This window comes from Schistocerca piceifrons, chromosome 1 (genome assembly GCF_021461385.2).
Source record: "Schistocerca piceifrons isolate TAMUIC-IGC-003096 chromosome 1, iqSchPice1.1, whole genome shotgun sequence".
In the NCBI taxonomy this organism is placed as follows: Eukaryota; Metazoa; Arthropoda; class Insecta; order Orthoptera; family Acrididae; genus Schistocerca; species Schistocerca piceifrons.
This window is the reverse complement of record NC_060138.1, coordinates 1,235,829,412-1,235,901,500: the sequence shown is the minus strand read 5'-3', so window position 1 is coordinate 1,235,901,500 and position 72,089 is coordinate 1,235,829,412.

Sequence of the window (72,089 nt, the reverse complement as noted above, 5' to 3'; positions counted from 1 at the left end):
ATCTGCTGTACTTATAGATGTTATTTGAAGTATTATTAACTAAATTTTTAATAATGCTTGCTTTTTTTTTTTTTTTTGGAGCATGCACCAACTGAAATATATTTTGTATGTGTTAGTAGTTCTTGAATTCATACTGTGCTTTACTGAAAATATTTTGAGACATGCTGTCAAACGTCAAGTGAAAATTTCTCGAATTTCAAGTATTAAATATTTATTAAAAATTTACTACATGCATTTCACATTGTTAAAGTAAACAACTTCTTAAATAATTTTTTCCTTTCTAGGTGAAGTGCTATGTTTTTGCTGGCCTCGTATGTTTCACATCTGACTCTTCGGTTGCTAAAGTGGTCCAGAATCCTTCGATGAATACTAGGGAAATGTAATTCATTCTCGAAAGAAGTGACTACAAAACTTTCGTTCGCCCAATTCAAGATTACCGCTCGGTAGTTGATTGGTTGGTTTGTGGGGTTGAAGGTACCAGACTGCAAAGGTCATCAGTACCTTTTTCCGCGACCATCAGACACCCACAGGGAATAAAAACAAACAGCAGAGATGACAAGGCGCGACACAAAACAAGAAAGACACAGACAAAGACTAGAAAAAAGGAATTGAAAGCACACAGAGTGTTACAGTGGTTGACCGACCATGGAAACAAAAAAAAGGGGGGAAAGCCAACCACCAAGAGACACTAAAAACCCCAACCGAAAATCGTTTGCCAAAGGCCACATTCAACACACAAAAGAGACAAATCCCCTGCTCGAATAAAACTCAAAACTGATCCTGCCACTGCAGCGTCATCCATTAAAAGTGCAGGGGCTGTATCAGGCAGCGTAAACGTCTGCCTCAGCACAGCTAAAGGCGAACAGGCCAACAAGTTGTGGACCACTGTCAATGCTGATCCACAGCGACATAGAGGTAGGTTCTTGCGGCGCAATAAACAACCATGCGTCAACCAGGTGTGGCCAATGCATAGCCGGCAGAGTACAATGGAGTCCTTACGAGAGGCCTACAAGGAGGAGCGCCACACACCTTGATAACCTGAAGATTGTTGGGTGAAAGGCAGGGTGCGCCATTCATCACCTCATGTATCAAGGACTTTCTGCAGCAAACTGACTGGAGATCACATTCTGAAAGGCTAATCTCGAGTGCCTGTTCATTGATAGCCTGTTTAGCCAGCCTGTCAACACGTTCATTACCCGGGATGCCGACACGACCTGGGGTACACACAGAAACCATGGAGCGGCCGCAATGGGCAAGAGTATGGATGCCCTCCTGGATAGCCATCACAAGACGAGAGCGAGGAAAACACTGGTCGACAGCTCGTAAACGGCTCAAGGAGTCACTACAGATGACGAAGGATTCACTTGAGCAGTAGTGGATATACTCTAGGGTGCGAGAGATGGCTACCAGCTCTGAAGCAAAAACACTGCAGCCATCCAGAAATGAGCGTTATTCAGATTGATCCCCAAGAGTAAAACATAACCAACTCGACCACCAATCATCGTACCATCGGTATAGACTACGTCATAGCCGAGAAACGCGACAAGGATGGAAAGAATGCGCCGGTGGAGGACTCAGGAGGGACAGAATTTTTCGGGTCTTGCACCACATCCACCTGAAGGCATGGGCGAGGCACACACAAAGGGGGTATACGTAGATGGGCCCGGAGGGAGAAAAGGTGGGAGAGGGAAAAACTCAAGCCCAGAGAGAGAAGAGACCAAACGCGAACCGCAATCGTACACTGAGCGAGGTGGCGCAGTGGGTAGCACACTGCACTCACATTTGGGAGAATGAAGTTTCAATCCCAGTCCGACCATGCTGATTTAGGTTCTCCGTGATTTCCCTAAAATCGCTCCAGGGAAATTCCAGGATGGTTTCTTAGAATGGGCATGGCCGACTTCCTTCCCCGCCTTTCCCTAATCCGATGAGACCAATGACCTTGCAGTCTGGTCTCCTTCCCCAAACAACCGTGAACCGCAATCGTACACCCTGACTGAGGACGCCGTTCTCAAAGATGGACGACCGAGTTGGGGGAACAGGAGATGGTAATTTGGATGCCCGGGCAAGCTACAAACATGTGCAGCATAAGCGGTCAGCAGTTGTTGGCGCCGGATCCGCAGTGGAGGGACACCAGCCTCCACAAGTAGGCTGGTTACAGGGCTCGTGCAGAAAGGTCCAGTTGCGAGGCAGATCCCACAGTGAAGAATGGGGTCAGGCAGCTGCAAGGCGGAAGGCGATGCCAAACCATAAGCCAGGCTCCCACAATCGAGATGGGACTGAATCAAGGCCAAAACCGGTCGTAGAAGCATAGACCTATCGGCACCCCAGCTGGTGTGATTCATGCAATGAAGAGCGTTAAGATTCCGCCTGCACGTTTGTTTAATCAGCTGAATGTGAGGGAGCCAAGTCAACTAGGTGTCAAAAAGCAATCCAAAAAACCGATGCAACTCAGCCATCGACCTTTCGGTCTGAAGCCCTAGCCTTCTCCCATCAATCCACTGGAATGTGCATTATGACTAGTAAGCTAGTGATCAGTTTCCGATCTTTCTGCCACTGCCACTGCATCACTCTTCTGGGCGCCTCCCCAGATGGTCTTTGAATAAGGCTGACTCGGATTTTTCGCCTCTAACTGCTCTTTCAGGGAGCGGAAGGACAGTGGTTAATTCATAGAAGTGGAACTCTGAGCATAATTCTCTTCTAAGAATTCTGCAATCGTGTCTTATCCAGTACAGACTGCTCCATTCAGGGAAAGCCCAGGGACGCTGACGGGGGTCCGATATCCATAGAGTCGCCTAACCTTGGTCCAAGCCTGCGAAGGAGAGGTACGGACGCCAGTGGTGGAGACATACCTTTCCCTGCACTTCTGCTTACTCCAGTGAATAAGGCGTTGGGCTCGGGCATGGACCCACTTAAAGGCAATGAGGTGTTCCATTGATGGGTGGTGCTTATGATGCTGAAGGTCCCACCTGCGATCTGTAATCGCCTCATCGATTTCTGGTGACCACCAAGGCACAGTCTTCTGCCGAGGGGACCTGGAAGAACAGTGAATGGCAGATTCCGCGGCACAAATGATGCCAGTGGTTATCGTGTGAATCACCACATTAATGGTGGCTTGAAAAAGAGGCTCAATAGTGGCAATAGAGGCAACCCTGTTCTCTTTGGGTCCACTATGCATGCACAGACAAAGTGGACACCCCTGGGCTCTAAGTTGGTGCATAGCTCCTCATCCGACTGCAAAAGGAGGTCGCGACGGAAAATGAAACCCTGGACCAGGTTAAGGCTTTTATGGGGTGTAATCGAGACAGTGAGGTCACCCAGCTTGTTACAGGCGAGCAACGTCCGCGACTGGGCTGGGGAGTCCGTTTGGGTCAATATCGACACATTGCACATTTTGGACAACGCTGCCACTTCCCCAAACCTATCATAAAGATGGTCGACAAAAAACTGGGGTTTCGTTGCCTGAAAGGTCTCTTCATCAGTCCTGCTGCAAACTAGGTACTGAGGCGAATATGGCTCTTGAGACCTGGTCTCACGACGGTCCTCCCAAGGTGTAGCCAGGGAGGAGAGCGATCATGAATCACAGGTCGCAGTATCAAAATCGTTCCTTACTCGCCTTGAGACTGCTGGGGCCGAGCGACCACCAGCTTGATACAGTTTAACCCGTTTCATTGCGGGTCACCCGCCCTGATGCCACCGACTCCGACCACGAGCTCTCCCCACAGGCGCCACCCAGCCTCAAGAAGGTCCAACTGGGAGTCCCCGTGCCCCAGAAGGATGAGCACCTACACCTTGGCATACGTGAGGAGGTCTCAGCTGTGGAATAAGCAGTGTGATCCCTGTGTTATCAGGGGGCTACCACCAAGAGGGTACATGACAACCCCACCATGACGGACTGGCTACCGCGCTGGATTTTGGGTGCCGAAATGGTCCAGAATTGTCGCGGGCGTGAAGGATGGTACGGCGCAGGAGACGAGAAGTAGGCAACCCATAAAATTGGGTGCAAAGCCCACTACACGACGATAAGTAGCATGCAATATCTTGGTGCACGAAAGGGCAAACAAACGACACCCTGTAAAGCGTCCTTCCCCAAACGGTAAGCGCTATCAACAGAAATTTGGTAAAGGTGGAGGTCAAACCCGACAGGGAACCATCACATAAAAGCCGAAGCGTTGGATACTCCTTTTAGTTGCCTCTTACGACAGTGAGGAATACCTAGGGCCTATTCTAACCCCCGGACCCGCAGGGGGGCCGCTCCTCAGTCTAGAGCACATAAGAAGTAGGATTAGTAGACGGAACATCGAAAGAAGAGCAGAATTTGTCATCCGGTAAGCGCCAGAGTGTGAAGTAGAAGCACGTAAAACCCCAGTGACAGGCATTACAAGAGAGGAGGTGTTAATCGCGGATGAGATTATTGTTAAAATGTTGAGACCGAATGTTCATTTAATATGCAAAATTTTGGTACTCCTACATACAGATTTCGAAATGAAAATGAGAAAATCAGAGAAATTAGGGCTCAAGCGGAGGCTCGCCAAGGATCTTCGTTAATGGAGGAGGAGGAGGAGGCAATTAGGGTGTAACGCTCCGTCTCCAACGACGTCATTAGAGACTGTCGTTAATGGACCGCGGTAGTAAGCAAGTAATACTGACACTAGAATAACGCTCGCCACGAAACGGTAAGGTGGCCTACGAAGTATATGTGTGCCTGTAGAATTTCCGAATACCCAAGGCTGTGTTGCAGGCTCGTAACTTTTCGCGATTTATGTAAATGATTTATTAAGTAATGTCGGAAGCTAGTTGAGATTATGGGAGAATGATGACACTGTGTACAGCGAGGTCTTTGTACGGAATGGCAATTGATACTGAACATAATAAAATGTGAAGTGTTAACAATATGTGGATACAAAGATCTGATTTAATTCGTTTATATTATATAAGACTAATCATTGAAAATGGAAACAATCGCAAAACATATGGTAGTAAACTAAATTAAAAGAACATGTAAGGTGTGCGTACACTGCTGTTATTGTGTTTCTGATCAACGCGAATGTAGAGCTTGGAAACAAACATACCTGAAGTGGACAGTTCCTGATACAGAACCTAACTACGCTTGTGTACCGTCAAAACGCGTTAGTACGCAGATAATGTCGTAACATATATCAAAAAAGCATAGTTCCCTTGTGGAGAAGTGTATAATGTCGGTTCAAAATGGGTCAAATGGCTCTGAGCACTATGGGACTATGGGACTTAACATCTATGGTCATCAGTCCCCTAGAACTTACAACTACTTAAATCTAACTAACCTAAGGACATCACACAACACCCAGTCATCACGAGGCAGAAAAAATCCCTGACCCCGTATAATGTCGGATTTGGAGATACAGTTGTATGTATCCTTGCGTCGTCAGTTGTGAGCTGTCGTAAAGAGAGAATAATTCGTGGAAGTAAATCTAAGCCGTACTTGTTACTGTTACAATCGAGTTTGTTTGAAAGAGCAGTGTGACGCGAAAGTCAGTTGGTTTATGGAATCGAAGTTCGCTGCACTTGATAGTTCTGGGTATGGTAAAATCAATAGAACGTATAATATCACTGCAGCGTAAAGGATATCTCAAACTGTGATAAATGCGGACCAATTTTTTTATGGTATGAAAATATAGGCAGTCTTCACGAAAGTTGCGATAAAATATTTACGGATGAACTTTTCCCTCCATACTTTTTGCTTGAGGACAAAATACAGTGTAGATATGTGGTAGGTGGGGGGGGGGGGGAGGGGTGTAAGAAGAAACAGCCACCGGTTCTTCTTCCCCAGTAACCTGCCTCCAGTGTGTGGGAACCCAAATACTGGTTGGGTGATAGTACGTACATCAAACCGTACGTATTCCTCTTGCCTACCCTCCAAAATATGTAAATTCAGTTATTGGAAAAACAGCTGCATAGATTGATATTTATATCATAAGAAAAGATTTAGTCAAGCGAGTGTTTTATAAGATACCTCTTTCGAAGTTAGAGAAGAGATATACTCGTTTAACTGCATTTTGAATATTGCTCAAAAATGTGGGGGCTAATACCCAGCGGGTTTAATAGAGAAGACAGGGAAGATTCAAAGAAGAGAGGCAGTTTTTGTCACGTATTCGTTTGCAAATCAAGAGAACGTGATAGAGAAGCTCATGAAACTGAAAGGACAGACGCTACTTAATGGTCTTTGTGCATCACGAAGAGATTGAGATTAAAAAAAAAAAAGAATAAAAATTAAAATTCCGAAAACTCATGGTCCAAGTGAAATGGAGCAAAGTGCTATTCCTCTTGCACGTATCACACGAAATGACCATGGCGGAGCATCTTTAATTCCTCTCCATCGTTCCAGATTAATTTTATCTTTAAACCTTTGAGTCTATGCGCCTATACTTCGATCAGAATAACAACGCCATGTGCGTCTAGCTTTTTACAGGGCTACTATCATGGTAACAACGAATCAGAGAATGTATTGAGTCACGCCTTCTGTTCTGTTTGGCATTGTCAAACCACTGTGCTACGACAGGCAGCGGTTACTAGGCAGTCCCAGGCGACGCTTGTGGCGGCGGCAACGTAACTGGTGTGATTCGTTTTTGTTGTGTTTCTTTGTTTCCCTGCGCGGCGTGATTATTTTGCGCAACGAAAAGTCTGAAGCTAGCAGCAGAAATGTGTGTTTTCTATACGGAAAGTTTAGCGGTCTGTTCGTGTGTTCGGAGCGGGAATATTCCGAGAAGGAGAGAGAAAATGGTGTGACTTTATTGCAGCTAACCGTGGTATTCAGAACAACTGCGAACGCTTTGAATATTCACCAAACACTGCTGTGAAAATTTGCATGGAAAAATACTGCGTGGAACATGAAGAGGTTAGTTTGTCGAAGATACGGGCAGCCGGTGGAAAGATGAAGACAAAGGAACGAATACCGAAGCTGTACACATTTCAAAAGCACGCTACTCGTCGTGGTATATATGGATAGTACGAACGAAAAGAACATCCCACAATGAAAAATACAGTACGTTGCTTTGGCGAAGCATAATTATTATCTGGCAACTGTACTTTTTTGTGAACAGTTGTCAGAGGCGTGGGTTTAAGTACAAAAAAATTGTAATGGAAAGAAGTGATAGCGTTAAGTGACGCTTTCGAATTTTAAGTTTGAATACACTGTGTGGCTGGATGAAACTTGGATGAATTCCGTCATTCCATCAGAAAATACTTGGCAGATGACGCCAAAAAAATGGGAGTGCTGCTGTTCGCGTGGGAAAGGGCTCTGGAGTTGTCATCTAGCACGCTGGAACTTCCTCTGGTTCCGTACCGTAGTGTCTCCTGGCTAACATATAGAGGAAAACAATCGACTACCGCTAAGAGATGAAACACAAGAGGGTTTTAAGTGGTCCAAGCAGCAGCTACTAGTATATTTAATTTCATTCACTTGTCAATGATAAGCTTCTAACGATGGCAATGAAATGAACCGACACCTGTCGACGGTGTCAGTGTAGAGACAGGGATTAGTGATCATGATGTTGTCATTACGACTATGGTTACGAAAGTTAAAAAGTCGGTCAAGAAGGCTAGGAGAGTATTCTTACTAGAAAGAGCAGATAAGCAGTTGTTAGCATCCCACTTAGTAAATGAATAGACTTCATTTACTTCCGGTACGATGGACGTGGAAGAATTATGGGCAAATTTTAAACACATTGTAAATCACGCACTGGAGAAGTATGTGCCGAAAATGTGGGCTACGGTCGGAAAAGACCCACCGTGGTTTAACAGCGCAATTCGGAGAATGCTCAGGAAGCAAAGACAGTGGATCGGGAGAATGAGGACAGGCAAAAGTTAGTAGAGATTCGTGCTACTGTAAAAAGAGCGATGCGCGAAGCATACAACCACTACCATCGTCATAACCTTAGCAACAGATCTTGCTGAAAACCCAAGGAAATTCTGGTCTTACGTAAAATCGGTAAGAAAGTCGAAGGCTTCCATCCAGTCACTCACTGATCAGTCTGGCCTGGCAATGGAAGACAGCAAAACGAAAGCTGAAATTTTAAATTTAGCAGATCAGAAATCTTTCATGCAGGAGGATCGTATAAATATACCGCCGTTTGAGTCTCGTACAGATTCCCTTATGGAGGACATAGTGATAGACATCCCTGGGGTTGTGAAGCAGCTGAATGGGTTGAAAATAAATTAATCGCCGGGTCCTGTTGGGATTCCAATTCGGTTTTACAGAGAGTACTCTACTGCACTGGCTACTTACTTAGCTTGCATTTATCGCGAATCTCTTGCCCAACGTAAAGTCCCGGCGACTGGAAAGAAAGCGGAGGTGACGCCTGTATATAACAAGGGTAGAAGGACGCATCCTCAAAATTACAGACCAATTTCTTTAACATCGGTTTGTTGCAGCATTCTCGAACATATGCTCAGTTCGAATATGATGAATTTCCTTGAGACAGAGAAGTTGCTGTCCATGCATCAGCACGGCTTTAGAAAGCATCGCTCCTGCGAAACGCAACTCGCTCTTTTCTCGCATGATATCTTGCGAACCATGGATGAAGGGTATCAGACAGATGCCATATTCCTTGACTTCCGGGAAGCGTTTGACTCGGTGCCCCACTGCAGACTCCTAACTAAGGTAAGAGCATATGGGATTGGTTCCCAAATATGTGAGTGGCTCGAAGACTTCTTAAGTAATAGAACCTAGTACGTTGTTCTCGATCGTGAGTGTTCATCGGAGGTGAGGGTATCACCTGGAGTGCCCCAGGGAAGTGTGGTAGGTCCGCTGTTGTTTTCTATCTACATAAATGATCTTTTGGATAGGGTGGATAGCAATGTGCGGCTGTTCGCTGATGATGCTGTGGTGTATGGGAAGGTGTCGTCGTTGAGTGACTGTAGGAGGATACAAGATGACTTGGAGAGGATTTGTGATCGGTGTAAAGAATGGCAGCTTACTCTAAATATAGATAAATCCAAATCAATGCAGACGAATAGGAAAAAGAATACCGTAATGTTTGAATTAGTAGTGTAGCGCTTGACACAGTTACGTCGATTAAATATTTCGGCGTAACACTGCAGAGCGATATGGGGTGGGACAAGCATGTAATGGCAGTTGTGGGGAAGGCGGATAGTCGTCTTCGGTTCATTGGTAGAATTTTGGGAAGATGTGGTTCATCTGTAAATGAGACCCCTTATAAAACACTAATACGACCTATTCTTGAGTACTGTTCGAGCGTTTGGGATCCCTATCAGGTCGGATTGAGGGAGGATATAGAAGCAATTCAGAGACGGGCTGCTAGATTTGTTACTGGTAGGTTTGATCATCAAGCGAGTATTACGGAAATGCTTCAGGAACTCGGGTGGGAGTCTCTGGAGGAAAGGAGGCGTTCTTTTCGTGAATCGCTATTGAGGAAATTTAGAGAACCAGCATTTGAGGTGGACTGCAGTACAATTTTACTGCCGCAACTTATTTTTCGCGGAAAGACCACAAAGATAAGATAAGAGAGACGATGCCAGTTGTGGTACGAGTTACCCTTCGCATGCACCGTATGGTGGATTGCGGAGTATGTATGTAGATGTAGAATGATTAAAACATAACAGTATACAAATCCGGACGATTTACGTGTTGTGGAATTAACGGATCTTATAAAACAAAATAATCCACTAGTTCAAGACTAGGACTACGTCACTGAATGGATGCCATATGAACACGATCACATGTTTGGTATTCTTACACTGTAATACTGTCACTTTGACTCCATTGAATGGATTTTGCTACATACGACTAATTAAGTGCCAAAAGATATGAAAAGCTTCACTGTGGCTGAGATTAAAAAGTTATTATTGAAAGCAGTCACACAAATACCTCCAGAGAAGTGGATTAATGTTGTGTGTCACAAGGCAAAGCTGCTAAAGCAGCCTGTAAAAGTGAAGTGACAAAATAACATCGAAGATATATAGTTATATCCGTAGGAAAATCCACAGGCTCTTCCACGGACCATATCACTTATAACGGCAGCGTAGAGGAAGGAAGTGACTGAACTAAGTGGCATATGGCATATTTCCTTTGCAGTAATCCGTGTTTCATGAGTGTTGCAGAAATTTTTTTGTGTGAGAGACGTTCATTGCACTTCCGTAACACTTATCTCATTATTAAGGAATACTCCTCTGCATAAGCATGACGTCCTACGTGCACACAACACTGATTGGTGAGTACTTAGGTTATATTATTTTAATGTTGGTAAGTGTTCTATTTGTCCTCCTCCGTAACAGAATATTCGGCGTGTCTTACTGCCATACGAGGATCCTGTATCAGTTCCCGGTGCTGCCAGGTATGTTTACTTGGTGGGCGAGATGGGGTCCACGCAGCCTCAAGATGGCCGCTGAAGATCTGCTTGAAGGCGAAGTAGCGGTGCGGCGGCGCGGTGCTTTCCGTCTCTTTACGACGGACCTGCACCTACCTGTGAACATTGTCTCAACAGATCATCAGTAGGAAAGCCGAGTGAAACCTACTGTACTTCGACGTGAACCAGGATGCAATTAAAGTCACTAATCTACGTTTCGGGAGAAAATTTTCACACGAAATGTAAGGTTGGAAATTTCGTCCTTAATATATTCTGAAACTTAGGCGAACAAGTATCACTGCCAAGCCCGTGCTAGTCTTAACACAGTCACTCACAATCCCTTTCACTCACATTAGCAAGTTTATGGTGTTGCATTTCCCCGAAAACGTAATTGCTACAAAAATGCGGATTGTTTTTGATTGAGAATGCTCGCCAAATATTAAGTCTGTCGGTACCTAACGCAGTCACAGTTTTTAGCCACCGACCTGCTCAATACGCCACGCGGAATTTATGTCTTTTCTCGTCACAAAATTCACTTAAAAACTCCAAAATTTCTACACACCCATCGGAATAATTATGTCCTCACTTTACAACACTTTTGATGTATGAAACACTGCTAGATCCGGCAACTTATCATTTCTATCTGAACTACTGCTACACACGTCCGAACGGTTTCATGGCTAGGCTCCGACTCCTCTCTAGAATACTCTGAGTCTTCTCTACCAGCAGAGAAAGGCGCGCGAAGAATATTGCTTTACCATTGGTCAGTTTACTCAGCAGCCAACAGCAAAACAACACTCTCCCGCGTCATTCCGCGCTTTTCATCAATAACTAATCGCAAAATAGTAAACCTAACGACTGCACTTTTTACCGACGTAATTATCTAATATGCTGAAGTTTTGTTTATGCATAAAGTTATTTACTATTGTTATTTATACCTGAATTAACTTTCTCTTTACCATAAACTTACTTTACAAATCTATTCTACAAAAATCCTCTCTGTCCACATTCATACTTCTCCGAAATGTTCCCACACTAAATCCCAATACTTAACTTGTTAAACAATTACCTTCATATTAACCTTAAACCACACTCACGCATCATTCATACTGCTAAATCACATTTATAACATTTTATACGCACAAAAAGACATAATAACACTTTATGAAAATACTAGAACAGTTTATGAAAAACATTCTATTACTACAGTGCACTCTAGTGGGCACAATCGAAACTAAATCACAGTCCCCTATCCAATACTGTCCTCTATCGGCTGATACATAAACTACGTGCGTGTCCAGTCTAGCGTCACCACCTGTCACCCTCCAACTCTGAGACGCATATGCCACTTAACCGCCTCCAAGGCAGGATAGTTATACGGCGCTACGCCTCAGCGGCTCCATCGAGTGAAAAGCCAACCACGGACGCAAGAGCGGTGTTCTGAACACCTACTGGCCCCCGAATGACACCGTATGATAGAATGAGATACACGTGTACAAATAATGGGAAATCGGTATCATGTTATCCACGGGAATGCGATCCTTGAGTAACAAGTTCATGATTTCGGAAGATAAACGGAAAACTACTTGTTATCGGGGAGGGTGAGAAGACGTTCAGTACGGAGCTGCACAGCTGTTGCTACCACAGCCGAATTGTGCACGCTCGTAGTGGGGACCGCTAACGTCGTCTTTCCCACACTCGTGCTTCGACTGTGCTTCGGTGACAATTATTTTCTCATGTATGTGCACGTTTTCGTGGGGCGTCAGTGAAATGAAATCTACACGGGTTTCTTGTTGCCGAAGGCCGCAGTGTCAACATGACGTGTAGGGAAGGAAGGCTACGAAACGTAGCGATCGCACTGCGATCTTTTGTGACAAAATCCCCATGACGATTTTAATGAAGCACTCTGCTATTCTGATTCTGCTATACACTTTTAAATGGAGCTGAGTGTTGTCGCCGCATTATTAGCTTTGTCGCCGACTACGCCCCAGTTTGGGGCAGAGTGATTAGACGTATATGCCTTGCCGATGGACGGTCATAGTACGAGCGAAATGAAAACCTTAAATTTGTAATAACAAATCGAAATTTCGCGCCATTATCCTGTAAGTTGGTAAGTGTGCTGCAAACAGCATGCAGAATGGCCTGTAGGTGGAACTACAGTGCAGATGCACACATACCGTCGCAGTATCAGTATAAACATCGCCGCCCCACTTGGGACTTGCACCAGGGAAGAACAGCGTTCCGTTATTCGGAAGGAGTGAAACCTATTGAAATTCACCGAGAATGAAGGGTCAGTACGGTGATGCATGTTTGTCACAGCAGCAAGTTTATGAATGGAGTGGGAAGTTCGCAAATGGTGTGACTTCAGTGGAAGATGCTTCTCGTCCAGGTCAGGCACAACGAGTTGTGACTCCACAGAACATTGCAGCAGTTGAAGCCATAGTGAAGGAAAACCGCCGAGTAACACTGATTGACATTGCAGTGTGTTCACAGCACACCACATTGTGCATGATATGATCCAGTTTCAGAAAGTGTTTACAAGATGGTGCCACAGTAGCTGACTCCTGAAATGAGAGAACGACGTGTTGATGCTTGTGAAGAACTTCTTCGGCGCTTTGAACGAGAAGGTGATGGCTTCCTTGCAAGAATCGTTATTGGGGACGAAACCTGAGTTCACTTTCACCAACCGGAAACGAAGAGAGCGAGCAAGGAATGGCGCCATTCCTCATCACCGAAATCAAAGAAATTTCGAACAGAACCATCACCATGGAAGGTTATGCTGACTCTGTTTTGGGACGAAAAAGGCGTCATTTTGGAGCATTACATGCCTAGAAGGACCACTGTCACCAGTGAATCATACACAGATCTCCAGATGTGCGGACTGCAATAAAATCAAAGCGACTTGGATTGCTGTCAGCAGGTGTCCTTTTGCAACATGACAATGCAAGTCCCCACATTGCCCGTACAACAGTTGCAACAATCGCAGACCTGCATTTTGAGTGTCTTCCTCATCCACCATACTCACCAGACCTGGCCCCAAGTGATTTCCATATGTTTGGACCACTCAAAGACGCAATGGGAGCAAATAAGTTCCGTTATGATGAAGAGGTACGCCACGCGGTGCATGAGTGGTTGCACGGACTACCAAAAGAATTTTTTATAAAGGAATTTATGCACTTTGTAAGCGCTGGAGGACTTGCGTTGAGCGTGGGGGAGAGTATGTTGAAACGTGATACAGCTTTGTACCACTTCTGCACAATAAATAACATTTAAAAAAATATTTAAAGTTTTCATTTGATTCACCCTCGTATACAACCATTACTACTGGTGCCATGTACGATTTTAAAGTGTTGATAGTGCACAAGCGGGTGTACTCTAATAAGGTCCGCGGAATACAAAGTGCCTCATTAGAGGAGATACGCTGACTGACAAAAAAGAAAGCCCACAGAAGGATAGGAGTAAACGATATAAATCTACACAGATTGAGTGGGTATGTGATGTTATTTCAGTGACTAACAAATCGAGTCTGATTTAGAAATGAGTTGACAATATTTCTCCACCTTTCAGCACCTCATCCTAGCCTGAATACGTGCACTGACTCGATTGGGAAATTTGTTATAAAGCTGTTCTATCCTTTCCCGAGGCAAGCTGGCCCACCGCTGTAATCTTTGATAGCCTGGATACTGACATTGGCACGACGTTGAAGTCCGAGATGGTCTCACGCATGTCTTATTTCTGACTGTAGAGATGATCTTCCTGCCCGCTTTAAAACAAGCGTTCAGTGCATAGTGTTGTGGAATGGGGAAAAAATCCGCAAATTGGCGTTCATAAGAAGAAGAACAACACCAAAAATGCAACAGGAGCGTAATATGTAGGAAATTGTCCATGCAACCTGTAAGTACAGTTCAAAACATTACTACTTAGTAGGAAATACCAATCACCAGAACTGTTTATAACCTATAGGCACAATGACAAAAATGTAAATAAAATAGCTAACATATGTACATATTCCAGGCCACTGATGATGCCTTGCAGAAAATAAAGGCGAAACGCGTATGGCACTAAAATTGTGTTTTATTCAGTTGCTGTCAGACGGTCCATGAGTAAAAATTATTAATATACCGTAACATATGTGCTTGTTTGTTGCAGGTTACGTAATGTGTCTTTTCGGAAGATATCTGGAAATCGACTTTTTCTTTCAAGAATTCAGTGTGATTTTAGGCTTATCAAATGTCGCGAGTTAATATTGCTATATATGACAGACAAAGCATAGATAACTTGCATCTGCCCAAAGTGACTGGTTGGTCAAATTTGGGAAATGTTACGATATACCGTAACATTACACGCAACTGAGGAAGACAGGACTACAAAAGTTGGGAATTCTTTTCCGTCTTCGCCGTTCCTGTATTACTTTCTCGATTAGACAGTTCAAGAATAGTGGAGACAGCCGATCACCTTGTCTTACTACTGTTTTGATTTCGGAAGGATCTGAAGTTTCCCCATTAACTGTGGATTTTGTATGTCAATATTTGTTTTGTTATTGCAAGTGTTTTCATGTGAACTTGTTCTTTCAAAATTTGGAAGACTGGTTTGCAGTCAATTGAGTCACATTTCTTTTGAAATCTACAAATGTGCATACTAATTTTTTGACAGAAATTCTCTGATGTCTTATTAAGTTTAGTTTTATTTCAAAAATTATCTCTGGACGCAAACAGCTTGGTCCGAATTCTTCCTAATATACTCCAGCTTGTGGTTCAAATTGTTTTATTATTATTATTATTATTATTATTATTATTATTATTATTATTATTGGCAATAATAAGACGCAAAGTACTGACAGCCTGAAATCTTCCACTTTTATGACAGTTCAGCAATCAAGCACTCGAATGGTTTTCAACCATTATGCCTAAGTATGTTGCGTAGTTTTTAATTTAATTGAGCTTAAGCGTGGGTGCAATGTGTGGATGAAGTAAGTGTCGATAGGCAGAGGGGAGGTGCAGGGGAAGCAAATTTTGTAACAAGTTTCTACCCTCAATGTGAATCTTAGCTGTATTTTCTGAGAAGGAGTTGTAACTAGCGGTCGCGATGCATTGAAAATTGCCTCAACAGTCCTCAAACAAAGGGTATTAGAAATAAGCAGTACCAATTGTATCACTGACTTATTAATTCGTGATTTCAGAATGCGATTTTCACTCTGCAGCGGAGTGTGTGCTCATATGAAACTCCCTGGCAGATTAAAACAGTGTGCGGACCGTGACTCGAACTCGGGACCTTCGCCTTTCGCAGTAGAGCTTCTGTAAAGTTTGGAAGGTAGGAGACGAGGTACTGGCAGAAGTGTGGCTGTGAGGACAAGGCGTGAGTAGTGCTTGGTAGCTCAGATGGTTGAGCATTTGCCCGCAAAAGGCTAAGGTCCCGAGTTCGAGTCTCGGTCCGACGCACAGTTTTAATCTGCCAGGAAGATTGATATCAGCGCACACTCCGCTGCAGAGTGAAAATCTCATTCTGGAAACTTCCCCCAGGCTGTGGCTAATCCATGTCCCCGCAATATCCTTTCTTGCAGGAGTGCTAGTTCTGCAAGGTTCGCAGGAGAGCTTCTGTAAAGTTTGGAAGGCAGGAGTTGAGATACTGGCAGAAGTAAAGCTGTGAGGACGGGGCGTGAGTCGTGCTTGGGTAGCTCAGATGGTAGAGCACTTGCCCGCGAAAGGCAAAGGTACCGAGTTCGAGTCTCGGTCTGGCACACAGTTTTAATCTGCCAGGAAGTTTCAAAAACCACTGATTTTTCGTCATTTAAAAAATGAAAGTGTCCAAAGTTTGGTTAGGCATTAATGTTGCTGATGGGGGGAGGGAGGGGGGAGGTAATTGCTTATATCTGATTGCACTCAGGGGTAATGGTCAGAGAGGTTGAGAATCGTTGATCTACAGGCATGCCAAATATCGGTTCTTAAGTTTCAACGAAATTTCTTGGAAAAGGCAAATTTTCGAGTCCTGAAAGTTTGTTGCTTGAGAACAGGTAGGCAGAAATGACAACACAGTGGGAGCCAACAGTGCGAGTCGGAGTCGCTGACTGGCGTACTGCTGGCTGGAGGAGTCCAGCCAGTCTGCCGTCAAATGAGTGCATTCAACAGGAATGTACAGCCGTCCTTCCTGCACACCGCTCAAGAGTGGACTAGGAAGGAGGAAATTATAGTGGTACATGAAGTGCAGTTCAACATACAAGTTAAAGTTTTTTTTTGGAGTTCCCCTAATTGTAGAATGTCGTTCAACAGTTTTCATGGCGTTTTCGGCTATCGTAAGTGGTAAAGCTGATCCTACCGGACAGAATACGTACACGATTCTACGTAGAGTGTGCGAAAGAACTTGCTCTTTTTCTAATAGAATTGCAGAATAGGTCGCTGGAGAAACGAAGAATTTCCAGTGATAGGAGAAAAAAAAAAAAAAAAAACACAGATCATTCCCGTTTTCAAGAGAGCTTGTCGAACAGACGCACAGAACTGTTGGCCTGTGTCACTGACGTCAGTGTATTGTATAGTCTTGGAACATGCTCACGTTTTGAGACCTGAGTTTCTCCTGGGGTATAAAACTTTCAAATAACTTCCGGTAATTCAGCAAGGTAACACTTTCAGCGACCGCCGATATTTCGGCGGGAGAATACCCCGAGAGTTTGCCTTGAAAATGGCGGGGTCTTCTCCCGCCGAAATATCGGCGGTCGGTGAAAGTGTTACCTGGCTGAATTCCCGGAAGTTATTTGAATGCTCACGGTTTATAACATTTCTGGAGTCCGAAAATCTCCTCTGTAGAAATTAATACGGTGGTCGTTAATTATGGTCGTGTGAAACTCAGCTCGTTTTGTTCGTCCACGAGGCTCAGAAAGCAGTAGATACCGGTACTCTCGTTATTTATGCAGTGTTCCTTGACTTCCAGAATACGTTCCGTGCGGTTGTGCATCGCCGCCACAAAAGGAACAAAATTCGATCGAGCCGTGTGAGTGGACTGAAGAGTTGCATCAAACAGAACACAACATGTCACTCTTAACGGAGAAAATTATATAGACGTAAATGTAAATTTGTACGTAGCCTCTCCATATTGTTATAGCAACGTTACTTTTGGCAAAATAGTTAAGTGAGTTTGCGGGTAACATTCTAAGTTCCTTGAAATGTTTAGCGGAAGATTTGTATGCAGAGGTGCCGTATCCAAAGAATCGGTGCTTGTAAGGTGTGGCTGGCAATTGGCTCTCAACATAAACAAGCATAACATGCTACACATAAATTGACGTAAGATTCGTTACTGTATGGTTACACGATTTTGGAACAGTAATTGGAAACACTAACATCCATCAAACAGCTAGCAGGATGCACGCGGAAAAGTGGAACTGGTGGCAAGTAACATAGATGCCAGTCAGTTAACGGAAAAATCATCAGGGTATATAGTGTACCTACAAAGAACGTAGTCAAAAAATTTTTGTTCTACCAATACTTCAACATTCCTCGTCAGTCTGGCTCTGAGCACTATGGGACTTAAATTCTGAGGTAATCAGTTCCCTAGACTTAGAACTACTTAAACCTAAGTAACCTAAGGACATCACACATATCCATGCCCGAGGCAGGATTCGAACCTGCGACCGTAGCATCACGCGGTTCCGGACTGAAGCACCGAAACTGCTCGGCCACCGCGGCCGGCGTCAGTCTGGGATACGTACCAAATGGGATTGATAGAGGAAACAGAAAATATCCAAAGACGAGCAGCACGTTTCGCTACAAGTTTATTTAGTAAGCGTGTGAATGCATCACGGAGATGCGCAGGCGACTGCAGTGGCAGAAGCTACAAGAGAGGCGTTTCGCATAATGATGGTGCTTACACTGTAAATTCAGTGAGTGTGCGTTCTTAGAAGAGTCTGCCAATATATTGCTTTCTCCTGTGTGCATTTCGCGAAAAGGCCACGTGGCAGAATCAGATTCAAGTCCATACACAGGCAACAATCTTTCTTCCCTCGTACCACTCACGTCGGAAAGAGGAAAAGGGAGGGGGGTGGCATTTATATAGAAAGTATAGTTTGCCACAGACCTTAAGGTTACTGGATGATTGCAGATATAGATTAAGGGGGGTAGGACGTCAAACGGGCCGACTTGGAGCAGGAGAGGCACCACAGGATATTTTATTTTCTACTGTCTATACTTTTACAAATAAATTCATAAAACTTTGTTAGCATGACCAGGAAGGATTCAGGATTCACACTCATAGCAGTGGAAGTGCAACAACATAACAAAATAAATTTTTTTAGATATGAAATTTCATCATTTTTTCACTTACTGTCGGCTGCATTTGTTGCTATAGGTACATTTTTCTTCACAAGAGAGATTCTTTGATAAATTTTGCACAGCATACAAACCATACTTACAGGTGTATGAAACTCTAGAATTTAAAAAAAAAATGGCTGTGGGCACTATGGCACTCAACATCTGTGGTCATAAGTCCCCTAGAACGTAGAACTACTTAAACCTAACTAACCTAAGGACATCACACACATCCATGCCCGAGGCAGGATTCGTACCTGCGACCATAGCGGTCACTCGGTTCCAGACTGAAGCGCCTTTAACCGCACGGCCACACCGGCCGGCCTAGAATTTTCGAAATCTACTAAAAACTGTGGTAAAAATTGAGACACTTAACTACAAAATTTGATTTTTTTATAAACATAAAGTTTAAAACGTAACAGCTCATTCATTTTTTCATAAATTAAATAGATTCTAGAGTTTCAGACACCTGTAAGTATGGTTTGTATGCTGTGCAAAATTCATCGAACAGTCTCTCTTACTTATGAAGAAAAGTGTACCTATAGCAACAAATGCAGCCAACAGTAAGTGAAAAAATGATGAAATTAGACAAGTAAAAAAAAAAATATTTTGCTATGTTTTTGAACTTCCGCTGCTACAAGTGTGAATCCCGAATCCTTCCTGGTCATGCTGACAAAGTTTTATGAATTTATTTGTAAAAGTATAGACAGTGGAAATTAAAATGTCCTGTGGTGGCTCTCCTGCTCCAAGTCGGCCCGTTTGACGTCCTATACCCCTTAAATGGGTAGTCTTAATGTTTTTTTCCAGCTACAGGCTATAAAGGGGGGGGGGCTAAAGAGGGGACACTTTTCGTCACCAGCCTCGTCCACTGTAATCAAATAATCAAAAGAGAAGAAATTTTATTCATCAAGAAATTCTCATACATTTCGAGAAGTGAGTGGACGACCATTGGTCACCTGGAAAATAAAAGCTTCCCGTGTCTTGTGTCATGACAGTTCTCGATACTGACCAACTCACTTCCACCAAAAAGGCCCGTTTCAGAGTCTTTCCCCTCCCCCCTGCCTGTCCCCCCCGCCCCTCCCGACCCCGCGCTACAAGTACTTACGCCGCCGAGGCGGCGGGTCTGTTGCCTGCCTGTTGGTCCCTGGCGGACGCCGCTGGTGGGGGAGGCGGCCGTGGTGGTGGGGGCGGCGGCGCTGGCGACGCCGACGCCGACGCCGACGCCGACGCCGGGCGTCGCGGCGGCCGCCAGTAGCTGTCCGACGGCCCAGCTGTCTGCACGCAGGCGTCTCGCCTCTGTCTGACTGCCTGCCAGGACCCGCCGTCCGCTCGGCGTACCACGACAGCACCGACGCTCCATCGTAGCAAAGCTACAAGTTGATGCTCTCGGTTTAGTCATAGAAATGCCGCGCTAGCGTGATATAAATAACACCTTTCGTTCTGTTTCCTACGAATCTATTTCTATTAGGGGAAAAAGAACTAAATTAGTTGTGTCCTAAACCGCGTTTTATGTAGAATACCTCTGACAAAGTCCTGACAATCTTTCGTATTGTTTAATCTTTTAAACTCAAACTACCATCCTAACGATACGTGATAAGTTTATGCTGGCAATAGTAATTTCGTCTCGCAACGAAATCTTCACAGTAGCGTCAGCACAGCAACTTCATGAGGGGCAAATTGAAGAGTCGATCACCTGTGAGTACTATATTTTTCACCAAAGTTTTCTGTTATGTTTCTCTTACTTAGTAAGCTCGTTTGTCTGAAATAGAACATTTGCTTCAAACTGTTCCACCTTATTGCTATTGTTAAATTCTGTCATCTTGCTTACGGTATCAAAGCTTTTTATTATATTACTGTCTTGTGTGTAAATTACCATCCTGAATTCTATTTTAAAATAGTATTCAATGTTATGACTCAGTATGTATGTGATTGTGACAGTACTATTTAGCACGCTAAAATAAATTAACACGGTAAATGTATAGCGTGAATATTGTAGGTAAATATTGCAGTAGTACACTATTTTACTCCTTCTGCATCGTCAATAACATTTTACTTGTTAGTTTTACAAAATGACCTCCTGCTATATAGTGTATATCAGTCACCCTTATAATGCTACAAAGGTAAGTTTCATAAAGTATCAGCCAAGAAGCAAACGGGGGTTTATTGTTGGCAACTGTTACACACACGATCCGAAAATTCACGATTATTTTTCATTATCGATAGTCTCCTGGCTGGTTTATGACCCACCACGATCTCGTCTCCTGCACGAATACTTTCATCCCAGAGAATATCCACAACCTACATCCTCAATGACATGTTGTGGTATTCTAAACTGTCTCCCCATTACCTTTTTTTTATCGAGTGAAGCGACGTAGTAGTAAGACACTAGACTCGTATTTGATAGGAAGCAGTGCAAATCCACGGTCGGCCATCCTTAATCAGGTTTACCGCGATTTCCCTGACTGCCTGCACGGTTTCTTTGAAAGAACACCGTCGATTTTCCGTCCTCTCCGGGATTGGACTTCCTCTCTTCTCAGTCGTCGACGGAACGATAAACACTACTTTTCCCTCCTTCCTTCGCAAAATCTTTTCCCTTCATTTTTCCACGTAGTATCACAGAATTTATTCTCTAAGGTCCGAACGCACGACATGTCATTTCCCTTCACCTAGTTAATTTTTTTCCATCCACTTACTTCTTTGTCTATTCCGCGGAGAAATTCCTCATTCATACAGCCTGCTATCTCAGTTAACGCCTAATGCACGTTAATAGTACAACAGCGAGACACTCAAATTAAAACAACATCCCGCGTACAACAGCGCCCGAGAGAAAAGGTAAGTAACATGGTGGCAGTGTGTTGCCATGACCATGTTCTTCGAGTTCAGGCTATTCTGGATTTTCAGAACTCTCCTGCATAAATTACTTACCCAGGTCAATATTCATCTGAATGTGATTAAAATGATTTGGCTGACTCATTCTGAAATACCTGAAGGTTTCACCTGCCCTCATCGACTCAACCGGTATGCCATGTTACATCTGGTATGATGCCTGTTGCAGCACCATTTTATTAATATTAAGTACTGCGGTTTGTGAAGTTCTTCTTAGAACAACTAACGATAACTTTTAACAGACTCTCTAGTTGTATTTGCTACATATGTCTTGAGATTATCTGTGTAACCCAGATGATTCAATGTGTAACATATTTCATAAGTATATTTTAAATAAAATTAATCGTTGGTGGATTAGAGAAACTCTTACAGAAATGAACCACAGAGGACTGAGCGAATCGCCTTGAAAGATGGCAACATGGAATGGAATCTCTACAGTTTCCATCCTCTCAGAAAAACGATTTTAATGTTCCAAGATATCAAACGCTTTCTGTAGTCTGTATGTAGTAAGGATGGCATCTTTCGCTGTAGTTACGGAGCTTATTTTAATTGCAATCGATGTTGGTGTTCTATTACTCCATCTTCATGCCCCTCTGTGAAACTATGTAACCGCACTGGTACCGGGTGATTATAGCTACACATCTCGCATGGGATGAAAAAAACCTTATGTCCGCTGTTCTGAAACTGCTTTCCTGTTTGTTGTATGAAGGCGTTTCAAGACTGTAATTAATTTGGCTCCACCATGTGGATTTGGAGAATTTTTATGGCAGTCGTGGTAAAATGAATCTTATGTTTTCCGGGATTTTACGTAGACCATTAGCAAGTTGTGACACTATTTATATACCGGATATCGCTTTACTAAAGATGTTCCATTTTCGACAACGACTCTTTTTCTTACAGTATTTATTAATGTTTGAAGACAAATTTGATATACACGACCCGAACACTTTAACGTGACCACCTGTCAAAAGCCGGAATAACCATCTTTTGCATCGCGGACGTGCAAGAATAGAGTCAGTGAGGTTCTGGATGGTAGCGAAAGGGATGTAGACTTCAGTGCCGTGGCTACTACGCTAAGTTTCACGGTTGAGAATCCATGGCGTGAACAAAAAATGGTTCAAATGACTCTGAGCACTGTGGGACTTAACATCTGAGGTCAGCAGTCCCCTAGAACTTAGAACTACTTAAACCTAACTAACCTAAGGCCATCACATACATCCCTGCCCGAGGCAGGATTCGAACCTGCGACCGTAGCGGTCGCGCGGTTCCAGACTGAAGCGCCTAGAACCGCTCGGCCACACAGGCCGGCATGGCATGAACGGACAGATCGAAATGATTCCACAGATTCTCGATGGGGTCTAAATCTGGGACGTTTGGTGACCAGGGGAGTATGGTAAACTCATTCTGGAGCTCTTGGGACCATCTACGTACACTGCGAGCTGTTTGCCATGTCGGATTGTGCTGCTAGTAGATGCCATCGTGCCGAGGAAAACACACATTGCACCTAAGGGTGGACAAGGTCCCGAGAATAGATACATATTTGTGTTCATCCATCGTGCCTTTCAGAATGACGAGATCACCCAGGGAATGCCACGAAAACATTCCCTAGACCAAAACGCACCCTCCCACGACCTGGACCGTTCCGACAATTTTCGCAGAGGCGTAGACGCCAACGGCCATTTTCCCCGTTGCAGCATAAAACATGAATCACCTGAACTGGCTAACAGCCGTCACTCAGAGGACAGAGAGTTGTGGTGTTGACACGCAAGTTACAGTCTTCGTCACCGATGGACATCAGTCAGTATGGGTTCATGAAAACAGGCTTCCATCGTGGAGGCCCATAGGCTGAACACGAGTTGAAGGGAGGCTGTTGGTAGCCTCTTGGTTCCTCTGGTGGTCAGTTGCTCATCACTTGCACGTCATTCGCCCATATACGTATCCGCACCAGTCCTTCAGCCGCGTCACTAATTACCCGTGGTGCAACAAAGTTGTCTCGGCACCGTTTTCGGATAGTGCCATTTTGCCATGATCCGTATGTTTTTAATCACGGCGGCAGTCTAAAAGTTCACAAACTAAGCAGTTTGTGAAATGCTTCCACCCTTGGCCTTGAAGGCAATGATCATACCCTTTTGAACGTCAGAATAATCCCTCTGTTTCCGCATTACAACAACGACTGCACTGTTTTCTGTGTCCCCCCGAAACACCTGATGTACCCTTACTGCTGCTGGTCCAGCTGCCGTCTGTGAGTGGTTATTGCACGCTGTCGTCGAATATAGGCGGTGGCCACGTTAAGGGGGGTTTACTATCTTTGGCCCGAAAAAAAAAGCATGTCCTTTGAGTCTTTTTTTCTCGGGATGTGTTCTAGATATCAGTGTCAAATTTGGTCGATCCGTTTATAGATATTTCCTCTACAAACTGGAATTTTTTTCGACCAGAAATGTCGAAGAGCGAAGGTGGAAATGCCGTCGGAACGAAACAAAACTTCGATGTAGACCTCCACGCGCGGTATGTCACAGGTAATCCGGCTAGTCTGAAATCAAAATTGAGTTGAGTTAGCGAAGTATATAAGATTCTTTAGGAGTTGTATCTCGTTTAAGTTATTTGGACCGTAGGAAACAAAATGGCGGCCATTTGAAAAAAATAGGGTTTTTTCGTCGATTTTTCGACTTCGTCGGCCAAGTAAAAATATTTATAGTTGATGGATAGGAATAAAACTGGTACAACATCTAGACAATTTAGTTAGCTTCGTCGGAAACAAATAATCATACCAATCGGTTCAGTAGATTTGAAATTACCGTACCACGCGATAAAGAAACGTCATTTCGAGAAAAACGTGTTTCAAGTTTTGACTACACATAAATGCAATATTAGGCAACGTACGTTCAACCTGCTATTCCGGGTCAATAAACTAGCCTTTCCTCTTCCTGACAGAGGGCGTTCTGCTCGATCTGGGCCTTCTTGCGCAGCTGGAGAGCCGCTCGCACGGCTGGTGACAAGCGGTTTTCGACCGCTTGAATCCGGTGGTGTCCCAGGGTGACGTCCATCGTTGTCATGGTCTTCATAATTGCTGAGCTCCCTTAGTTGAAGCTGCTCACTGCCAGGAAAGTCGCAGTCTCCACAGTCTTCGCACCAGAATGCAAATGTTTGGGGCCTAACACACGCTTTCAAACTTTCATTTGAGTTTTGTGTGTTTCCTCCCAAGCACCGGTACAATAACTCGTCCTCCGAAAGAAAAAAACTGGTGCGTGAAAAAGGCCGATTTCAGGCAGGTGCATTTTTTGTTCAACCGCGAATAACGAACATTTCCGTTCCGTATTCGGAGAAATCGTTTCAGGAGTGGATTCTAAGCACTTTTATGGGTCCAAAAATGCAATTTAAGAAACCGATATTTTGAACCAAAAGATAGTAAACCTCCCCTTAATATCACTGGATCGTGTAATTGTCCCGTGCTAAATCTGCCATCAAGAGACTGTAAAAGCGTCTTTGAAGATTTTGCCGGTAATCAGGATCCAGTATATGACACCTTCCTGAATGGTGAAGCACTGTCGAATATTTAAATTTTCATGCACATCGACCTGTGATTTGAGTTGTGCCTCGAAAGTGATGGGGTATTCACCTCCCGAAATATCGGCAGTTGAGACGAAGTTACCTGGCTGCTTTCCGGTAAGTAATTATAACATTTGATTCGCCAGCAGAAGCTCAAGTTTCACCAGGAGTTGGGTTGATTTGGGGGGAGGAGACCGAACTGCGAGGTCATCGGTCTCAACGGATTACGGAAGGATGGGGAAGGAAGTCGGCCGTGCCTTTCAAAGGAACCATCCCGGCATTTGCCTGAAGCGATGTGGGGAAATCACGCAAAACCTTAGTCAGGATGGCCGGACGTGGGATTGAACCGTCGTCCTGCCGAATGCGAGTCCAGTGTGCTAAGCATTGCACCACCTCGCTCGGTTTTCACACTGAATTAACTAGATTTTTTCAGTTTATGACTTAGACACTTGATTCTTTAGCACGAGAAACTTTTATTGGTCATCAGGCATGTTCTTGACAGGCTCTACATCTCTAATCTCAAACACGTGGAACGTCAAGATAGCAACAAAGACACTTTTGTGATTGCTCCGGTGACTGTATGTTTTGGGTCTTACTCACTGCCTATTTCCTCTATTGTTACAATAATACATATTTCTGGGCTGGAGTGCTTTGCTGGGGCACGACAGAAATTTTTCTACGGTATACACTGCAGCTGGAAAAATACATGGGAACAGCGCGAGAAACCAAAGCTTGAATAGAAATGGCGATGCTAGCTGAAACAGCTGGTTGGTCTGTTGTGTGGGACCGCGAACGGCTGCTGTGCAAAGTCCACAGTACGCAGCACGTGTCAGTCGTGGTCAGAACAGTGTTCTGTGGAGTCATCAGTGCGCTATGTCGGAGCCGAGTGAATCCGAACTCGGGCAAATTATTGGGGCTCGTACGGTGGGTGCTTCTGTAAGCAAGGCAGCAGAAGTGTGCGGCGTTTCCAGAGGCACCGTGGCGATGATTTACATCATAAGAGGAAAGCGGGAAAACGTCATCCGCTAAGTCATAACGTGGTCGAAGATATGACTCGAGTGATCGTGATGGGCGGACATTGAAGACGATTGTGACGAAAAATGAGAGCACGACAGCTGCAGACTGAATGTCGCGCTCGCAGACCCTGTCATCAACACTAAGAGAGCTCCAGGTAGGGCAGTAAAGGGTTTGCTGGAAACCCAAAACCGCTCATCATTGATGCAAAAATGCGTAACAAGAAAACGTGGTGCCATGGTCTTATAACCTGGATTGTGGCGCAGCGGAACAAAATCATTTGGTCAATTGAGTCTTGTTGCATACTGTTTCCACCTTCTGATCTAGTTTCCGTCCCAGTAGTGGAACGTGGCAGGGCGTTCGGTGATGATTATGGCAGCCAAATCTTGGTAATCTTGGTTGCGCTGGTCACCTTACTGACAAGGATTATGTGACTATTTTTAGTCATCAGGTCCACCTCATGGCATTGTGTTTGTTCGCCAATGGTGATGCTGTGTTCGAAGGCGACAGGGCCGCTGTTCACTCAACTCACATTGTCCAGGACCTGCTAGAGAGCCAAGGAGGAACTGCAGCATTTCCCAACCAAAGTCAAAATATCTCAATAACATGATTGTGGTCTAATTCGGAGAGAGGCGTGCGTGTTTGCTACCCACCTCCATCATCTTTACCTAATCTTGCCCCTGTTTTGCAGAACGAATGGCAAATGTTCGTTCGGGTACCTTACAGGACCTGTATTTCCGAGACGACTTTAAGCTTTTTTTCTACACCTTATTAGACACGGTAATGTTTTGTACTTATGGCGTTTCCAAATTATTATCCACCATCTCTACAACCCAGCATTATCTCCATTTATAATTCTACTTGTATTATATTTGGAGGTGTGGGCACACAACACTGCCAGCTTCTTTGTATCTTTTGACAATTGCTCGGTATTCCGCTTTGTATTCCAGTGTGTACTTAGGACGTCCTGATGTCGTCGCACCATTGTTTCAGTTTTTGATCTCTTACCCCCATACATGTTTCAAGCTCTGCAGTTTCGCTTCTTAGATGATCAATCTCTCTTAACACGAGGATAAAGCCATTGTAACGCAGGACTATTTATGTTCTACATCATTGCAGTTCACTTACAACTTTCATTTGCGTTGATCACAGGCCCGAAGTGTTTAGCACACGTGCATCGTACTTGGGAGGACAATAATTCAAATCGCCGTCGGAACATCTAGCTTTATGTTCACCATTGGTTACCTAAATCGCTAAAGGCATAAATCGGGATCGTGTTCCTTCTCTGGCGTTCCCATGACATAAGCCTGAGCTCCGCTTCTCATAACCTCGTCGTCAACGGGATGTTATGACCTACTCTCCGTTCTTTCTTCTAAGAATCACAGCTGCTCCACGACGCAGCTCTCGTACACTGAGGTGAGGAGTCATTGCACACCTCCTCATACTGTGTCGGATCTCCTTTTGTCCGGGGTACGGCCGTTATGACCGAGCGGTTCTAGGGGCTTCAGTCGGCAACCGCGCGACCGCTACGGTCGCAGGTTCGAATCCTGCCTCGGACATGGTTTACGTAGTTCTAAGGCTAGGGGACTGCTGACCTCAGAAGTCAAGTCCCATAGTGCTCAGAGCTATTTGAACCATTTCTCCGGCGTAGTGCAGCAGCTCGACATTCGTCGTTGGAAGTGCCCTGAAGAAATATTGATCCATAATACTTCTACAACAGTCTATAATTCCGAAAGTGTTGCCGGTGCATGATTTTGGGCACTAACTAACCTCTCGATTATGCACCATAAATGATTGATAGAATTCGTGTCGGATGGGATGGGTGGTTCTTCAAACCAATCGCGAACAACTATGGCCCGGTGACATGGCGCATTGTCGCCCAATAAAATTCCATCGTTGTTTGGGAACACGAATGATTGCAAATGGTCTCAGTTGTACCAGAGAGCCCAATTTGTTCTATGTAAACACAGCCACATCATTGTGGAGCCACGACCTGCTTGCACACTGCCTTGATGACGACTTAGGTCCATGGCTTCGTGGGGCCTGCATCACACTCTAAGCCTACCATCAGCTCTCACCAATTCAGCTCTCACCAATTGCAATCGGGACTGATCTGAGCAGACCATAGCCCATTAACGACATATTTCGCCGCACTTCTTGTATGTTACCACTGAGAGCTCTACTTTAACGCCGCTGTTCGTTAAGTGGAGTCCGTCGACCACTGCTTTGGCCATGGTAATGAAATGATCGTATGGCATTGTTGGCCCGGGACGCCCCATGCGGGGGAGTATGGCCGCCGTATTGCAAGTCCTCTTTAGTTGACGCCACATCGGCGACTTGCGAGTCAATGATGATGATGATGGACACACAACACCCAGCCCCCTGCCGGCAATCGAACCCGGGCCCCCAGCGTGGTAGGTGGTAGCGCTACAGCTACGCTGCGGAGGCGGACGTTGTCCGTGGTGAGAAGTGATGCATGAAATTTGGTATTCTCGGCACACTCTTGACACTGTGGATGTCTGAATATTAAATTCCCTAACGATTTCCGAAATGGAATGTCCCACGTTTCTTGCTCCAGCTGCCATTCCGCGCTCAAAGTGTCACGTCGGAAACCTTTTCACATGAATCACTTAAGTGCAAATGACAATTCCGCCAATGCACTGCCCTTTTATACCTTGTGTGTGCGATACTAACACCAATCCGCATGTGCATATCGCCACCTCATGACCTTGTCACCTCAGTGTATCTTGTTGGTCTCCCCCAAAAAGGAACAAAGTGCGAGATTCCGGATTACCGACGAACATTTACTTCTGGACCACGACTTGCTATCAGAGGGGCACAACACGTCATTGTTAACGGGACGAAGTTGAGCGATCTAGGACTAACTTCTGGAGGCCGCCCAACAGATTGTTATAGGGCCCATAAAAATCATGCACTTGTTGATGTCGAAAACACTGTGGGATTATTATCTGCAGGAAGGTTGCAACGCCAGAAGACCGTATGAAAATGCTAGAAGACAAAGGGACTTGGGGGCTCACCCTCAACGTAAATAAATTTGGAGTACTGCGCATAAGTAAGCGAAGAGATGCATCAGTTTACGATTTCGCCACTGATGATACATCATTCGAACCGGTATCAACCATAAAATAACTAGCACAAATCACCTGAAGCTATATAAAAAGAAATGGCCACATAAAATACGTTGCAGAAAAAACAAATGGAAAACCACATTTACTGGAAGAGTCTGAAGGAAGTGTAATTCAATAAATAAGAAGTGGCTTGCTAAACTCTCGTCCTCTTCTTTTTGACCTTTGCTTTTCATCCTCCGTTCACTAAAACATTCTACGTTGCATTAAAAAAATAAACAGAGAAGATCAAACGAATTGCGTCTGGTTCGTTTCTAAGTACGAGAACGTTACAGACATGCTCAACAAACTTCAGTGAGGGACGCTGCGAGAGAGGTGCTGTGCAGGAGTTTAATACTAAAATTCTGTGAGCGTAAGTTTGAAGTGGCGTTGTGCAATATATTACTTCATCCTACGTAGCTAGCAAAGTGATCACTGCCAGAAAATCGCAGGACACAACGATTAATGTTCGTGCAGGGTATAAGAAGGAACGGAGTGCAAGTCATACCGGATGAATCCTTCGCTACACATTGTAAGATATCTCGCGGACTACAAATGTCGTTGTCGCCGTATAAGAGATTGGTCCTGGGTTAATTTTTTATTTTATTTTATTTTATTTTTTTTTTTTTTTTTACTTACGAGCCAACTTTCTGCAACAGTCAACGTCTGTTATTGCCGTAATATTTCAGTTTCCCTATTTTCTGTAAGTTCTTCAGCTTCTGTTAGATCGCCCTTGTAAATTGATCCAGAAACGATCATCCAAGATAGATATCTTCAGTTTTTTATGTTGTTGACCAACAGTCATACAATAATTTTTAAATGAACAGACCTGCATTTGACTGTATTGTTGCTCATTTTCCGTCACTTGAAAATGGCATAAAAAGGCCGAAACCTGGGTCGTAATTAAATAAACAACAATACAGTCAAATGGCCGTGTGTTCATTTGAAAGAAAAGGTATCTTCTTTACCTACTAAGCGTCATACATCGGACCCTGAATGACCTACAAAATTTTAAAGACGCTTTTGCATTCCGTCCATTGCGGCCTTTACCCAGGGCAGCTACACGGTCCATTCAGATTAATATGAATACAGCCTATGTTCGACGTCAAAGTGTAACAACCACTTACAGGTGGCAGGTGGCAGCGCCAGCTGCGGATGTTGTCAAGGGGGATGCGGAAAACACTGCAGTCGTCATAATGCGAAACCGGAGAGATTTATCTGACGTCCCTAAGGGCATGACAGTTGGCTGTTGGGCACGAGGGTGGAAGCATTTCCGAAACAGCTAAGTTTGTAAACTATTCACGTGCCGCCGTTGTTAAGCATCGAGTAGAACAGAAGTGATATCTGGCGTTCCGCAAGGTAGTGTCATAGGTCCCCAGCTGCTCAAATCAAATGTTCGTGAAATCTTATGGGACTTAACTGCTAAGGTCATCAGTCCCTAAGCTTACACACTACTTAACCTAAATTATCCTAAGGACAAACACACACACACCCATGCCCGACGGAGGACTCAAACCTCCCCCGGGACCAGCTTCACAGTCCATGACTGCAGCGCCTTAGACCGCTCTGCTGTTCCTGATTTACGTAAATGATCTAGGCGATAATGTGAGCACCCCCTTAGATTGTTTGCAGGGGACGCTGTAATGTACCGTCTAGTAAAATCATCAGACGTTCAATTCCAATTACAAAATGATCTAGAGAGAATTTCTGTATAGTGCGAAAAGTGGCAATTGGTACTAAACAAAGAAAAGTGCGAGGTAATCGACATGGGTGCTAAAACAAATCCGATAAAGTTTGGGTATACGATAAATCGCACAAATCTAAGGGCTGTCAATTCTACTAAATACCTTGGAATTACAATTACGAGCAACTTAAATTGTAAATACCACATAGATAATATTGCGGGGAAGGCGAAACAAAGACTGCGCTTTGTTGGCAGAACACTTGGAAGATGCGACAAACCCACTGAAGAGACCACTTGTTCGTCGGCTGCTGGAAAATTGCTCCGCGGTGTGGGATCCTTACCATGTAGAAGGGCAGCTCGTTTCGTGTTATCGCGCAACAGGGATGGGAGTGTCAGTGATATGATACGCGAGTTCGGGTGGCAGTCACTGAAACAAAGGCGGTTTTCTTTGCGGTGGGCTCTATTTACGAAATTTTAATCACTAACTTTCTCTTCAGAATTCGTAAATATTTTGCTGACACCCACGTACGTAGAGAGAAATTATAATCATAATAAAATAAGAGAAATCAGAGCTCGAACGGAAAGAGTTAGGTGTTCCTTTTTCCCACGCGCCATTCGATAGTGGAATGGTAGAGAAGTAGTATGAAAATGGTTCGATGAATCCTCTGCCAGGCACTTAAGAGTGAATTGCAGCGTAACCATGTAGCTGGCCGGAGTGGCCATGCGGTTCTAGGCGCTACAGTCTGGAACCGAGCGACCGCCACGGTCGCAGGTTCGAATTCTGGCTCGGGCATGGATGTGTGTGATGTCCTTAGGTTAGTTAGGTTTAATTAGTTCTAAGTTCTAGGCGACTGATGACATCAGAAGTTAAGTCGCATAGCGCTCAGAGCCAGTAACCATGTAGCCGTAGATGTAGATGTGGAGGCATATTGTGAATGGCAAAATGGCGCTATCCAAAACCGCCTGCGAAGCAGCTATGGTGCACCACGGGCCGTAGATGACAGTGGTGAACGTCGACTACAGAGACGTACGTGAGAACAGACGTGCAAGTGTTGAGCAGCTGACCGCCGAGATGAACCAAGGGGCTGCCAGCAGTGTCTCCAGGATGACCTTTCAGCGAGCGTTGCTGCGTACGGACCTCTGGAGCAGGCGCCTTGTTCGTGGATCCATGCTGACTGGCGGTCACCGGCGACGAAAGTTGCAATTAGCACGCCAGTACCGCACCTGAATGTCAACTGCATGGCGACAGGTGGCCTTTTCAGATGAATCACGTTTTATACTCAATCGGACTGACGGGCGTTGGCGTGCACGGCATGAAACGTCTGAAAGCGAACACCCTGCAACAGTCTTCGGAAGGGTAGAGGCCGGAGAAGGGAGCGTTACGGTCTTGGGAATGGTTCCGTGGCATTCCCCGAGTCATCTCGTCATTCTGGAGGGCACAATGGATCAACATAAGTGTACATCTACGTTGGTGACCATGTCCACCCCTATATGGAGTTTGTTTTTCTTCAACGCGATAGTATTTACCAGCAGGACAGTCCAACGTGTCACACGGTTCGTAGATTACGTGCGTGGTTCCAAGAGCATCAGTATGGGTTTTCCGTACTCTTCTGGCCACCAAACTCCCCGGATTTAAACCCAATTGATAATCCACTTGACCACTTCCGTTGGGCTGTTCGTACCACGTATCCTCAACAGAGAAACCTAGCGTAGCTGGCCAGAGCAGTGACGTCAGCATGGCTCCGTATCCTTATCGGTGCCTTCCAGGGTCTAATTGACACTGTGTAACTACTGTATAGCGACCCTGTTGATGATAAACCACTGGAAACAGAATCTGCCTTAAAATATCTAGGAGTAACTATCGAGAGCGACCTTAAATGAAATGACCACATAAAACAATGAGTGGGAAAAGCAGATGTCACACTCAGATTCATAGGAACAATCTTATGGAAATGTAACTCACCCAGGAAGAAACTGGATTATAAGGCACTTGTTCGATCGATTCTTGAGTATTATTAATCTATCTCTGATTCCTACAAGATAGGACTGATAGAGAGAGAAGATCGACGAAGAAGCGATGCGTTTCGCCACTGATTCGTTTAGTCGGCACGGCAGCTTTACGGAGATGCTCAACAAACTCCATTGTCAGACGTTACAAGAGAGGCGTTGTGCATCACGGAGAGATTTACTATTGAAATTTTGAGAGAGCACTTTCCGTGAATAGTCGGACAGCATATTACTTCCCACCAAATACGTCTCGTGTAATGACAATGAGGAGAAAATTCGAGAAATTACAGCCAATACACATTCTGACCAGCAATCATTCTTCGCGAGTGGAAAATGGGTTGGAGGGCTCAGTTAGTGCAACAAAAACTACCCTCCGCCTCACACCGTTAGGTGGCTTGCAGAGTATGATGTAGATGAAGACTCTCTTCCTGCTAGTCTCACAGCTCCCGTGCTGAAAAAGGTGGTCATTCGGGCTTTTGATAGATGGTGACGTTAATACGACTGGACAGTGTCTTTTTTTTTTGTGTTGCTTGCGCTGAAGTATTGGAACTTAAATAGTGGCAGCAATTTAGTTACAGCTCGTACAAAATAGATAGGTGTTTCAAAGCTTTACTATCAAAGTGGTCGCCAGCATTGTGTATAACCCGTTGCCCGCTATGTGGAAGTCGTAGGATACTCTTAGCAGTGTCAGTTGTGTTGACAGCTCGAGCGGCGCGGTTATTGCCTGACGAATTTGTAGCAGTTCTGAAGCGAATGCCGTGAAGTGTTTCCTTCAGTTTAGAAATCAACTTGAACTAACGATGGCTTAAGTCAGGGGAGTCCAGTAGGTGGTGTAGCACTTAGCAGCCCCATCAGTCAAACAAATCAGTAACAGCTTGCACTGTACTTGCTTGAGCATTGTCCTGCAAAATGATGGTCAGGTCCTGCAGAAAGTGTCATCACTTCTGTCTCTAAGTTGGTCGTAGGTTGTGTTTCAAAAATGAACAGCATAGACACAGAGCAATACTGACTAATAGTGGACCTTACGCAGAAAAAAATCGTGCTTCCTTCTCCCGCTGAGGACTTCTAGGACGTCGAGTTGGTTCTAGGTGCTGTACATGCGACATCTGACCTCAGCAATTTCTTCTCGGTAGAGATCCTTTCTGACGTGCTCCTCTGCCTCTACTTCTGCGTTTCAGCTTCTGTGAGGCTTGAGTAGTTGTGGGTTGTATGCCTGCTTCAGCAGACGATCTCCTGCGTGCAATAAGCCTTCAACGATTTTCTGAAACTCCCATCCGTGTTCTTAAATTTCCGACGCTGTCGTCAAGTTGCTTAAGAACTTTAACCATTTGACGCGCCTGGAAGGCTGTCAAGTGGAATATCTGCTGAAGGTCGGAAACTGAAGGTGACCTAAGATACCAATTTCGGTTCGGGAGAAATGCGATAATCAGTGCTGACCTCACGCCGTATCTTAGAAGATAGGATGAAGACAGATGAACACACACAAGAAGCACTTGGTATTTTTGATAATTTTGCATTTATTCTTTGGAATATACAGGGAACGGAAGGCTGTCTAGCACTGGCGTAAAATTCAGACTGCAGCGATAAGTGGCGAAGAACCTGTAAGGGAGGCAGTAATTGAGAAGCAGCCCAACCAATACGTTACTCAATCTGCACATTGATCAAAAATTAAAGGAAAGAAAATAGAAAACTGGGAAAGGAATTATTGTTTAAGAGAAAAAATAAAAACTTTGTTCGTCGATGCTCATTTAGTTTTGTGAGAGGCGGCAGATAACTTGGAAGATCAGCCGGATAGATGGCTGAAAAGTGCGTACAAGACGAAAGTAAATAAAAGTGGAACAATGGTAATGTAGTTGAGTTGAATGAGCAGATGCTAAGAGAGTTACATTAGAGATTGAGAATCAGCAAACTAACCGACGAAAAGAGGATATAAAATACATACTTGTAATAGGAAGGAAAGCTCTTTTGAAAACAAGAAACACGTTTAAATCGAATATAAATTGGGTGATGAATTGTTTTCTGACAGCATCTGCCTGCAGCGTAGCGTTGTATGGATGTTGAAAAATAAGAAGTCCAATCAAGGAAACGTTAGCGGTTTTTGTGTGAGGGTGGTGTGAGAGACTGACAGGTCAGTTCCAGTTTGATGATGGACTAATGAAGATGTATTGAGCACACCCTGACACGTGAAGGAAAAGTTACCTTGGCAGTGGAAGAAAATGTGGAAGATAAAAAGGTATAGGAGGAAACGAATACTTGAGTAGAATAAGCAGCATGAAGTGGTCAAAGAGGATAGCCTAGAATGGAGAGCTGCATCAAGCTATACTTCAGGCTGAAGAACAAACGAACTGCCATTTTCTTACTCTTTTTTTCCAGTTCTTACCGTTAATAGCAGATTGGCATGTAGGTCTTGTGCATCCAAATGTCGCAGTAGGCTGTGAGTGTGGCAGGTTTCACAAGTCGGAGCATTTGGTGTCGATGGAGGCACCTGTGTTCGAAATACGTGCTGTCCTGCCTGGGACAATAAGACGGCATTTTGGTGCGTTCCGTGATTTCCAAACATTAGGATGCACAAAAAAACTGTTTACAATCAGAAGTACCCGGAGAGCATCACTTGTGAGTGGCTTCCAGTCAGCTATTAATTTTATAGTGTCAGTTGTTTCCCCGTAGACGTTGGGAAGATACTATGCAGACTAACTTCTCTAGATTCGATATCGTCTGTTTAAGAAGGACCATCACGTGCGGAATGTAGCACTTCACTGTGCACTGATATCTTGGCGGGCTAAGCAGACACTGTGTGCTGTGCTTCACGGGCCAGCTACAACGGAGAGAATAATAACAACAGTAGCAGTAGCAGTAGTTGTAGTAGCAGTAGTATTAACAATAATAATAACAGTAATAATAATAGGTCAAAGAGCTGGGAGAGGCAACTGAGGTGGCGATTCTGCTTCGAACGGATGTTTGAAACCAAAAATTTATTTTCCTATTTTCCTTTTATACAATGTAGAACGTCGTTCCCCTCTCCATATAGCTTCGATCCCTGGCTGCACTGTCGTAGTGAGAGGTATGTCTAGTTATTGTAAAACGAGTTCTTTGACGTCAGTGTCAAGATGCAAGACACATTATACAGTCGTGTATGGCCTATGTCGTGCATGACCTTCTATGTAATCCGACAACTGTTCAGCAGACTCAATATCAGTTCAGTGTGGAAACAGTTACAATAACCGAGGCATACCAGTGCATTCACTGAAAATTTATCGTGATGGCTTAAAAAATGGCCCAATGGCTTTGAGCACTATGGGACTTAATATCGGAGGTCATCAGTCCCCTACAACTTAGAACTACTTAAACCTAACTAACCTAAGGACATCACACACATCTATGCCCGATGCAGGATTCGAACCTGCGATCGTAGCGGTAGCGCGGTTCCAGACTGAAGCACCTAGAACCACTCGGCCACATTTATCGTGATGTTGTCCATTATTGCCGCGCCGGATTAGCCGAGCGGTCAAGGGTGCTACAGTCATGGACTGTGCGGCAGGTCCCGGCGGAGGTTCGAGTCCTCCCTCGGGCATGGGTGTGTGTGTTTGTCCTAAGGATAATTTAGGGTAAGTAGTGTGTAAACTTAGGGACTGATGACCTTAGCAGTAAATTCCCATAAGATTTCACACACATTTGAATATTTTTTCTCCATTATTCTCGAAGCAGAATTTTATTTGTTAGTGCCTACTTTTTCTAAAACAGAAGTTTCACAGCTACATTTAACTGTTTCTGTTTACTTAAATTTCATTCTTTCTGATTAGTTTTGACGTTGCAGCACTATTCCCGAAGACTCGTTCCTTTAGTCAGTCATGCCGTCAACCTGGAATCTGGATCATTGGTCCATGTGACGAGTGATACTTGACACATGGCCTGATACAAGAACTGACATCTGAGAGTAAGACTGAAAACTCCAAACCATTCGCAAAGAAGGAAATTTAGATAAAGTAAGAAAGGAGCAATGAAGAGTATTTGTGGTACACCTATATTTTAAAAAATTGTCTTAGAAAGTTCGACAATGTAAGATGTATCTTATCACTAGAAATAGTAGGATATCGGAAACCAGGCCTACAGTCTTCGAGGAATTGGCGGTGTATGATAATGAAAAAAGATTGAAAACGTTCTTCTGAAAATTTTGTTAAAATACTAACAGTATTGGATCCTTTTCTAATGAAGGTTCATAGTCACTAGAACTGTTAACTTCTCTTCGAGGACTACCGTTACCGTCTTGGACTCTATTAATAAGGTTATCGTCTATAAATTCCTTTCCTTCATCCACTATCTTATTCAGTATAACTGCAGTTGAATAGTCAAAAGAATATTCATGTTTATGAATAACCATATTCACCAAAAACTTTGCGAATGTGTTATTATACTGCCCTGCGTTGTCGATTTTAAAGTTGATGCCATAATATTTAAGAAACGTTTCAAACATTAATGGTTTTATTCAATTTTTGCTGTATATGTGTACAGTATAACTCCCCCCCCCCTCCCCCGTCCTCCAAGACTGCAAGCGCTGTTGTGTACAAAGCAAGAGCAACACGATCACACGCCGTCGCGAGCGTGGTTAGAAATGTGAGATGGATCTGTGTTCAAATGTTTAAACACAAATTTCTGTTCGAGCCGAGAGACATCCCTTGTTAGCTCCAGTGTCCAGTATCTTAAAAGCTACTAGATCAAACCAGTATTAGACCATGAATTCCTTGATTACCATAAACAGCAGTGTTCGAGCAATACCACCTACATATGCAGCTACATCGGCATACACATTCCGCAAGACACGGCACGGCACTTGGCAGAGAGTACCTTATACTATTACTAGTCATTCCCTTTCCTGTTCCACTCCCAAATGGAGCGGCGATAGACGCCTGTCGAAATAATTCTGCACGAGCCCTAACCTCTCTCTCCTCCTGTCCTCACGGTCTCCTACTTTGGCGGTAGTAGAATCGCTCCGCAGCAGTCTCAAATGCCGCTTCTCCAAATTTTCTCACCAGTGTTTCGCGAAGATATCCATCCAGGCATTCCTATCAGAGTTCACGGAACACCTCCGTAATATTTGCAGTTTGATCTAACTCATTCGCAACAAAGTCTAGCAGCACACTTATGAGTTGCTTCGATGTCTTCCTTTAATCTGACCTGGAGGGGATCCCAAACACTCGAGCAATTCTCAACAATTGGTCTCTCAAGTTGTCTGTACAAGTTTCCTTTTACAGATGAAATACACTTTCAGATTCAAGCTGCTGTTATTGTTATGCAGTCGGCCTCAAGCACGTCCTAACAGTCAGCCTAGGGTTTCGTGGGCCAGCCACCTATTTAACTTTGCAGTCCGGCGCCACAGTAATGCTGGCGTAGCGTTCTGCGACGCACCAGACACAACACGCCCGGTCGGGGTAAGTGTACAGGTGATATTGTGACGGTGTTACAGAGTTTCAGGGATGATGGAGAAGAGTAAATGAATCAGTGGAGGGTAACCCATCCTGGTTCGCGGCCGATCGAATCGAAACTTATAACCGAAAATCGTTCTTATACCTCTGATAGTAGACCTCTTCTGTTGCAAGCTCTGTGCTTCCTTATTTTGGTAGGAGATAGTATAGACCAAAACCAGGCAATATTGTCTAGTACACATGAACTCTATAATGTGTTCCTTAAGAGCTTCGAGCATTTGTTCAGTAGAAGACAGTATTAAATATTAACAACTGAACATGCCTCTTAAGGTATGCACTTTGGAGCCCATGTTTACTGGACTTTTTCTTTTGTTCCTGTTTTTGGCATACTACTTCTTCCTAAAATATAGAATAGAGATCCGTGTCAGAGGCATCAGAATGATTTTCGCTTATAACTTTCGACTTGATCGTTCCTGGACAAGGGTCCTGTGCCTCAAATTGATAGATTTATCCTTCTCCATCAGCCCTGTAAATTTGTACCATCATTAAGGCATCACCCTGCATGTGGCTCCCATTTCAGCCAGTAGATTCATTCCATCTGCACTGTACATCCCTCCAGCACAGTCATCAGCTACTCAGCTACAGAATCATGAAGCATCACAGTAACTAGGCGAAGCTGCTTTGCTGGTACGTGAGCACTCACCTAGCCTTGTATGTGTGTCCAAAGGAACATTGCATCGTACTTTTGAACAAGACAGGCACTGCAATATCGTATTTATACGCCGACACTGTACAAGCGACTTCCAGTTAAAATGTCTCCCTAGTACGGGGATATACATAATTAATGTACGAGTGCATGTTCTAGACATATGGTTGACGACATATTGGCGTTTGAGTGTCTCTGAGTCGTACTCGGATAGGCTAATGCAGTCACAGCCGGTCGCGATAAGCGGGAAATCCGGGTTTGAATCCCGATATTGGTCTAAGGTGCTGTAGTCATGGACTGTGCGGCTTTTCCCGGCGGAGGTTCGAGTCCTCCTTAGGATAATTTAGGTTAAGTAGTGTGTAAGCATAGGGACTGATGACCTTAGCAGCTGAGTCCCATAAGATTTCACACACATTTTTTGAATCCCGATCCGGCACAAATCTTCATTGCCGTCATTCCATGATACAGTTGACGGTTGTCCATTTTCGTAATTGCGAATATATTTCATGTATTTCATAACGCCTATAGTCGCCGCAGTACCTGTTCGTTTGGACATGAATACGTGCCCAAAGGAACATTGTATGGTACATCTGAACAACGCAGGCACTACAATATCGTACGTGGAAAGAAGTGGGGTAGTGAGGTACTGCAATACAGAGGATGATCAAATGCGTTTGAAGTTCCCTGGGGCTGCAGGTACTGCGATGCTGGGCGTCTCTTAGAAGGGCAGTCACAGAAATTGGACAGCCATAGGAGCAAGGAAGGTAATTGAAGAAAGTTGGGTAACCGAAGAACTACTTCAACCGAAAGGTGAAGAAATTACAAAAATGCTTACGGATAGCAATATATGTCACTTAAGAATGAAATAAACAGGAAGTGCAGAGTGACCAAGAGAAAGTGCCTGTAGAAAAATTTGAAGTAGTCGTAGAAGAAATGTTTGTCGGAGAGACTGATGTAGCCTATAGGAAGGTAAAAAGAAACTTCGGTGAAATTAACAATAAGAGTGTCAACATTAAGAGTTAATCGCTGAGGAAAGAGCGAATAGATGGAAAAAAGTACTGAACGCCTCTGCGAGAGGGAGGACATGTCGACGTGATAAAAGAAGGAATGGGAGATGATCACGGCAACAGTAGAGTCAAAAATAGATCTGGAAGACTTGTGGGCAAATATTGCAGAATTTCTAAAATAATTGGAAGAAGACGTATAAAAACGACTGTTCCCCAATTTGGGAAGTATAATCTTTGAGGCTAAAGACATATCATCAGGCTTCCGGAAAAGTATCATCCACTCACATTCTGGAAGACTGCAAGAGCAGATAAGTGCGAGAACTACCACGCAATAAGCTTGATAGCCTTGTACCCAAATTACTGACAAGAATAAGGTACGGGAGAATGGAAGAGAAACTTGAGGATCTCTTAGACGGCGATCAATTTGGCTCGCAGAAAGGTAATGGCACCAGACAGGCAACTCTACCGTTGCACTTGGAAATGGAAGCAATATTTAAGAAACATCAGGACATGTTAATGGCATTTGTCCATCTAAAAAAGTGTTGGGTATGTAAAATGCTGTACGAAGCTCGAAATTCTCTGAATAATATGGGCAAGCTATAGATAACGACAGGTGATATACAACATGTACAAGAAACGGGACGGAACACGTAAGTACAAAACATCAAGAACGAAGTGCTTGAATTAAAAAGTGTGTGAGTTCAATCTAATGGAAATAAATATTAAAGAGTGAGGTTAAAATACGAGGTGGATGGGTATTAATTATAATATTCGCTGATGACACTGCAGCCGGCATGTTTGGCCGTGGTGTTCTAGGCGCTACAGTTTGGAACCGCGTGACCGCTACGGTCGCAGGTTCGAATCCTGCCTCGGGCATGGATGTGAGTGATGTCGTTATGTTAGTTAAGTTTAAGTAGTTCTAAGTTCTAGGGGACTGATGGCCTCAGATGTTGAGTCCCATAGTGCTCAGAGCTATTTGAACCAGTTGATGACATTGCAACCTTCATTGGCAGAAGAAAAATTACAGGATGTGCAGAACAGAATGGTCTAAAGAGTATAGAAAGTGAACTGAGAGTAAACGGAAGTAATACGAAGATAATAAGGGGTATCAGATATGAGATTAAGAACTGTTAATTTCGGAATTGGTGACCACGAATACACGAAGTTAAGGAAGGAAGCAACACTTGAAGAACGAAGCAGGACGACACACAGGGTGTTTCAAAAATGACCGGTATATTTGAAACGGTAATAAAAACTAAACGAGCAGCGATAGAAATACACCGTTTGTTGCAATATGCTTGGGACAACAGTACATTTTCAGGCAGACAAACTTTCGAAATTACAGTAGTTACAATTTTCAACAACAGATGGCGCTGCGGTCTGGGAAACTCTATAGTACGATATTTTCCACATATCCACCATGCGTAGCAATAATATGGCGTAGTCTCTGAATGAAATTACCCGAAACCTTTGACAACGTGTCTGGCGGAATGGCTTCACATGCAGATGAGATGTACTGCTTCAGCTGTTCAATTGTTTCTGGATTCTGGCGGTACACCTGGTCTTTCAAGTGCCCCACAGAAAGAAGTCACAGGGGTTCATGTCTGGCGAATAGGGAGGCCAATCCACGCCGCCTCCTGTGTGTTTCGGATAGCCCAAAGCAATCACACGGTCATCGAAATATTCATTCAGGAAATTAAAGACGTCGGCCGTGCGATGTGGCTGGGCACCATCTTGCATAAACCACGGGGTGTTCGCAGTGTCGTCTAAGGCAGTTTGTACCGCCACAAATTCACGAAGAATGTCCAGATAGCGTGATGCAGTAATCGTTTCGGATCTGAAAAATGGGCCAATGATACCTTTGGAAGAAATGGCGGCCCAGACCAGTACCTTTGAGGATGCAGGGACGATGGGACTGCAACGTGGGGCTTTTCGGTTCCCCATATGCGCCAGTTCTGTTTATTGACGAAGCCGTCCAGGTAAAAATAAGCTTCGTCAGTAAACCAAATGCTGCCCACATGCATATCGCCGTCATCAATCCTGTGCACTATATCGTTAGCGAATGTCTCTCGTGCAGCAATGGTAGCGGCGCTGAGGGGATGCCGCGTTTGAATTTTGTATGGATAGAGGTGTAAACTCTGGCGCATGAGACGATACGTGGACGTTGGCGTCATTTGGACCGCAGCTGCAACACGGCGAACGGAAACCCGAGGCCGCTGTTGGATCACCTGCTGCACTAGCTGCGCGTTGCCCTCTGTGGTTGCCGTACGCGGTCGCCCTACCTTTCCAGTACGTTCATCTGTCACGTTCCCAGTCTGTTGAAATTTTTCAAACAGATCCTTTATTGTATCGCTTTTCGGTCCTTTGGTTATATTAAACCTCCGTTGAAAACTTCGTCTTGTTGCAACAACACTATGTTCTAGGCGGTGGAATTCCAACACCAGAAAAATCCTCTGTTCTAAGGAATAAACCATGTTGTCTACAGCACACTTGCACGAACAGCACACGCTTACAGCAGAAAGACGACGTACAGAATGGCGCACCCACAGACTGCATTGTCTTCTGTATCTTTCACATCACTTGCAGCGCCATCTGTTGTTGAAAATTGTAACTACTTTAATTTCGAAAGTTTGTCTGCCTGAAAATGTACTGTTGTCTCAAGCATATTGCAACAAACGGTGTATTTCTATTGCTGCTCGTTTAGTTTTTATTGCCGTTTCCAATATACCGGTCATTTTTGAAACACCCTGTAAAAAGAGGACCAGCACAGTCGAAAGGGAAATCATGGCCAAAATAGATGTATTAGTAGTAGCTAACACAGACCTTTATTTAAGGAATAAGTTTCTGAGGACGTACGTCAGGGCACAGCATTGCTTGGTAGTGTATTAAACGATTTAGGATTTTTATTCACATGAGAGTTTGACATGTGATCCAACGTAATTTGAACACGATTAACAATAAAAGATTTTTTGAGAACTGAAGATGACAGCAAAGTATAACGAAATCGGTTGTTTTAAATAAAAAAAAAGAAATATGTATGCGATCTTAGCTGATGTATGTTTTTAGCAAGTAATACAGATAATTCCTTCGGTGTTCTTAAAATGAGAAAGTTCAGTTAAGTATGGTAGTGAATCATGGACTGTGGATAAATATGAAAAGAAAATAATCAAAGGGGTTCCGACGTGGTGCTCTAGAAGGATGTTAAAATACTCGAGTTAGAAGTCTAATAACTCAATAGAACTACTGAAACTTGTCATCGAATTAGATGTGTTTACAGAATACGTCAAATAAAAATAAGTAAAATAAATTAATATCGGGGTTAAAAATATAAAGTGAAATAAAAATCTGCTACTCCAATAAATTTTAATTGATATCTAACCAGGGAGGCCAAGTGGAAATAAAATATGGCTCCACTAGTCATTTCCGTAAATTAAATTTATCGCCACAGCTCTTCGCAGTGACTCATAATAGAAATGTCCTGTAAACAGTTCCAGAAACATCTCTGATACTGTGATAACTTGATCAGAATATTTATCTTTCCGAGGAAATAGGTCATCTTTCACCAGATGTGGCTTATCTCTGGACAGTTTAATTTGCCTTTGATGATCAATTAACCGTGGGCTGGATTTCTCTATATTTACGTGGAAAATAAGAGCTGCGATATAACTACGACCACCGACATACTGATGAACATACCTTAGAGAGAGGCTGAACCACTCATTACGGGAGGAGTGGAGTTTAGCTATCCGTCCGGTCATTCAGATTTGAGTTTATCGTGGTTTTCATAAATATCCTACCGTAAATGCCGGAATGGTTCCTTTGAAAGGTCACCGTCACTGTAATGACATATTATTAGGCAGTCCCGGCTTTTGCTCCATCTGCAATGACCACGTCATCGACGGGACCCTTAAAGCCAAAACTTCATCTCCTTTTCAACCGTGTAGGGTGTCATTTCATCCTGACGCCACGCCCCCGTAAATGTTTATGACATGTAATGTTTGGATGTACTGCACAAGCCAAGCCAACGTACTGTGTGTAACGGAGTGTACTTTCCCGTTCCCATCTGTAGGAAGAACGTCTGTCGTTAACTCTCCGTATAAAGGGTTCTGCCATAATCAAGAAAACGGTTTTGAACTTAAAAAACTTTGGTAAGCAACGTAAAGCGGTCGTGGGATAAAACACAGACTAACTGAGTTTTAATGCTTAATAAAAGGTAATGAAACTTAATGGGACGCATTTGATCCTTGGTACCGAGTAAAAACTTAACTTTTCAGATTCCCAGCTTTCCTTTGATAAAACCAGGTAAGTCGCATAATATCGAAGAAAACAAGGTAAGTCCGCTAAGGATGCTTTGCGATAAGATATTAATTACTGTTAAATATTGTATTAGTGAACAGGGTACTTACAATTATCCAATCATAGGGTACGTTGTTAAAAATGCTGCTGTTTTTCGGCTACAAAGCGCCAAAAGAAATCTTGAACTTCTCGCTAAACATTAGCCTTTATGTAGCATGAGAAACTAAGACGAGTAGATCAAATTAGTGTATTTTATATAGAATCTGAACTTCCGGTAAACTCACTGCGTGTGTCTTTGAGGCTGCAGTGGGTTCGACGGTTTTCAAGGCTCAACGATTCCGATGAAGCATCAAACTAAATGACTAAATTCACTAACAAGCCAAAACTTTACAGCCACCTGTTTAATAGCTTGTTGGGCCATCTTTGCAACGCTATACGGCACCGTTTCTCCATATAATTCATTCTGAAGCTCTTTGGCAGATGTTTGAAGGTCTGTGGTTCCAGATGTCTGCGTACAAGTCACGTAATTCCCTTAAATAGATGGCCACTGATTTGTGTACGCTGTGATGGCACCCGATAATGATCCACGAGGCTTTCATCGGATTCACATCAGCATGTGTTCACAATCATGAAGCTCAAACCACTGCAGCACTGTTCTGGCTTTAAGATACGGAAAATTATCCTGCTGAAATATAACGTCGCCATCGGGGAAGACATTAACCGCGAAGCAACGCAGGTGGTCAAAAGCCGTCAGCTTGTCTGCCATTGCTACCGTATGACCCACGCAAGCGCAGAGGACTGTCTCTCGTAGCAAAATGCTGCTCCCAGTGGCCTGCGCCCGTGTTGCGGTACACGTTTAGGGGCACTGAGCGCATGTATGACGGCGTTTGTGGAGACGTCCATCGACCTGGTGTAGCGGAAACCTGAATCATCCGATGAGCTGAACATTTACATTGATTCACGGTCTAAAGTGATGATGCCGTGCCAAAGGCTACCGTAATTGACGATGTCGTTGGGTCAGCATGTGAACACGTAGAGGGTCACCTGCTGCCAAGCCCATGTTCAAACTGTGCGCTGAACTGTGGATTCAGAAACACTAGTGCGTGCGCCAACACTGTGCTCTATCGGCAGAGGAAGACCGCACCGCAGTTCCTTCTCTAAATCCTCGCACAAACGAAAAAATGGCTGACATAAAAATAAGTGTCCAAGGAATAGAAAAGCAGCTGAAATCACTCAACAGAGGAAAGTCCACTGGACCTGACGGGATACCAATTCGATTCTACACAGAGTACGCGAAAGAACTTGCCCCATTCTAACAGCCGTGTACCGCAAGTTTCTAGAGGAACGGAAGGTTCCAAATGATTGGAACAGAGCACAGGTGGTCCCAGTCTTCAAGAAGGGTCGACGGGCAGATGCGCAAAACTATAGACCTATATCTCTGACGTCGATCTGTTGCAGAATTTTAGAACATGTTTTTTGCTCGAGTATCATGTCGTTTCTGGAAACCCAGAATCTACTCTGTAGGAATCAACATGGATTCCGGAAACAGCGATCGTGTGAGACCCAACTCGCTTTATTTGTTCATGAGACCCAGAAAATATTAGATACGGGCTCCCAGGTAGATGCTATTTTCCTTGACTTCCAGAAGGCGTTCGATACAGTCCCGCACTGTCGCCTGATAAACAAAGTAAGAGCCTACGGAATATCAGACCAGCTGTGTGGCTGGATTGAATAGTTTTTAGCAAATAAAACACAGCATGTTGTTCTCAATGGAGAAACTTCTACAGACGTAAAAGTAACCTCTGGAGTGTTACGGGACCATTGCTTTTCACAATATATATAAATGACCTAGTAGATAGTGTCGGAAGTTCCGTGCGGCTTTTCGTGGATAATGCTGTAGTATACAGAGAAGTTGCAGTATTAGAAAATTGCAGCGAAATGCTGGAAGATCTGCAGCGGATAGGCACTTGGTGCAGGGAGTGGCAACTGACCCTTAACATAGACAAATGTAATGTATTGCGAATACATAGAAAGAAGGATCCTTTATTGTATGATTAATATGATAGCGGCACAAACACTGGTATCAGTTACTTCTGTAAAATATCTGGGAGTATACGTTCGGAACGATTTGAAGTGGAATGATCATATAAAAGTAATTGTTGGTAATGCGGGTGCCAGGTTGAGATTCATTGGGAGAGTGCTCAGAGAATGTAGTCCATCAACAAAGGAGGTGGCTTACAAAACACTCGTTCGACCTATACTTGAGTATTGCTCATCAGTATGGGATCCGTACCAGGTCGGGTTGACGGAGGAGATAGAGAAGATCCAAATAAGAGCGGCGCGTTTCGTCACAGGGTTATTTGGTAAGCGTGATAGCGTTACGGAGATGTTTAGCAAACTCAAGTGGCAGACTCTGCAAGAGAGGCGCTCTGCATAGCGGTGTAGCTTGCTGTCCAGGTTTCGAGAGGGTGCGTTTCTGGATGAGGAATCGAATATATTGCTTCCCCTTACTTATAGCTCCCGAGGAGATCACGAATGTAAAATTAGAGAGATTAGAGCGCGCACGGAGGCTTTTCGGCAGTCGTTCTTCCCGCGAACCATACGCGACTGGAACAGGAAAGGGAGGTAATGACAGTGGCACGTACAGTGCCCTCCGCCACACACCGTTGGGTGGCTTGCGGAGTATAAATGTAGATGTAGATGTAGATGCCACATGTCGCCACCTACCCTACCTTACACAGCAGGCGAGTCTCCGAGCCCCACATTCTGTGAAGAGTCGTGGAGGTGCAACAGTTTACGTTCTAGTGGTTGTTAAAGTGTCGCAGTAGATGCTCACGACTGTAGCTTTTAGCTTCACCGTTTTCGAAATACTCTTTCACAGGCTTCGCTTAATAATAATCTTCCCTGTATCAGAGTCACTGACCTCAGTGGATTACCCCCATTTGTGGTTCGTATTGTCCCTAGAATGATACCCCAGCCGTCTTTGCTCCGATTACAAACTTTCCTTACGCGTCACGTTCCTGCAACCCCACCAGGTGACATAAAAATTGGCGGTGGGCAGAGTTTTGGCTTATCGGTGTATGTTTGTTCTTTCATCGATTTATTCATGGCCACTATACTTCAGGAAACTTTATCCGTATCCAAACTTATGTTTTATGAGACAGTAATAGATAAATATACAACATAAACAGGAACGTTTTCTTTTGCGTTGGTTCCATCAACAATTGGAGCTCTGTGTCCAAACCTAGGATAACGGAGTTTCACAGCATCTCCAATACTTCGCCATCGCATCTGTTTAACATGAAACAACGTAATTAAGCTACCACACACTGTGTTCGTTGTGTTATTCAAGAATGTTGAAATAATGCTGTAGTTCTGTTTTAAATATTACAACGCAGCATTTTAGGTAACATCAAGCATCTGACTAGTTTTGCAATTTCCTTTACCGTTCAACGATCATTGCATTCTCGTCTGAACTCATTTCCATCATGAATATAGTATATCGTTTTCACAGGAAAGACAAAAAAGTACTACAGTGCGAGGAGCATAGAATAATGTGGGCTGTAAAGAGACGGCCTCTGTAGCCTCAGAACAACAAACTGTGGTGCGTAATAACGCAGGTGTGTTGCCATCTGTCGCTTACCCTATGAATTAACTGCTTCTTTTAACCTTTGGCTTGACTCAGCTGGCATCATCTCAGTACAGCAAACCTTTCAACATCCACACATTATGACGTCCCTACACTGATGTATCGGTAGGAACTACTTATCATTGTACATCGAATGACGCAAATAGCTCACATCCATCAAAAATTTACTGGGCGCCCATTTCTCATCTTTTCTCCTCTCCTTAGCAGCAGGTCTAACGTGAGCGAATAGAATAATGTCTCTAAACGACACAAAGGGCACTCCGCCTCCATTTACTGATGTTCTCTGTGCAATAGAGATACAAAGATTAATGAGGGTAAGAATTCAGACGAAAAAACTCTGTACCGAACCACCAGTTCGCCATACCAAAAAATACCCCTAAATAGCTGCCGAAATTTTATCTGTGGAGTCTGTTTCACTCTATATAGGTATAAAATATGGTGGAGACTCATTAATCGTTCCACCGCTCACACGAAAGTAAACGTGACAATGTCAACAGAATTCGTTGGTAAGTACGTCGATATCCACGCCGATGCCGCTTCGACTGTACGTCATGTTCACGTGATAGATCGTCATTGGAAGATGCCTTCTGCATTAGCGGACCGTCATACCCAGGCAGTTGACTGTCTGGCATTGAAGTGCAAAGGAATTTCTTCGCTGAGCTACGTGCAAGGATTCTTCCGGGGTGAATGTAGCTGCACTGCGCAGAATTATTGGTAACCTGTTTGGCTTAGCCTGTGCAACAAACTGCTGTGTCACGAACCTTGTCGATTTCGATGAACACTGACTGCGAACTGTCAAAGTTCAATTTTTACTGTTTGCACAAATAAAGTATCCACTGAAATTTTTCAATAAGTAACCTGAGAAATGTTGTGGTGAAATGTAGGAAGTTCACAAAATGTATTCGCAGTTGCGAATACGAACAACCATCAGTCGTACAAGGGAATGACGACAATGGCGATCAGTAGCGGTCCAGGACTAGAACATGGATTTCCCACTTTGGCTGTCCTTGCACGACTCACGGCCAGACCCAAACATTCACATGTCCTCCTTCCTGCGTCACACCCTCGCAGACACAGCGTGTAATTCCCGTACAGGGGAGGATATTTTAATTGAAAGCCGCTGACCAGTATCGGTGGATAAATACGATACCATGTAAATCTGGAGGCATGTATGTCTGAAGGTACATTGCTGCCTTCTTCTTAACAACACAGACACAGCAATATCGTATATTTAGGAAGGTCTCATAGAATCTACTGTAGCTATAGGGGCTTGGAGGAGAAGTGGTGTCTTCATATGGTTGACTGGTCTGATATGAACTACAATGACCCTCTCTCTAATGCCAGCCTGTTCACGTCAGTAGCTTTTACACGAAATGACATTAATTATTGTTGGATATATTGTAGCCTTTGTCTTAACCTACTGATATCGCCACCTGCGAGTCCCTCTAGTACCACGTAAATTATTCACTAACTCTTCACATAAGCCATATTATCCTGTCCCTGGTTCCAGTTAGTATTTTCCATATCTTCCCTTCCGCTCCTATTATGCGAAGAACATCTGCGTTTTTTATCAGTGCAACCATTTTTATCGTATTTCTGTAACACCGTACCTATAGGGTTTTTATTCTCTTCTTTTCTGATATTCCAACAGTTTACTTCCATAGAATGTTAAGCTAATGCAGTGATGCATATGGGGCTACATTTACATGGCTACTCTGAAACTCACACTTAAGTGCCTGGCAGTGGTTTTATCGAACCACCTTCAAACTAATAATTATTTCACTCTCGAACAGCACAAGGCGTCAACAAAATCTTCACATTCGGCGGAGAAAGTTAGTGATTGAAATTTCTTGAGAAGATTCCGCCTCAACGATAAACGCCTTTGTTTTCATGACTTCCACCCCAAATCCTGTGAACTAGAAACTGTCGCCTATTGCTCGATAGTACAAAACGTGCCCCTCTTCTTTTAACTTTCTTGATGTACTCCGTTAGAACTATCAGGTAAGGGTCCCAGTCGCGCAGCAGTACTCCAAAAGAACACGTACAGGTGTAGTGTAGGCGGTCTCTTTAGTAGATCTGTTGCATCGTCTACGTTTTTGCCAATAAAACGCAATCTTTGGTTCGCCCTCCCCGCAACATTTTCTGTGTCTTCTTTCCAGTTTAAGTTGCGGGCTCGAGCCAGGTTCAAATGGCTCTGAGCAGTATGGGACTTAACTTCTGAGGTCATCAGTCCCCTAGAGCTTAGAACTGCTTAAACCTAACTAACCTAAGGACACCACACACAGCCATGCCCAACGCAGGATTCGAACCTGCGACCGTAGCAGCAGCGCGGTTCCAGACTGAAGCACCTAGAACCGCTCGGCCACCCCGGCCGGCCTCGAGCCAGGGACCAATGCCGAAATTCAGGTGCCTGTCCTGACCCATTGGGTCGGCATTTACGCCACGGCAGCAATTGTGCAACTAGGTCCACACGGGGGACAATAACGACCGTTTTGAGAAGTGTCGGCAGCATTTACAAAAAGTCCCTTTTCTTTGCGTCTCGATGTGACGTACGAACGTGAGACAAAGGCTTCTATTGACCTCATACTGCTACAAAGTTAAGATGAAGTGGCTTTTCTTCTAATCTTATGATCTGTTACGAGCATTCGTAGAAAGAATCTTGAGCAAATGTTTAAATATCCAAAGACAACCAATCATTGCTAAGGCTTTTCCAAAGCTCGCCGACTACTTTAGAGCCATTTGTCAAGTAGCAGTACGTCAGCGTGCAGAATGACATCCACGAAGCTCATCATTTCTAGAGCAATGACTGAATGACACTGCGTCCTGAAAACAACAGATCATATCGTTTTACCTATTTCCACCAACCACCCAATAGTACACTCCTTAGTAACATAAACCGCACAAAAAGTTTATGATCATTTACCGTGCGTTCTTTTTCCGCAACCAAGAATTCTGTTATTCAATTACATCCCGTCTCTTTGATAGTACACTACGGCTATGCCAGTTGTCAAAATTATTCCAAACACCACTCGTGCAGAAGAAACCTCAGTTCTAAGCACATAAAAGGACGGTTGCCTATATTAATGGCTGTAAAAATAATTAGCGAATTATTTATTGAGCGACTTCCAGCTTTCGAAATGGCTATGCCTGTAAGAGCAGATAAAATTGAGCTCATACAGAGATCCAGTGTTGTTCCTTTCGCACATTATTCGCGACTGAAAAGATAAATGTACAGGAAGTACCTTCCTCCACACTCCGTTACGTTGCTTGTTGTAATGTGGAATGTGGAGATACGCTGTCTTGGCAAGTCATTGGAAAGTACATGTACAAATGGCAGTAGCATCGCTTACGTAACGTATAAAAGGGCACTGTTTTGACGGAGCTGTAATTTGTACTCAGGTGATTCAGTGAAAAGGTTTCCAACGTAATTATGGCCCCAAGACGGCAATTAACATACTTTGAGCGCGGAATGGTGGTTGAAGATAGACGCATGCGAAATTCCACTTCGGAAATCGTTAGCGAATTCTGTATTCCGAGTTCTATGGTGCCAAGAGCGTACCGTGAAAGCCAAATTTCAGGCATTACCTCTCACCACGGACATCGCCTTCACTTAACGACCCAAAGCAGCGGCGTTTGCGTCTAGTTGCCAGTGCTAACACAGAAGCTGCACTGCGTGAAACAACCGCAGAAACTGATGTGGGGCGTACGACCAACGTACCCGTTAGGACAGTGCGAATAAATTTGGCGTTAATGGATTATGGCAGCAGACGACCGACGCGAGTGCCATTGCTAAGTGCGCAATATCGCCTGCAGTTCCTCTACCGGGCTCGTGACCATATCGGTTGGACCCTAGACGACTGGAAAAGGGTGTCCTGGTCATATGGCGTCCCGATTTCAGTTGGCAAGAGATAGTAGTACGGTTCGAGTTGAAACATCCCCTTGTAAAAATTTTATAAATGACAGTGCTGGTGAACCTCTTACGTTATTCGACTTTCAAACGGCTGTGCAAAACTGAACGTACTCAGACATTTCTCTCTTTACTTATTCTGATCATCACTAAACTGACACACAATATTTTTAGCGCAACGCAATCTGACTTTCAATAATCCCCACAAAAGAATGGCCCTGACTAACAATAACCTATACCTTTCATGAATCACTTACCTCACAAAAATCTTCGTTACTCGAACTACTGCAATACAGCGAGTGCCAATACTGTAGGCTAAATAAAAGATTGTAACTAGTGAAGGCACTAACTACTGATAGGCATAGTTAGCAAATGAAAGATTTTGATAGAGAACAAACAATGTATTTACCTTAATAGTGTTCAAAAGGTTGATCAGTTCATGACATCCAGTCTTACAAATTTCGTTTTTATGGCGGACACACGTCCAGATCGTCCGCTCTCAAAACTCTGCCAGCTCTCTCCCCACATCCACCACTGCTGGCGGCTGACCGCCAACTGCACAACGCTACGCACTGTTCACATCCAACTGCCCAACACTACAATAGCGAATATTCCAACAACGCCAACCAGCCACTGACTGCACACAGCACAGTCAGTGTTTTTCATACAGAGCGCTATTCATACAGAGCGCTACGTGGCGTTACCAACATAAAAAGCTAAACAGTCTACTTACAAAGTGTGGTGCAGAGCCCACGGAACCATGGCCCAAAATTGTAAACAAGGCACTCTGTTAGCTGGTGGTGACTCCATAATGGTGTTGGCTGTGTTAAAATGGAAGCGACTTGCTCCTCTGGTCGAACCGAAGCGTTCACTGACTGGAAGTGGTTATGTGCGCCTACTTGGGGGCCGTTTCCAGCCATTCATGGGTGTCATGATCGCAAAAACGTTGACTTTTTTATGGATGACTATACACCACGTCAACGGCCCATAGTTCTTCGTGATTGCTTCGAAGAATCAAATGTTCAAATGTGTGTGAAATCTTATGGGACTTAACTGCTAAGGTCATCAGTCCCTAAGCTTACACACTACTTAACCTAAATTATCCTAAGGATAAACACACACACACCCATGCCCGAGGGAGGACTCTAACCTCCCCTGGGACCAGCTGCACAGCCCATGACTGCAGCGCCTTAGATCGCTCGACTAAGCTTCGAAGAATATTCTGGACAATTTGAGCGAATGATTTCGTTACCTAGATCGCTGAACATGAATCCCATCGAACATTTTTTCAGTTTATGACTTAGACACTTGATTCTTTAGCACGAGAAACTTTTATTTGTCATCAGGCATGTTCTTGACAGGCTCTGCATCTCTAATCTCAAACGCGTGGAACGTCAAGATAGCAACAAAGATACTTTTGTGATTGCTCCGGTGACTGTATGTTTTGGGTCTTACTCACTGCCTATTTCCTCTATTGTTACAATAATACATATTTCTAGGCTGGAGTGCTTTGCTGGGGCACGACAGAAATTTTTCTACGGTATACACTGCGGCTGGAAAAATACATGGGAACAGCGCGAGAAACCCAAGCTTGAATATAAATGGCGATGCTAGCTGAAACAGCTGGTTGGTCTGTTGTGTGGGACCACGAACGGCTGCTGTGCAAAGTCCACAGTACGCAGCACGTGTCAGTCGTGGTCAGAACAGTGTTCTGTGGAGTCATCAGTGCGCCATGTCGGAGCCGAGTGAATCCGAACTCGGGCAAATTATTGGGGCTCGTACGGTGGGTGCTTCTATAAGCAAGGCAGCAGAAGTGTGCGGCGTTTCCAGAGGCACCGTGGCGATGATCTACATCATAAGAGGAAAGCGGGAAAACGTCATCCGCTAAGTCATAACGTGGTCGAAGATATGACTCGAGTGATCGTGATGGGCGGACATTGAAGACGATTGTGACGAAAAATGAGAGCACGACAGCTGCAGACTGAATGTCGCGCTCGCAGACCCTGTCATCAACACTAAGAGAGCTCCAGGTAGGGCAGTAAAGGGTTTGCTGGAAACCCAAAACCGCTCATCATTGATGCAAAAATTCGTAACAAGAAAACGTGGTCCCATGGTCTTATAACCTGGATTGTGGCGCAGCGGAACAAAATCATTTGGTCAATTGAGTCTTGTTGCATACTGTTTCCACCTTCTGATCTAGTTTCCGTCCCAGTAGTGGAACGTGGCAGGGCGATCGGTGATGATTTTGGCAGCCAAATCTTGGTAATCTTGGTTGCGCTGGTCACCTTACTGACAAGGATTATGTGACTATTTTTAGTCATCAGGTCCACCTCATGGCATTGTGTTTGTTCGCCAATGGTGATGCTGTGTTCGAAGGCGACAGGGCCGCTGTTCACTCAACTCACATTGTCCAGGACCTGCTAGAGAGCCAAGGAGGAACTGCAGCATTTCCCAACCAAAGTCAAAATATCTCAATGACATGATTGTGGTCTAGTTCGGAGAGAGGCGTGCGTGTTTGCTACCCACCTCCATCATCTTTACCTAATCTTGCCCCTGTTTTGCAGAACGAATGGCAAATGTTCGTTCGGGTACCTTACAGGACCTGTATTTCCGAGACGACTTTAAGCTTTTTTTCTACACCTTATTAGACACGGTAATGTTTTGTACTTATGGCGTTTCCAAATTATTATCCACCATCTCTACAACCCAGCATTATCTCCATTTATAATTCTACTTGTATTATATTTGGAGGTGTGGGCACACAACACTGCCAGCTTCTTTGTATCTTTTGACAATTGCTCGGTATTCCGCTTTGTATTCCAGTGTGTACTTAGGACGTCCTGATGTCGTCGCAACATTGTTTCAGTTTTTGATCTCTTACCCCCATACATGTTTCAAGCTCTGCAGTTTCGCTTCTTAGATGATCAATCTCTCTTAACACGAGGATAACGCCATTGTAACGCAGGACTATTTATGTTCTACATCATTTCAGTTCACTTACAACTTTCATTTGCGTTGATCACAGGCCCGAAGTGTTTAGCACGCGTGCATCGTACTTGGGAGGACAATGATTCAAATCGCCGTCGGAACATCTAGCTTTATGTTCACCATTGGTTACCTAAATCGCTAAAGGCATAAATCGGGATCGTGTTCCTTCTCTGGCGTTCCCATGACATAAGCCTGAGCTCCGCTTCTCATAACCTCGTCGTCAACGGGATGTTATGACCTACTCTCCGTTCTTTCTTCTAAGAATCACAGCTGCTCCACGACGCAGCTCTCGTACACTGAGGTGAGGAGTCATTGCACACCTCCTCATACTGTGTCGGATCTCCTTTTGTCCGGGGTACGGCCGTTATGACCGAGCGGTTCTAGGGGCTTCAGTCGGCAACCGCGCGACCGCTACGGTCGCAGGTTCGAATCCTGCCTCGGACATGGTTTACGTAGTTCTAAGGCTAGGGGACTGCTGACCTCAGAAGTCAAGTCCCATAGTGCTCAGAGCTATTTGAACCATTTCTCCGGCGTAGTGCAGCAGCTCGACATTCGTCGTTGGAAGTGCCCTGAAGAAATATTGATCCATAATACTTCTACAACAGTCTATAATTCCGAAAGTGTTGCCGGTGCATGATTTTGGGCACTAACTAACCTCTCGATTATGCACCATAAATGATTGATAGAATTCGTGTCGGACGGGATGGGTGGTTCTTCAAACCAATCGCGAACAACTATGGCCCGGTGACATGGCGCATTGTCGCCCAATAAAATTCCATCGTTGTTTGGGAACACGAATGATTGCAAATGGTCTCAGTTGTACCAGAGAGCCCAATCTGTTCTATGTAAGCACAGCCACATCATTGTGGAGCCACGACCTGCTTGCACACTGCCTTGATGACGACTTAGGTCCATGGCTTCGTGGGGCCTGCATCACACTCTAAGCCTACCATCAGCTCTCACCAATTCAGCTCTCACCAATTGCAATCGGGACTGATCTGAGCAGACCATAGCCCATTAACGACATATTTCGCCGCACTTCTTGTATGTTACCACTGAGAGCTCTACTTTAACGCCGCTGTTCGTTAAGTGGAGTCCGTCGACCACTGCTTTGGCCATGGTAATGAAATGATCGTATGGCATTGTTGGCCCGGGACGCCCCATGCGGGGGAGTATGGCCGCCGTATTGCAAGTCCTCTTTAGTTGACGCCACATCGGCGACTTGCGAGTCAATGATGATGATGATGGACACACAACACCCAGCCCCCTGCCGGCAATCGAACCCGGGCCCCCAGCGTGGTAGGTGGTAGCGCTACAGCTACGCTGCGGAGGCGGACGTTGTCCGTGGTGAGAAGTGATGCATGAAATTTGGTATTCTCGGCACACTCTTGACACTGTGGATGTCTGAATATTAAATTCCCTAACGATTTCCGAAATGGAATGTCCCACGTTTCTTGCTCCAGCTGCCATTCCGCGCTCAAAGTGTCACGTCGGAAACCTTTTCACATGAATCACTTAAGTGCAAATGACAATTCCGCCAATGCACTGCCCTTTTATACCTTGTGTGTGCGATACTAACACCAATCCGCATGTGCATATCGCCACCTCATGACCTTGTCACCTCAGTGTATCTTGTTGGTCTCCCCCAAAAAGGAACAAAGTGCGAGATTCCGGATTACCGACGAACATTTACTTCTGGACCACGACTTGCTATCAGAGGGGCACAACACGTCATTGTTAACGGGACGAAGTTGAGCGATCTAGGACTAACTTCTGGAGGCCGCCCAACAGATTGTTATAGGGCCCATAAAAATCATGCACTTGTTGATGTCGAAAACACTGTGGGATTATTATCTGCAGGAAGGTTGCAACGCCAGAAGACCGTATGAAAATGCTAGAAGACAAAGGGACTTGGGGGCTCACCCTCAACGTAAATAAATTTGGAGTACTGCGCATAAGTAAGCGAAGAGATGCATCAGTTTACGATTTCGCCACTGATGATACATCATTCGAACCGGTATCAACCATAAAATAACTAGCACAAATCACCTGAAGCTATATAAAAAGAAATGGCCACATAAAATACGTTGCAGAAAAAACAAATGGAAAACCACATTTACTGGAAGAGTCTGAAGGAAGTGTAATTCAATAAATAAGAAGTGGCTTGCTAAACTCTCGTCCTCTTCTTTTTGACCTTTGCTTTTCATCCTCCGTTCACTAAAACATTCTACGTTGCATTAAAAAAATAAACAGAGAAGATCAAACGAATTGCGTCTGGTTCGTTTCTAAGTACGAGAACGTTACAGACATGCTCAACAAACTTCAGTGAGGGACGCTGCGAGAGAGGTGCTGTGCAGGAGTTTAATACTAAAATTCTGTGAGCGTAAGTTTGAAGTGGCGTTGTAAAATATATTACTTCATCCTACGTAGCTAGCAAAGTGATCACTGCCAGAAAATCGCAGGACACAGAGATTAATGTTCGCGCAGGGTATAAGAAGGAACGGAGTGCAAGTCATACCGGATGAATCCTTCGCTACACATTGTAAGATATCTTGCGGACTACAAATGTCGTTGTAGCCGTATAAGAGATTGGTCCTGGGTTAATTTTTTATTTTATTTTATTTTATTTTATTTATTTATTTTTTTACTTACGAGCCAACTTTCTGCAACAGTCAACGTCTGTTATTGCCGTAATATTTCAGTTTCCCTATTTTCTGTAAGTTCTTCAGCTTCTGTTAGATCGCCCTTGTAAATTGATCCAGAAACGATCATCCAAGATAGATATCTTCAGTTTTTTATGTTGTTGACCAACAGTCATACAATAATTTTTAAATGAACAGACCGGCATTTGACTGTATTGTTGCTCATTTTCCGTCACTTGAAAATGGCATAAAAAGGCCGAAACCTGGGTCGTAATTAAATAAACAACAATACAGTCAAATGGCCGTGTGTTCATTTGAAAGAAAAGGTATCTTCTTTACTGACTAAGCGTCATACATCGGACCCTGAATGACCTACAAAATTTTAAAGACGCTTTTGCATTCCGTCCATTGCGGCCTTTACCCAGGGCAGCTACACGGTCCATTCAGATTAATATGAATACAGCCTATGTTCGACGTCAAAGTGTAACAACCACTTACAGGTGGCAGGTGGCAGCGCCAGCTGCGGATGTTGTCAAGGGGGATGCGGAAAACACTGCAGTCGTCATAATGCGAAACCGGAGAGATTTATCTGACGTCCCTAAGGGCATGACAGTTGGCTGTTGGGCACGAGGGTGTAAGCATTTCCGAAACAGCTAAGTTTGTAAACTATTCACGTGCCGCCGTTGTTGAGCATCGAGTAGAACAGAAGTGATATCTGGCGTTCCGCAAGGTAGTGTCATAGGTCCCCTGCTGCTCAAATCAAATGTTCGTGAAATCTTATGGGACTTAACTGCTAAGGTCATCAGTCCCTAAGCTTACACACTACTTAACCTAAATTATCCTAAGGACAAACACACACACACCCATGCCCGACGGAGGACTCAAACCTCCCCCGGGACCAGCTTCACAGTCCATGACTGCAGCGCCTTAGACCGCTCTGCTGTTCCTGATTTACGTAAATGATCTAGGCGATAATGTGAGCACCCCCTTAGATTGGTTCAATGGTTCAAATGGCTCTGAGCACTATGGGACTTAACATCTATGGTCATCAGTCCCCTAGAACTTAGAACTACTTAAATCTAACTAACCTAAGGACAGCACACAACACCCAGCCATCACGAGGCAGAGAAAATCCCAGACCCCGCCGGGAATCGAACCCGGGAACCCGGGCGTGCGAAGCGAGAACGCTACCGCACGACCACGAGATGCGGGCCCTTAGATTGTTTGCAGGGGACGCTGTAATGTACCGTCTAGTAAAATCATCAGACGTTCAATTCCAATTACAAAATGATCTAGAGAGAATTTCTGTATAGTGCGAAAAGTGGCAATTGGTACTAAACAAAGAAAAGTGCGAGGTAATCGACATGGGTGCTAAAACAAATCCGATAAAGTTTGGGTATACGATAAATCGCACAAATCTAAGGGCTGTCAATTCTACTAAATACCTTGGAATTACAATTACGAGCAACTTAAATTGTAAATACAACATAGATAATATTGCGGGGAAGGCGAAACAAAGACTGCGCTTTGTTGGCAGAACACTTGGAAGATGCGACAAACCCACTGAAGAGACCACTTGTTCGTCGGCTGCTGGAAAATTGCTCCGCGGTGTGGGATCCTTACCATGTAGAAGGGCAGCTCGTTTCGTGTTATCGCGCAACAGGGATGGGAGTGTCAGTGATATGATACGCGAGTTCGGGTGGCAGTCACTGAAACAAAGGCGGTTTTCTTTGCGGTGGGCTCTATTTACGAAATTTTAATCACTAACTTTCTCTTCAGAATTCGTAAATATTTTGCTGACACCCACGTACGTAGAGAGAAATTATAATCATAATAAAATAAGAGAAATCAGAGCTCGAACGGAAAGAGTTAGGTGTTCCTTTTTCCCACGCGCCATTCGATAGTGGAATGGTAGAGAAGTAGTATGAAAATGGTTCGATGAATCCTCTGCCAGGCACTTAAGAGTGAATTGCAGCGTAACCATGTAGCTGGCCGGAGTGGCCATGCGGTTCTAGGCGCTACAGTCTGGAACCGAGCGACCGCCACGGTCGCAGGTTCGAATTCTGGCTCGGGCATGGATGTGTGTGATGTCCTTAGGTTAGTTAGGTTTAATTAGTTCTAAGTTCTAGGCGACTGATGACATCAGAAGTTAAGTCGCATAGCGCTCAGAGCCAGTAACCATGTAGCCGTAGATGTAGATGTGGAGGCATATTGTGAATGGCAAAATGGCGCTATCCAAAACCGCCTCCGAAGCAGCTATGGTGCACCACGGGCCGTAGATGACAGTGGTGAACGTCGACTACAGAGACGTACGTGAGAACAGACGTGCAAGTGTTGAGCAGCTGACCGCCGAGATGAACCAATGGGCTGCCAGCAGTGTCTCCAGGATGACCTTTCAGCGAGCGTTGCTGCGTACGGACCTCTGGAGCAGGCGCCTTGTTCGTGGATCCATGCTGACTGGCGGTCACCGGCGACGAAAGTTGCAATTAGCACGCCAGTACCGCACCTGAATGTCAACTGCATGGCGACAGGTGGCCTTTTCAGATGAATCACGTTTTATACTCAATCGGACTGACGGGCGTTGGCGTGCACGGCATGAAACGTCTGAAAGCGAACACCCTGCAACAGTCTTCGGAAGGGTAGAGGCCGGAGAAGGGAGCGTTACAGTCTTGGGAATGGTTCCGTGGCATTCCCCGAGTCATCTCGTCATTCTGGAGGGCACAATGGATCAACATAAGTGTACATCTACGTTGGTGACCATGTCCACCCCTATATGGAGTTTGTTTTTCTTCAACGCGATAGTATTTACCAGCAGGACAGTCCAACGTGTCACACGGTTCGTAGATTACGTGCGTGGTTCCAAGAGCATCAGTATGGGTTTTCCGTACTCTTCTGGCCACCAAACTCCCCGGATTTAAACCCAGTTGATAATCCACTTGACCACTTCCGTTGGGCTGTTCGTACCACGTATCCTCAACAGAGAAACCTAGCGTAGCTGGCCAGAGCAGTGACGTCAGCATGGCTCCGTATCCTTATCGGTGCCTTCCAGGGTCTAATTGACACTGTGTAGCTACTGTATAGCGACCCTGTTGATGATAAACCACTGGAAACAGAATCTGCCTTAAAATATCTAGGAGTAACTATCGAGAGCGACCTTAAATGAAATGACCACATAAAACAATGAATGGGAAAAGCAGATGTCACACTCAGATTCATAGGAACAATCTTATGGAAATGTAACTCACCCAGGAAGAAACTGGATTATAAGGCACTTGTTCGATCGATTCTTGAGTATTATTAATCTATCTCTGATTCCTACAAGATAGGACTGATAGAGAGAGAAGATCGACGAAGAAGCGATGCGTTTCGCCACTGATTCGTTTAGTCGGCACGGCAGCTTTACGGAGATGCTCAACAAACTCCATTGTCAGACGTTACAAGAGAGGCGTTGTGCATCACGGAGAGATTTACTATTGAAATTTTGAGAGAGCACTTTCCGTGAATAGTCGGACAGCATATTACTTCCCACCAAATACGTCTCGTGTAATGACAATGAGGAGAAAATTCGAGAAATTACAGCCAATACACATTCTGACCAGCAATCATTCTTCGCGAGTGGAAAATGGGTTGGAGGGCTCAGTTAGTGCAACAAAAACTACCCTCCGCCTCACACCGTTAGGTGGCTTGCAGAGTATGATGTAGATGAAGACTCTCTTCCTGCTAGTCTCACAGCTCCCGTGCTGAAAAAGGTGGTCATTCGGGCTTTTGATAGATGGTGACGTTAATACGACTGGACAGTGTCTTTTTTTTTGTGTTGCTTGCGCTGAAGTATTGGAACTTAAATAGTGGCAGCAATTTAGTTACAGCTCGTACAAAATAGATAGGTGTTTCAAAGCTTTACTATCAAAGTGGTCGCCAGCATTGTGTATAACCCGTTGCCCGCTATGTGGAAGTCGTAGGATACTCTTAGCAGTGTCAGTTGTGTTGACAGCTCGAGCGGCGCGGTTATTGCCTGACGAATTTGTAGCAGTTCTGAAGCGAATGCCGTGAAGTGTTTCCTTCAGTTTAGAAATCAACTTGAACTAACGATGGCTTAAGTCAGGGGAGTCCAGTAGATGGTGTAGCACTTAGCAGCCCCATCAGTCAAACAAATCAGTAACAGCGTGCACTGTACTTGCTTGAGCATTGTCCTGCAAAATGATGGTCAGGTCCTGCAGAAAGTGTCATCACTTCTGTCTCTAAGTTGGTCGTAGGTTGTGTTTCAAAAATGAACAGCATAGACACAGAGCAATACTGACTAATAGTGGACCTTACGCAGAAAAAAATCGTGCTTCCTTCTCCCGCTGAGGACTTCTAGGACGTCGAGTTGGTTCTAGGTGCTGTACATGCGACATCTGACCTCAGCAATTTCTTCTCGGTAGAGATCCTTTCTGAGGTGCTCCTCTGCCTCTACTTCTGCGTTTCAGCTTCTGTGAGGCTTGAGTAGTTGTGGGTTGTATGCCTGCTTCAGCAGACGATCTCCTGCGTGCAATAAGCCTTCAACGATTTTCTGAAACTCCCATCCGTGTTCTTAAATTTCCGACGCTGTCGTCAAGTTGCTTAAGAACTTTAACCATTTGACGCGCCTAGAAGGCTGTCAAGTGGAATATCTGCTGAAGGTCGGAAACTGAAGGTGACCTAAGATACCAATTTCGGTTCGGGAGAAATGCGATAATCAGTGCTGACCTCACGCCGTATCTTAGAAGATAGGATGAAGACAGATGAACACACACAAGAAGCACTTGGTATTTTTGATAATTTTGCATTTATTCTTTGGAATATACAGGGAACGGAAGGCTGTCTAGCACTGGCGTAAAATTCAGACTGCAGCGATAAGTGGCGAAGAACCTGTAAGGGAGGCAGTAATTGAGAAGCAGCCCAACCAATACGTTACTCAATCTGCACATTGATCAAAAATTAAAGGAAAGAAAATAGAAAACTGGGAAAGGAATTATTGTTTAAGAGAAAAAATAAAAACTTTGTTCGTCGATGCTCATTTAGTTTTGTGAGAGGCGGCAGATAACTTGGAAGATCAGCCGGATAGATGGTTGAAAAGTGCGTACAAGACGAAAGTAAATAAAAGTGGAACAATGGCAATGTAGTTGAGTTGAATGAGCAGATGCTAAGAGAGTTACATTAGAGATTGAGAATCAGCAAACTAACCGACGAAAAGAGGATATAAAATACATACTTGTAATAGGAAGGAAAGCTCTTTTGAAAACAAGAAACACGTTTAAATCGAATATAAATTGGGTGATGAATTGTTTTCTGACAGCATCTGCCTGCAGCGTAGCGTTGTATGGATGTTGAAAAATCAGAAGTCCAATCAAGGAAACGTTAGCGGTTTTTGTGCGAGGGTGGTGTGAGAGACTGACAGGTCAGTTCCAGTTTGATGATGGACTAATGAAGATGTATTGAGCACATCCTGACACGTGAAGGAAAAGTTACCTTGGCAGTGGAAGAAAATGTGGAAGATAAAAAGGTATAGGAGGAAACGAATACTTGAGTAGAACAAGCAGCATGAAGTGGTCAAAGAGGATAGCCTAGAATGGAGAGCTGCATCAAGCTATACTTCAGGCTGAAGAACAAACGAGCTGCCATTTTCTTACTCTTTTTTTCCAGTTCTTACCGTTAATAGCAGATTGGCATGTAGGTCTTGTGCATCCAAAAGTCGCAGTAGGCTGTGAGTGTGGCAGGTTTCACAAGTCGGAGCATTTGGTGTCGATGGAGGCACCTGTGTTCGAAATACGTGCTGTCCTGCCTGGGACAATAAGACGGCATTTTGGTGCGTTCCGTGATTTCCAAACATTAGGATGCACAAAAAAACTGTTTACAATCAGAAGTACCCGGAGAGCATCACTTGTGAGTGGCTTCCAGTCAGCTATTAATTTTATAGTGTCAGTTGTTTCCCGTAGACATTGGGAAGCTACTATGCAGACTAACTTCTCTAGATTCGATATCGTCTGTTTAAGAAGGACCATCACGCGCGGAATGTAGCACTTCACTGTGCACTGATATCTTGGCGGGCTAAGCAGACACTGTGTGCTGTGCTTCACGGGCCAGCTACAACGGAGAGAATAATAACAACAGTAGCAGTAGCAGTAGTTGTAGTAGCAGTAGTATTAACAATAATAATAACAGTAATAATAATAGGTCAAAGAGCTGGGAGAGGCAACTGAGGTGGCGATTCTGCTTCGAACGGATGTTTGAAACCAAAAATTTATTTTCCTATTTTCCTTTTATACAATGTAGAACGTCGTTCCCCTCTCCATATAGCTTCGATCCCTGGCTGCACTGTCGTAGTGAGAGGTATGTCTAGTTATTGTAAAACGAGTTCTTTGACGTCAGTGTCAAGATGCAAGACACATTATACAGTCGTGTATGGCCTATGTCGTGCATGACCTTCTATGTAATCCGACAACTGTTCAGCAGACTCAATATCAGTTCAGTGTGGAAACAGTTACAATAACCGAGGCATACCAGTGCATTTACTGAAAATTTATCGTGATGGCTTAAAAAATGGCCCAATGGCTTTGAGCACTATGGGACTTAATATCGGAGGTCATCAGTCCCCTACAACTTAGAACTACTTAAACCTAACTAACCTAAGGACATCACACACATCTATGCCCGATGCAGGATTCGAACCTGCGATCGTAGCGGTAGCGCGGTTCCAGACTGAAGCACCTAGAACCACTCGGCCACATTTATCGTGATGTTGTCCATTATTGCCGCGCCGGATTAGCCGAGCGGTCAAGGGTGCTACAGTCATGGACTGTGCGGCAGGTCCCGGCGGAGGTTCGAGTCCTCCCTCGGGCATGGGTGTGTGTGTTTGTCCTAAGGATAATTTAGGGTAAGTAGTGTGTAAACTTAGGGACTGATGACCTTAGCAGTAAATTCCCATAAGATTTCACACACATTTGAATATTTTTTCTCCATTATTCTCGAAGCAGAATTTTATTTGTTAGTGCCTACTTTTTCTAAAACAGAAGTTTCACAGCTACATTTAACTGTTTCTGTTTACTTAAATTTCATTCATTCTGATTAGTTTTGACGTTGCAGCACTATTCCCGAAGGCTCGTTCCTTTAGTCAGTCATGCCGTCAACCTGGAATCTGGATCATTGGTCCATGTGACGAGTGATACTTGACACATGGCCTGATACAAGAACTGACATCTGAGAGTAAGACTGAAAACTCCAAACCATTCGCAAAGAAGGAAATTTAGATAAAGTAAGAAAGGAGCAATGAAGAGTATTTGTGGTACACCTATATTTTAAAAAATTGTCTTAGAAAGTTCGACAATGTAAGATGTATCTTATCACTAGAAATAGTAAGATATCGGAAACCAGGCCTACAGTCTTCGAGGAATTGGCGGTGTATGATAATGAAAAAAGATTGAAAACGTTCTTCTGAAAATTTTGTTAAAATACTAACAGTATTGGATCCTTTTCTAATGAAGGTTCATAGTCACTAGAACTGTTAACTTCTCTTCGAGGACTACCGTTACCGTCTTGGACTCTATTAATAAGGTTATCGTCTATAAATTCCTTTCCTTCATCCACTATCTTATTCAGTATAACTGCAGTTGAATAGTCAAAAGAATATTCATGTTTATGAATAACCATATTCACCAAAAACTTTGCGAATGTGTCATTATACTGCCCTGCGTTGTCGATTTTAAAGTTGATGCCATAATATTTAAGAAACGTTTCAAACATTAATGGTTTTATTCAATTTTTGCTGTATATGTGTACAGTATAACTCCCCCCCCCCCCCTCCCCCGTCCTCCAAGACTGCAAGCGCTGTTGTGTACAAAGCAAGAGCAACACGATCACACGCCGTCGCGAGCGTGGTTAGAAATGTGAGATGGATCTGTGTTCAAATGTTTAAACACAAATTTCTGTTCGAGCCGAGAGACATCCCTTGTTAGCTCCAGTGTCCAGTATCTTAAAAGCTACTAGATCAAACCAGTATTAGACCATGAATTCCTTGATTACCATAAACAGCAGTGTTCGAGCAATACCACCTACATATGCAGCTACATCGGCATACACATTCCGCAAGACACGGCACGGCACTTGGCAGAGAGTACCTTATACTATTACTAGTCATTCCCTTTCTTGTTCCACTCCCAAATGGAGCGGCGATAGACGCCTGTCGAAATAATTCTGCACGAGCCCTAACCTCTCTCCTCCTGTCCTCACGGTCTCCTACTTTGGCGGTAGTAGAATCGCTCCGCAGCAGTCTCAAATGCCGCTTCTCCAAATTTTCTCACCAGTGTTTCGCGAAGATATCCATCCAGGCATTCCTATCAGAGTTCACGGAACACCTCCGTAATATTTGCAGTTTGATCTAACTCATTCGCAACAAAGTCTAGCAGCACACTTATGAGTTGCTTCGATGTCTTCCTTTAATCTGACCTGGAGGGGATCCCAAACACTCGAGCAGTTCTCAACAATTGGTCTCTCAAGTTGTCTGTACAAGTTTCCTTTTACAGATGAAATACACTTTCAGATTCAAGCTGCTGTTATTGTTATGCAGTCGGCCTCAAGCACGTCCTAACAGTCAGCCTAGGGTTTCGTGGGCCAGCCACCTATTTAACTTTGCAGTCCGGCGCCACAGTAATGCTGGCGTAGCGTTCTGCGACGCACCAGACACAACACGCCCGGTCGGGGTAAGTGTACAGGTGATATTGTGACGGTGTTACAGAGTTTCAGGGATGATGGAGAAGAGTAAATGAATCAGTGGAGGGTAACCCATCCTGGTTCGCGGCCGATCGAATCGAAACTTATAACCGAAAATCGTTCTTATACCTCTGATAGTAGACCTCTTCTGTTGCAAGCTCTGTGCTTCCTTATTTTGGTAGGAGATAGTATAGACCAAAACCAGGCAATATTGTCTAGTACACATGAACTCTATAATGTGTTCCTTAAGAGCTTCGAGCATTTGTTCAGTAGAAGACAGTATTAAATATTAACAACTGAACATGCCTCTTAAGGTATGCACTTTGGAGCCCATGTTTACTGGACTTTTTCTTTTGTTCCTGTTTTTGGCATACTACTTCTTCCTAAAATATAGAATAGAGATCCGTGTCAGAGGCATCAGAATGATTTTCGCTTATAACTTTCGACTTGATCGTTCCTGGACAAGGGTCCTGTGCCTCAAATTGATAGATTTATCCTTCTCCATCAGCCCTGTAAATTTGTACCATCATTAAGGCATCACCCTGCATGTGGCTCCCATTTCAGCCAGTAGATTCATTCCATCTGCACTGTACATCCCTCCAGCACAGTCATCAGCTACTCAGCTACAGAATCATGAAGCAGCACAGTAACTAGGCGAAGCTGCTTTGCTGGTACGTGAGCACTCACCTAGCCCTGTATGTGTGTCCAAAGGAACATTGCATCGTACTTTTGAACAAGACAGGCACTGCAATATCGTATTTATACGCCGACACTGTACAAGCGACTTCCAGTTAAAATGTCTCCCTAGTACGGGGATATACATAATTAATGTACGAGTGCATGTTCTAGACATATGGTTGACGACATATTGGCGTTTGAGCGTCTCTGAGTCGTACTCGGATAGGCTAATGCAGTCACAGCCGGTAGCGATAAGCGGGAAATCCGGGTTTGAATCCCGATATTGGTCTAAGGTGCTGTAGTCATGGACTGTGCGGCTGTTCCCGGCGGAGGTTCGAGTCCTCCTTAGGATAATTTAGGTTAAGTAGTGTGTAAGCATAGGGACTGATGACCTTAGCAGCTGAGTCCCATAAGATTTCACACACATTTTTTGAATCCCGATCCGGCACAAATCTTCATTGCCGTCATTCCATGATACAGTTGACGGTTGTCCATTTTCGTAATTGCGAATATATTTCATGTATTTCATAACGCCTATAGTCGCCGCAGTACCTGTTCGTTTGGACATGAATACGGGCCCAAAGGAACATTGTATGGTACATCTGAACAACGCAGGCACTACAATATCGTACGTGGAAAGAAGTGGGGTAGTGAGGTACTGCAATACAGAGGATGATAAAATGCGTTTGAAGTTCCCTGGGGCTGCAGATACTGCGATGCTGGGCGTCTCTTAGAAGGGCAGTCACTGAAATTAGACAGCCATAGGAGCAAGGAAGTTAATTGAAGAAAGTTGGGTAACCGAAGAACTACTTCAACCGAAAGGTGAAGAAATTACAAAAATGCTTACGGATAGCAATATATGTCACTTAAGAATGAAATAAACAGGAAGTGCAGAGTGACCAAGAGAAAGTGCCTGTAGAAAAATTTGAAGTAGTCGTAGAAGAAGTTTGTCGGACAGACTGATGTAGCCTATAGAAAGGTAAGAAGAAACTTCGGTGAAATTAACAATAAGAGTGTCAACATTAAGAGTTAATCGCTGAGGAAAGAGCGAATAGATGGAAAAAAGTACTGAACGCCTCTGCGAGAGGGAGGACATGTCGACGTGATAAAAGAAGGAATGGGAGATGATCACGGCAACAGTAGAGTCAAAAATAGATCTGGAAGACTTGTGGGCAAATATTGCAGAATTTCTAAAATAATTGGAAGAAGACGTATAAAAACGACTGTTCCCCAATTTGGGAAGTATAATCTTTGAGGCTAAAGACATATCATCAGGCTTCCGGAAAAGTATCATCCACTCACATTCTGGAAGACTGCAAGAGCAGATAAGTGCGAGAACTACCACGCAATAAGCTTGATAGCCTTGTACCCAAATTACTGACAAGAATAAGGTACGGGAGAATGGAAGAGAAACTTGAGGATCTCTTAGACGGCGATCAATTTGGCTCGCGGAAAGGTAATGGCACCAGACAGGCAGCTCTACCGTTGCACTTGGAAATGGAAGCAATATTTAAGAAACATCAGGACATGTTAATGGCATTTGTCCATCTAAAAAAGTGTTGGGTATGTAAAATGCTGTACGAAGCTCGAAATTCTCTGAATAATATGGGCAAGCTATAGATAACGACAGGTGATATACAACATGTACAAGAAACGGGACGGAACACGTAAGTACAAAACATCAAGAATGAAGTGCTTGGATTAAAAAGTGTGTGAGTTCAATCTAATGGAAATAAATATTAAAGAGTGAGGTTAAAATACGAGGTGGATGGGTATTAATTATAATATTCGCTGATGACACTGCAGCCGGCATGTTTGGCCGTGGTGTTCTAGGCGCTACAGTTTCGAACCGCGTGACCGCTCCGGTCGCAGGTTCGAATCCTGCCTCGGGCATGGATGTGAGTGATGTCGTTATGTTAGTTAAGTTTAAGTAGTTCTAAGTTCTAGGGGACTGATGGCCTCAGATGTTGAGTCCCATAGTGCTCAGAGCCATTTGAACCAGTTGATGACATTGCAACCTTCATTGGCAGAAGAAAAATTACAGGATGTGCAGAACAGAATGGTCTAAAGAGTATAGAAAGTGAACTGAGAGTAAACGGAAGTAATACGAAGATAATAAGGGGTATCAGATATGAGATTAAGAACTGTTAATTTCGGAATTGGTGACCACGAATACACGAAGTTAAGGAAGCAAGCAACACTTGAAGAACGAAGCAGGACGACATACAGGGTGTTTCAAAAATGACCGGTATATTTGAAACGGCAATAAAAACTAAACGAGCAGCGATAGAAATACACCGTTTGTTGCAATATGCTTGGGACAACAGTACATTTTCAGGCAGACAAACTTTCGAAATTACAGTAGTTACAATTTTCAACAACAGATGGTGCTGCGGTCTGGGAAACTCTATAGTACGATATTTTCCACATATCCACCATGCGTAGCAATAATATGGCGTAGTCTCTGAATGAAATTACCCGAAACCTTTGACAACGTGTCTGGCGGAATGGCTTCACATGCAGATGAGATGTACTGCTTCAGCTGTTCAATTGTTTCTGGATTCTGGCGGTACACCTGGTCTTTCAAGTGCCCCACAGAAAGAAGTCACAGGGGTTCATGTCTGGCGAATAGGGAGGCCAATCCACGCCACCTCCTGTGTGTTTCGGATAGCCCAAAGCAATCACACGGTCATCGAAATATTCATTCAGGAAATTAAAGACGTCGGCCGTGCGATGTGGCCGGGCACCATCTTGCATAAACCACGAGGTGTTCGCAGTGTCGTCTAAGGCAGTTTGTACCGCCACAAATTCACGAAGAATGTCCAGATAGCGTGATGCAGTAATCGTTTCGGATCTGAAAAATGGGCCAATGATACCTTTGGAAGAAATGGCGGCCCAGACCAGTACTTTTTGAGGATGCAGGGATGATGGGACTGCAACGTGGGGCTTTTCGGTTCCCCATATGCGCCAGTTCTGTTTATTGACGAAGCCGTCCAGGTAAAAGTAAGCTTCGTCAGTAAACCAAATGCTGCCCACATGCATATCGCCGTCATCAATCCTGTGCACTATATCGTTAGCGAATGACTCTCGTGCAGCAATGGTAGCGGCGCTGAGGGGTTGCCGCGTTTGAATTTTGTATGGATAGAGGTGTAAACTCTGGCGCATGAGACGATACGTGGACGTTGGCGTCATTTGGACCGCAGCTGCAACACGGCGAACGAAAACCCGAGGCCGCTGTTGGATCACCTGCTGCACTAGCTGTGCGTTGCCCTCTGTGGTTGCCGTACGCGGTCGCCCTACCTTTCCAGCACGTTCATCCGTCACGTTCCCAGTCCGTTGAAATTTTTCAAACAGATCCTTTATTGTATCGCTTTTCGATCCTTTGGTTACATTAAACCTCCGTTGAAAACTTCGTCTTGTTGCAACAACACTGTGTTCTAGGCGGTGGAATTCCAACACCAGAAAAATCCTCTGTTCTAAGGAATAAACCATGTTGTCTACAGCACACTTGCACGTTGTGAACAGCACACGCTTACAGCAGAAAGACGACATACAGAATGGCGCACCCACAGACTGCGTTGTCTTCTATATCTTTCACATCACTTGCAGCGCCATCTGTTGTTGAAAATTGTAACTACTGTAATTTCGAAAGTTTGTCTGCCTGAAAATGTACTGTTGTCCCAAGCATACTGCAACAAACGGTGTATTTCTATCGCTGCTCGTTTAGTTTTTATTGCCGTTTCCAATATACCGGTCATTTTTTAAACACCCTGTAAAAAGAGGACCAGCACAGTCGAAAGGGAAATCATGGCCAAAATAGATGTATTAGTAGTAGCTAACACAGACCTTTATTTATGGAATAAGTTTCTGAGGACGTACATCAGCGCACAGCATTGCTTGGTAGTGTATTAAACGATTTAGGATTTTTATTTACATGAGAGTTTGACATGTGATCCAACGTAATTTGAACACGATTAACAATAAAAGATTTTTGAGACCTGAAGATGACAGCAAAGTATAACGAAATCGGTTGTTTTAAATAAAAAAAAAAAAAAAGAAATATGTATGCGATCTTAGCTGATGTATGTTTTTAGCAAGTAATACGGATAATTCCTTCGGTGTTCTTAAAATGAAAAAGTTCAGTTAAGTACGGTAGTGAATCATGGACTGTGGATAAATATGAAAAGAAAATAATCAAAGGGGTTCCGATGTGGTGCTCTAGAAGGATGTTAAAATACACGAGTTAGAAGTCTAATAACTCAATAGAACTACTGAAACTTTTCATCGAATTAGATGTGTTTACAGAATACGTCAAATAAAAATAAGTAAAATAAATAGATATCGGGGTTAAAAATATAAAGTGAAATAAAAATCTGCTACTCCAATAAATTTTAATTGATATCTAACCAGGGAGGCCAAGTGGAAATAAAATATGGCTCCACTAGTCATTTCCGTAAATTAAATTTATCGCCACAGCTCTTCGCAGTGACTCATAATAGAACTGTCCTGTAAACAGTTCCAGAAACATCTCTGATACTGTGATAACTTGATCAGAATATTTATCTTTCCGAGGAAATAGGTCATCTTTCACCAGATGTGGCTTATCTCTGGACAGTTTAATTTGCCTTCTCTATATTTACGTGGAAAATAAGAGCTGCGATATCACTACGACCACCGACATACTAATGAACATACCTTAGAGAGAGGCTGAAGCACTCATTACGGGAGGAGTGGAGTTTAGCTATCCGTCCGGACATTCAGATTTGAGTTTATCGTGGTTTTCATAAATATCCTACCGTAAATGCCGGAATGGTTCCTTTGAAAGGTCACCGTCACTGTAATGACATATTATTAGGCAGTCCCAGCTTTTGCTCCATCTGTAATGACCACGTCATCGACGGGACCCTTAAAGCCAAAACTTCATCTCCTTTTCAACCGTGTAGGGTGTCATTTCATCCTGACGCCACGCCCCCGTAAATGTTTATGACATGTAATGTTTGGATGTACTGCACAAGCCAAGCCAACGTACTGTGTGTAACGGAGTGTACTTTCCCGTTCCCATCTGTAGGAAGAACGTCTGTCGTTAACTCTCCGTATAAAGGGTTCTGCCATAATCAAGAAAACGGTTTTGAACTTAAAAAACTTTGGTAAGCAACGTAAAGCGGTCGTGGGATAAAAC